This window comes from Drosophila gunungcola, unplaced genomic scaffold (genome assembly GCF_025200985.1).
Source record: "Drosophila gunungcola strain Sukarami unplaced genomic scaffold, Dgunungcola_SK_2 000063F, whole genome shotgun sequence".
In the NCBI taxonomy this organism is placed as follows: domain Eukaryota; kingdom Metazoa; phylum Arthropoda; class Insecta; order Diptera; family Drosophilidae; genus Drosophila; species Drosophila gunungcola.
Window position 1 is genome coordinate 58,081 of NW_026453226.1, and position 52,374 is coordinate 110,454.

General features: G+C 47.5%; 2 protein-coding genes and 3 long non-coding RNA genes across 11 annotated transcripts; all 5 read left to right on the forward strand.

Annotated features, from left to right (window-relative positions):
- The first annotated feature begins 13,893 nt into the window (after positions 1–13,893).
- On the forward strand, positions 13,894–15,558 carry LOC128264263 (uncharacterized). The gene is made up of 3 exons (XR_008268696.1): positions 13,894–14,074; positions 15,243–15,482; positions 15,547–15,558. It is a non-coding gene; the product is annotated as an uncharacterized LOC128264263 (long non-coding RNA).
- LOC128264262 (uncharacterized) lies at positions 15,559–16,954 on the forward strand. Of its 2 annotated transcripts, XR_008268695.1 has the most exons (7): positions 15,559–16,004; positions 16,089–16,135; positions 16,197–16,381; positions 16,447–16,511; positions 16,584–16,635; positions 16,702–16,764; positions 16,888–16,954. It is a non-coding gene; the product is annotated as an uncharacterized LOC128264262 (long non-coding RNA). The 2 variants fall into 2 exon arrangements; XR_008268694.1 differs by having other exon boundaries at positions 16,584–16,764; positions 16,888–16,952.
- A 273-nt stretch (positions 16,955–17,227) lies between these two features.
- On the forward strand, positions 17,228–35,969 carry LOC128264260 (histone-lysine N-methyltransferase SETD1B-like). Of its 4 annotated transcripts, none has more exons than XR_008268692.1 (11): positions 17,228–17,364; positions 17,419–17,689; positions 17,798–18,013; positions 21,972–22,211; positions 22,276–22,420; positions 22,669–22,734; positions 22,818–22,864; positions 30,158–30,222; positions 30,289–30,353; positions 30,415–30,486; positions 30,552–33,162. XR_008268692.1 is itself a non-coding variant. In XM_052999669.1 (9 exons), exon 9 carries the CDS (start codon positions 32,987–32,989, stop codon positions 33,845–33,847), a length of 861 nt encoding a protein of 286 aa, XP_052855629.1. In that variant the 5' UTR covers positions 17,228–17,364; positions 17,419–17,689; positions 17,862–18,013; positions 21,972–22,211; positions 22,276–22,420; positions 22,669–22,734; positions 30,307–30,353; positions 30,415–30,486; positions 30,552–32,986; the 3' UTR covers positions 33,848–35,969. The 4 variants fall into 4 exon arrangements, 1 of the variants encoding a protein (XP_052855629.1); XR_008268693.1 differs by having other exon boundaries at positions 17,862–18,013; positions 30,158–30,227; XR_008268691.1 differs by having other exon boundaries at positions 17,862–18,013.
- Positions 26,533–28,121, forward strand: LOC128264261 (WW domain-binding protein 11-like). The gene has a single exon (XM_052999670.1). The coding sequence runs from the start codon at positions 27,147–27,149 to the stop codon at positions 28,005–28,007; it is 861 nt and encodes a 286-aa protein (XP_052855630.1). The 5' UTR covers positions 26,533–27,146; the 3' UTR covers positions 28,008–28,121.
- Positions 35,970–36,012: 43 nt separating the features above from the next.
- Positions 36,013–36,732, forward strand: LOC128264264 (uncharacterized). 3 transcript variants are annotated; one of them, XR_008268697.1, is made up of 5 exons: positions 36,013–36,087; positions 36,147–36,211; positions 36,273–36,344; positions 36,409–36,478; positions 36,539–36,732. It is a non-coding gene; the product is annotated as an uncharacterized LOC128264264 (long non-coding RNA). The 3 variants fall into 3 exon arrangements; XR_008268698.1 differs by having other exon boundaries at positions 36,409–36,473; XR_008268699.1 differs by having other exon boundaries at positions 36,026–36,080.
- The last annotated feature ends 15,642 nt before the right edge of the window (positions 36,733–52,374 follow it).

Here is a 52,374-nt window from a genome sequence, read left to right on the forward strand (position 1 = left end):
TGCGTAGCCCTCTTGATATGTCTGGTTATTTCTCACATACACTTGTTTAATGTTGTTTATGTAAACAAATACTTGACAAAGATAAAAATTAATTTGAAATATGTGTGATCACTTTGCGTTTATTTGTTAACACACATAAACTGGGATGGCTGGGATGTTTGCTGGAAATGTTTGTTGTTTGTGGACTGTATTGTATTTTATTTTCGTATATGTACATATATGTTTCACGAATATGCAAATGTGGATATGTAAAATTATTATTTTAAATTATGTACGTATGTGAATAATTTTCTGGAATGTACGTAAGTGAATATATTTTCGGAAATGTACGTATGTAAATATGTTTCTGGAATGTACGTATGCAAATATGTTTCTGGAATGTACGTATGCAAATATGTTTCTGCAATGTACGTATGTGAATATATTTCTGGAATGTACGTATGCAAATATGTTTCTGGAATGTACGTATTTGAATATATATTGGAATGTACGTATGTGAATATGTACATAAAAAATGGAAATGGAAAAAAAGAAAACCGTGGAGTCGCAAAATGGCGATCGGTTGGAAATAGTAAAAATCGTACTTATCTTTTTGTTCTTGAAATTGAAGAAAATCCACCGGTGCCGCTGGGAATTGCAGATCGATCCGGTTCGAAGGACCAAAAAATGAAAAGTTGGGGGGGTGGCGGATTTCTGCCCTTGGAGGATGCTGATGGAAATGGCGACTCGTTGGGTTCCTTTTTCGCAAATGTGAATTTTTATTTCATATAACTTGCTTCACTTAACTTGTACAACATAACTTAGTGGCTTCGAAATTATAACCCTTAACTCTACTTAAATCTAATGCTAGGAGAGAGGGGGTGGAGACTGTTAACAGACCGAGAGCGAGATGAGAGTTCATCTGGACATAACTGCTCTCGACTGGTAACGAATAATTTCGACAGCGGCCCCTCCTTGGCGCGGACATAGTTCGTTAATTCCTTTTTAGTTTGTTCTCTGTCTGTAATTTCGTTCCTTAGGTTTGGGGTAAATCGGGATTCTTTGTTGGTAGAGTTTTAATCAGTTTGTTGTCAACTTTGTCATGTCCAGAAGCTTTTTTAGTCTCTGGGACATCAACTAGCGTATTAAGCTCCGCTAATGTGACTGGCCTAAGGTTGTTCTGATTCTGTGCTCTTGACATTGCTGCGTTAAGCGTTTTGTAGTTCGTTAATTCCTTTTTAGTTTGTTCTCTGTCTGTAATTTCGTTTCTTAGGTTTGGGGTAAATCGGGATTCTAGGTGAAGTCCAAAGACTTCGGCTTTTTCGTCCGCAGTCCTGGTCCAGAGGCTGGCTGGTGTGGGTTTGTTTGGGTCAAGTTCCTTTTTAAGAGGCCAGCAGGGTTGCTCTTGTTATACCCTTGCAGAGGGTATTATAATTTCAGTCAGAAGTTTGCAACGCAGTGAAGGAGACATCTCCGACCCTATAAAGTGTATATATTCTTGATCAGCATCACTAGGAGAGTCGATCTAGCCATGTCCGTCTGTCCGTCCGTCTGTCCGTCCGTTTCTACGCAAACTAGTCTCACAGTTTTAAACCTATCTGCATGAAACTTTCCCAAAAGTTGTCTTTCTATTGCAGGTAGTATATAAGTCGGAACGAGCCGGATCGGACGACTATAGCATATAGCTCCCATAGGAACAATCGGAAAAATAAATTTAAAAAAATTATAACTTTTATATTTTTTAATTTTTTTTTTTAGTTCTTCGACACAAAGTAATGGTTAATTATTTTAGAGTTACGATTTAAATTTCATCAAAATCGGACGACTATAGCATATAGCTCCCATAGGAACAATCATAAAAATAAATAAAAAAAAATATAACTTTGGTGTTTTTCAATTTTTTTTTAGTGCTTCGATATATAGTAATGGTCAAATATTTCAGAATTACGTTTTAAATTTCATCATAATCGGACGACTATAGCATATAGCTCCAATAGGAACAATCATAAAAAAAAAAAAAAAATTATAACTTTGGTTTTTTTAAATTTTTTTTTTAGTGCTTCGAGATATATATTGGTTAAATATTTCTGAACTACGGTTTAAATTTCATCAAAATCGGACGACTATAGCATTTAGCTCCCATAGGAACAATCGTATAGCTGGCATAGGAACTATCGAATAATTAAGCTGAAAATCATCGTAGCTTCAATGTTTTTAAACATACACGCAAGTAAATCATAATTTTAACGTTTTCAAGAGTATTTAGTTTTTGAAATAGCTGCAAGGGTATATGAACTTCGACACGCCGAAGTTTGCTTCCTTTCTTGTTTTTTAATTATATTCTTCATCTTCCATAGCTTCTTTATTTTGTATCTGTCTGTAGGGTCAATGTCTTTTATTTTGTCGTTTAGGTTTTTCTCCCTAAGTTTTTTAATTTCTTTGACCAGTTTATTTTGAGCTGCTTTGAACCATGTTTTTTCCTCTTTTGTCCCTGTAGCTCTGTTTATTTTGTTAAGTTCTCGTTTCTTGTTGAGTAGGTTAAGGGTTCTTTCGTCAAGTTTTATTAGGTTAGGGTTTTCCTTGTGTCTATTGTTGATTCTGTTATGCGTGTGGATTTGAGGGGTTGCCTCCTTGGCTGAAGTGTTAATGTTTCTCATGAATATATCGATGCAGTCTTCTATGTCCTGTCCTGATATAATGGGTGTATTTAGTAGAATTTTATTTTCCAGTAGTTTTTTTGAATTTAGGAATGTTGGTTTTTTTTGTAATTATTGTAGCTCTTGCTTTTTCCTGTGTGATGTTTGTTTTATTGAAGTTTATAGTGAGCTGAAGGGGAACATGGTCAGAGCTGAGGTCTTGAGAAGAAGTGATCTTAAGACATTGCCTTCTAAATCCTTTGTAGATGGCAAAGTCATGTGCTGAAGGCTGTTTTCTGCTGTCAAATGGATGGGTTGCTTCGCCAGTGGCTAGAGTCTGTAGGTTTCTTGTGGCTTGTAGACTGTCATGTAGGTGTCTGCCCCTTTCACAAGAGTGGTAGTTACCCCAGTTAGAGTGTTTGGCATTCCAGTCCCCACTCAGGATAAATTTTGAATTACCACCCAGTGCTTCCTTGAAGTAGTTGAACATTTTGGTGAAATGACTTGGACTCCATTGGTGAGCTTTGAAAGGACTCTGTTTCTATGGGGTTTAAGGCCGTGTGTCTTATGTTTTGGCTGACTATTATGGCAGTGCCACCCTTTCTGTTGGAATTGGGGTTGCGTGCGTTATATGTATGAAATCCTGGAAAATTAAGGGCTTTTGAATTAGGATGTAGCTTGGTTTCAATGACCATCATTATTTGAATTTTTTCTTTAACTATAAAGGCCTCTATTTCGTTTGTCTTATTTCCTGCTCCACAGGCATTCCAGAAACATAGTTTTAGTATGTTTGCGTTATTGTTATTGTTGTTTGTAGTGTGTGTCATTTGGTAAGGTTTTTTTACGGTAGGCTTATGTGTTTTATTTCCTAGTTAAGTTTATTATTAATGTCATTATTTTATTAATATAATTGTCCAGTTTTGCCTTCTAAGCTTTCAATCCTTGCTTCGAAGGCGTGACTAAGTATATTTTTTTCTGTCGGGATGGGATCATTTACTGGTTTTGTATCAATAGGGGAATTTTTAATATTGGTTGGGTTTTCATTCTCAATTTTCCTGGGTTTAAGGTATGCTCTGGCAGCACGGCTTGTCGTTGGTGGACTTTCACTTCATTTGCTTGTGATGCTGGGCTTTTACGTTTATCTTGTAGTCCTTGCTGGTATGCTTTTAGGTGTCTTTCAGCTGGGTTTTTTGTCCCGTTTTTGGGTTCAGTGTCTCTTCGTATGCGGTTAAGTCGTTTTTGTATGGCGGAGTCATGGGATGAGGGGCGATGGAAAGAGGGTTTTCTTTTTTCTTTGATTTCTCTGAATGGGTTTTGCCGTGTAGTTTCAGTTGGCAGTTTATGGTAAGTGTGTACAAGGTATTGGGGCCTGATTTCTTTTCTGGCTTCTCTTATTTCTCCCATATTAATTTGATTTACAAATAATGACTTCTTTTCTATTTGATAGATCGGACAACCCTTGCACGAGCTAACATGAGCCCCCGAGCAGTTTGCGCATGTAGCCGGAATTGATCTCGGTTTGGAGCAGACTCTAGTTTCATGGTTTCCAGTGCACTTCAGACACCTAGGGCCTTTTAGGCAGTAGTTTCTGGAGTGGCGGAAACCCTGACAATTGAAGCATTGGACAGGCTCCTGGGTCCTGTGCATCCTTTCCACTTTGACAGTTTGATTGTCCAGAACTTTTAAAGTAAGTATTCCTTTATGGTCTCCGTCAGGTCAGGCTTCGATTTCTAATTTATGGACTTTCATAGGTGCTCCTGTTGTCCTGTTTTTCATATTCTGGATGAAACGGGTCTGGTACCCAATTTTTCGGAGCTCGTCTATGAACCATGCATAAGGATTAGAAGGATGTAGATGACGTATAGCTACATGGAAACCCCTATCAACTTGCGCCTGGTGTGTGTGCGCCATTTTCTACGAGGAATTGCTTTATTATTTTATAAGAATTCATGTCAACAGTATTAATTTGTACCCCATTTCATGTTCTAGTTCTAGTTTTTTAGCTAGAAAGGCCCGCCCTGTAATTAAAATTTTCGAGTAGCGGCACTACAGGAGCACGAGACGCTTCTGTGGCAGATATGTGTAGATTTTAATTTTTTATTTTGTGCATATGTTTGTTAATTGTGTTTTTTAATTTTGTTTCAGAGTTTCGTCACTCGCCGCAGTCAAGTCAGAGGGAATCGGACAGGAGTCAAAACGCTGTTTTGGCAGGTAAGTGTGGTCATTGATTTAATTTTATTTTTTGCGTATTTATTTTAATTTTATTATTTCCATAATCTCATCCCTTGCCGCAGTCACACCAGTAGGAATTTGTCAAGGAGCCAGGAAACATTTGAGACAAGTAAGTGTTGTGTTTTATTTGATTTTAAATGTTTTTATAATTTATATTTATTTATTCGCAGTCTCATTCCTCATCATAGCTTCGTCAGCTGGATCTGGACAGGAGCACAAGACGCATCTGTGGCAGATATGTGTAGATTTTATTTTGTTTATTTGTGCATATGCTTGTTAATTGTGTTTTTCATATTATGTTTCAGAGTTTCGTCCCTCGCCGCAGTCAAATCAGAGGGAATCGGACAGGAGTCAAAACGCTATTTGGCAGTTAAGTGTGGTCATTGATTTAATTTTGTTTTTTGCGTATTTTTTTTAATTTTATTATTTCCACAGTCTCATCCCTCGCCGCAGTCACACCAGTAGGGATTTGTCAAGGAGCCAGGAAACATTTGAGACAGGTAAGTGCTGTGTTTAATTTGATTTTAAATGTTTTTATAATTTGTATTTATTGTAACGTACACACTAGACGGTGTACGATACAATTTTTGGTAGTATGTAAGGTTATAGGTGTAAGCGACTCATCATGAATAATGAATATTAAGTTAATAGTATGTAAGGTTATAGGTGTAAGCGACGCATAATGAATATAAAATATTAAGTTGAAACTGAATATTAAGCCGTAGTTAAGTTAATTTCCAAAGCCGAGTGGCAACGTCAACCGATATTTAGTGGGTAATAGAAAATACTAGGATTAAAATTAAGGAAGATACTAAAAATCCCGAAAACGAGAAAAAGGGAGCGTGGGGAAGGTGGTCATACACCGATCGAGCGAGCGGTCTCTTGTGTCGGAATGGTAAGACGTGTCTCCCGCAGTAATTTTCCGTGTAATCCGAGTAACGCCTCGACCGCGCGACGGCACGTGACGAATGAAGAAGGGTCTCTCGTGCCGGAATAGTAAAACGGAGCGGACGTGTCTCCCGCAGCGATTTTCCGGATAATCCGAGTGACTCCTCGACCGCGCGACGGCACGCGACCAGTGAACAAGTGGGCTGATCAGCGTTTAGAGGTTAGTGTACATAAAATTCCTCTCCGCTGAGAAGAGACGGTGTAGCGGACTCGTAGGAGGATAGTAGATAAATAAAAACAACCTAGAAGAAACAATAAAGAGAAGAAGTAAAAGATTAAATTCCCCGTTCGTGATTCTTTTTATTCGTAGTATCCTAGCTTCCTTCCTCGTAGTGCATGTGGCCTGTACGCGGACATCCGTCCCGTCTGGTCTAGTACCCTAGCCTCCCTCCCCGTAGTATTTGAGATCTGTACGCGGACACCCGGCCCGTCTGGTCTAGTATCTTGGTTCCCCACATCGTAGTATTTGAGGCCCGCACGTGGACACCCGTCCCGTCCGGTCTAGTATCTTAGATTCCCCTCCTCGTAGTGCATGTGGCCTGTACGCGGACACCCGGCCCGTCTGGTCTAGTACCCTAGCTTTCCTCCTTGTAGCGCATGCGACCGGCTCGGGGACACTCGGTACGAAGAAACCGATTTTATTAAGAATCCAGGTATAGGAGTCCGCTGGATATACGCTCGCCGAAAAGACGAACTCAGTTCTCTCGCCCTGGAGTTTGGTTTTAAAGCCGACGGAACCGTCGAGGAGACCAGGAAGGCATTCGCCAACCTCGTCAACACAGGGTCGTTCCCACAGAGTGTGTGGGACAGACTGGCTCAGTTGCAGGAGCAATATAGCAGCCGGGCCCCAAATCCGAACCCTCCAGGCAGGAACGGTAAGACGGGACAATTCACAGAATCCCTCACCATTCCCATGACTTCCGGAGCTACATCGATCGGGAATCCAGCCCGCCATCGAGGGATCCACCCAGGATCGACGCACGGCACCTGGGTGCCACCGGTAACGCCCCGCTTTCCCGCCGATCTACAAGGGCGGGACACACGGAGCAGCACGGCTCCAACTCAACATCTGCTCCCCGAGAAGATGCACAAATGGAATTTACGGTTCGATGGGAGTTCGGGTCCGTTGACTCTCATCGCCGCGCTCGAGGAAAATATGACGACTTACAGGATTAATCCAGAGGAGGTACCCCGCGTTCTGTCCAAGATCTTGGAGGGCCCAGCGGCACGGTGGGAACTTTCAGGAGGGAATTCTTCGACTTCTTCCTACCACCTCGATATTTCGAGCGGTTGGAAGATGAGATACGGACCCACGTGCAGCGGAGAGGAGAGCCTTTCAAGACCTACTTGATCGAGCTCAGAACCAAGATGCAGCAAGCCGGTTATCGAGAAGAGGAAGAATTGTACCGGGCATATGAAAACATGGCTCCAGAATACCGACTGTATATTAAACGCAGTGAGTTCGCGACTTTGACACAGTTGACCCATATGGCCACAGAATATGAGCCAAAAACAACCATAGACAGGAATCAAGAAGAACCTCAACTTCGTCGATCGCCGAACCCATTCCGGAATCCGGTGAATTCAACGCAGACAGGACACGTGACCCACCAGATGATCGGTCAAGGAACCTCTCGAGTGGACATACGGCGGGCTTGTAATCGCTGTGGAGAGAATGGACATCTCCAAAGGAACTGACCTAACCCACGTCGGGATTTCTGTTGGGTCTGTGGGCGACCAGGAGTTTTAACTATAGATTGTTGCCGTCGAAATGTGTCGGGAAACGGGGAACGCCTCCGCCAGAACCCGGGTGCGGCGGAGACGAACGGAGCAGCAGCCCGACCCCAGTAAAACCCCCGTTGAGATTACACGGCGGGCTCATCACAGCAGCGATAGAAGTCGGATGACAACGGGTGGACGTTTGGACACAAAGTCCAAAATTTGTGCAGTAATTAGAAAAATGGAGATATACGCTTGAAACTTGGTACAGTTAATGGTTGTTGGATATTAAAAGCCTGTGCAAAAATTGTTTGCCATCGGGACACGCCTTCCTTACCTCCCCTTATAAACAACAAAATTACTCATACGTCCGTTTGTCAATTGATATTGCTTTCAGTTTTACATGGCTTAGATTTTAGTTTCTTATCAGAAAATAAATATTTTAAATGAAAAAATAACTAAAATAGAAAATGAGGAAAGTTATTATTTATTAATTTAATTTAATTTTATTTATTTTTTTTATCACATATATTTATTAAATTAATCATTTTCTACATCTAAATCAAAAGAATAGTCATTAGTAAATTCAGTTGTGTCCAAGTCATCTCCATCATCATGTGCATCATCTGTATTAATATTATTATTTAAGAAATTGACATTTGGTTGTCTTAACAGGTGAATAACCTCTATTGGATAACTGGTGTATTTATTGGCAAGTAGTCTATCGTTGATGTAAATGCTAGAAACAAATGGATCCGACGAATCGAGTGCTCTACAAAAAACATCTGTCATGGTATTCAGTCGACTATTTTGCCTTGCATGCGAACGTTTTATTTATTTATTCCTTTAGGCCTGCACTTATCTTTTGCAGCGATAATTTTTTTTTGTAGCTCGGATAAATGTCGCAATTCCTGCATTTACTTTGCAGCCTTATGCTCATATACTGTTTTTTGTTAGGCCGTTTCAATTAAAAAGTCTAAGGCTTCTTCTGGAGTGAAAGGTACAGACTCTGCTTTGGAAAATACTTCCTCAACGGTCAATCGCGCCTTTTTTGCAGCCAAGTTTGCTGCATGAGCAAGAAGATTAACGTCGTTATTATTTTTAGATGAAAGATCGGCAGCTAATCTTTGCTTTAATCGGCAACTTACTGTATCATAGTCGTCCTGCATTTTTGGGGGCCTCTTCCATAAAATCAGATGGTAATAATTTGATTTTGAAACGTAATGCGAGCCAATTTTCATGCTTCTTCTTAAGTCTTGAAACATCCCGGTTACAATTGCTTAACCGTGTTTTTAATGCAGCAACAAAGTTTGCTATTTGCTTGTCTATTGAGTTCTTTATATGTTCCTTTAATGTTTTAATAATATGCTGCAGCACAAAATCATAAATACTTTTATTTTCACGACCATTTGCCAGCCAAACCTCTACCATTTCAGCATAGCTCAAATCGATGTTGTCTGTCAAAAAACAATATTTCATGGAATCGGGCAAAAACGGGCAAAAAAAATTAGTGTAATCAAAAAATATATATGTTTAAGATAACATCAGTATCAATAGTTTCTTAAATACGATTAAATACTATATACCTTTATTCCACGGAACACGACAAAACTTAGGTTAAAATTGCTAAAACACATAACATCACAAAAACACATATTAATAAAGAAATTACACATATAACAAATATCGCAATATTACATAATATTTCACATACCTGCACAATTATCATCCATTTTGAATTATTGCAATCGAGATATTAGATTTTACACAATTTGTTTTCAAACTTTGCATTAATTTCACGAGAAAGCAATGCCAAAGTTTGCGGTAAACGATCAGCTGATTTCCAGGGCTGCCAGCGATCGCAGGGATACAATTTCAATTGAAATTCTATTATTTTCAATTGCCCTGAATATTAATCTATCGCAATAAAATATTGTTTTTGCCCAACTCTTAAAAAAAAAAAAATTGGATTCTTGCACAAATTTTGGACTTTGGGACCAGTGTGCTATGTTAGTAATGCCCACCATGTTAGATCGTGTAATACTTGAGATGGACTTCCTCAAAGTAGCGGGAACTCAGGTGCGATGTGGTCGAGCTACCCTCGACTTGCAAAATGAAGCCCAAGCGTTACAGCCAGTACTTATAAAGGCGCGGGGCAGCCTGGAGGATGGGGACGGTAGAAAACGACGAACAGCGACAGAGCACACTATTGAGTCCGGCGCAACAAAGCTTCATCGATCGGGAACTGACCTTATTCGAGAGGCTGCATGGGGTGTCTCACGTCGCCGAGCACACTATCGTCATGCGCGACGACAAGCCCGTAAAACAAAGGTATTATCCCCGGAACCCCGCGATGCAACATGTCATCGATGCCCAAGTAGACGAACTGCTCCGTGACGGGGCCATCGAACCCTCCAGAAGCCCGCACAGCGCTCCCATCGTATTGGTCAAGAAGAAAACTGGCGATTGGCGCATGTGTGTAGATTACCGTCAGTTAAACGCACACTCAGTGCCCGACGCCTACCCAGTCCCGAGAATCAATCACATTCTGGAGAAATTACGCCACGCCCGATATATCTCCACGTTGGACTTGAAGCACGGCTATTGGCAAATTCCCATGGCTAGGGATAGTCGCCAGTATACAGCGGACTGTAACAATGGAAGGTCATGCCCTTCGGGTTGCATTCTGCCAGTGCCACGTTTCAACGCGCCCTGGATAGTGTAATCGGCGTGGAAATGGAACCGGTCGCCTTCGCTTACCTAGACGATATTATTATCATAAGCGCGACAGAAGAACAGCACTTTACTCATCTCTCGGAAGTTTTTCCTCAGATTGCGGGCGGCGAATTTAAGGATAAATCCAAAGAAGTGTTGCTTCTTCAAACAGAAACTCGTCTACCTCGGCCACGTCATCAGCAGTGACGGAATTAGACTGATCACGAGAAGGTGTCTGCGATCAACGGGTTAAAGGCCCCCTCTAACTTAAAGGAACTCCGTCAATGGATCGGGATGGCCTCGTGGTATCGGCGATTTGTCCCTAGCTTCGCGACTATAGTGCAACCGATGACCGCGCTACTAAAGAAATGACGGAAGTGGACCTGGGGACCAGAACAGCAAGCCGCCTTGGAAGAAATTAAAAGATGCCTGACTACTGCTCCCGTATTAGGCTGTCCGGATCTCGACCAGAAGTTCATTTTGCAAACAGACGCGAGTGACGTCGGCTTGGGCGTAGTTTTATCACAGGGCTCCGAAAGTCAAGAGAAGGTCATCGCATACGCTGGCCGCCGACTAACCTCCGCGGAACAGAACTACACTACCACGGAGAAAGAGTGTCTGGCCATAATCTGGGCAATCCGGAAAATGCGGTGCTGCCTGGAAGAGTACCGATTCGAGGTCGTCACTGACCATCTAGCTCTCAAGTGGCTAAATTCTATTGAGAGCCCTTCCGGCCGAATAGCGCGTTGGGCGCTAGAATTGCAGCAATTCCAATTCGACGTACGCTATCGACGAGGTAAATTGAACGTCGTGGCCGACACACTTTCTCGACAGCCTTGTGAGGTACTGCAAGGCGCTGTCGAACTCGAGGACCACTGCGACTGGATCAAAAGGATGAAAGACCAAATACAGGAGGAACCCGAGAAGTTTGCCGACTACATGATCGAAAACGACCAGCTCTACAGGAATATGGGCTACCGAGCTGACGATGAGGACTACTTCCCGTGGAAGCTTTGTGTGCCCACTTCCCGTAGGGGCCGCGTCTTACGTGAGTGCCACGATTCTCCGACCGCAGGACACTTGGGAGTCCGAAAAACGATCACTCGTCTGACCCAGAGATATTTCTGGCCCGGTATGTATCGCGACGCGAAACGCCATGTTCGCCATTGTGAATCTTGTCAAAAGTTTAAGACTGAACAAACCAAAGCGGCAGGTAAGATGCTAACCCGGGTCGTCAGTGAACCTTTCGACATTCTCTGTGCGGACTTTGTAGGCCCACTACCCCGGTCGACCCCCGGATCGGCGGTCGTGCATACAGGTCCTGAAGACAAGGCCTCTCACCTCAAAGGAACCTTCGACATCGTACGAGCGAATCTTCAGCGAGCGTCTCAAGACCAGGTGAGACATTATAACCTACGAAGGCGAGAATGGAGACCCACGCTCGGCGGTCAAGTCTGGCTGCGACAGCATCCCTTATCGAAAGCTGCCGAGGGATTCGCCGCCAAACTTGCTCCCGTTACGAAGTTCACATCTCCGAACTTGGTACGCCTGCAGCGCCCCGGAGATCGACGGCGGCGGATCGCCAACATATCCCAGCTCAAACCATACTACGCAGGAGCCACTCCAGATAGGATCGACGATAATATTACCGGATCGAGAAATCCGATACAGTAAGCGGCATACAGCCGCAGGATAGTCTAACAACTAGTCTAATATCCATTGTATAACCATTGTATAAGCCGCCAATAACCATTGTATAACCATTGTAACAGATTAAGACCGAGTCTTTTGTTAGCTACGCCGTCAGGTAGGAGGTGTAACGTACACACCTAGACGGTGTACGATACAATTTTTGGTAGTATGTAAGGTTATAGGTGTAAGCGACTCATCATGAATAATGAATATTAAGTTAATAGTATATAAGGTTATAGGTGTAAGCGACGCATAATGAATAATAAATATTAAGTTGAAACTGAATATTAAGCCGTAGTTAAGTTAAGTTCCAAACCCGAGTGGCAACGTCAACCGATATTTAGTGGGTAATAGAAAATACTAGAAATTAAGGAAGATACTAAAAATCCCGAAAACGAGAAAAAGGGAGCGTGGGGAAGGTGGTCATACACCGATCGAGCGAGCGGTCTCTTGTGTCGGACGTGTCTCCCGCAGTAATTTTCCGTGTAATCCGAGTAACGCCTCGACCGCGCGACGGCACGTGACGAATGAAGAAGGGTCTCTCGTGCCGGAATAGTAAAACGGAGCGGACGTGTCTCCCGCAGCGATTTTCCGGATAATCCGAGTGACGCCTCGACCGCGCGACGGCACGCGACCTGTGAACAAGTGGGCTGATCAGCGTTTAGAGGTTAGTGTACATAAAATTCCTCTCCGCTGAGTAGAGACGGTGTAGCGGACTCGTAGGAGGATAGTAGATAAATAAAAACAACCTAGAAGAAACAATAAAGAGAAGAAGTAAAAGATTAAATTCCCCGTTCGTGATTATTTTTATTCGTAGTATCCTAGCTTCCTTCCTCGTAGTGCATGTGGCCTGTACGCGGACATCCGTCCCGTCTGGTCTAGTATCCTAGCCTCCCTCCCCGTAGTAATTGAGATCTGTACGTGACACCCGGCCCGTCTGGTCTAGTATCTTGGTTCCCCACATCGTAGTATTTGAGGCCCGCACGTGGACACCCGTCCCGTCCGGACTAGTATCTTAGATTCCCCTCCTCGTAGTGCATGTGGCCTGTACGCGGACATCCGTCCCGTCTGGTCTAGTACCCTAGCTTTCCTCCTCGTAGTGCATGCGACCGGCACGCGGACACCCGGCCCGTCTAGTCTAGTACCCTAGCTTTCCTCCTTGTAGCGCATGCGACCGGCTCGCGGACACCCGGCCCGTCTGGTCTAGTACCCTAGCTTCCCTCCTCGTAGCGCATGCGACCGGCACGCGGACACCCGGCCCGTCTAGTCTACTACCCTAGCTTTCCTCCTTGTAGCGCATGCGACCGGCACGCGGACACCCGGCCCGTCTGGTCTAGTACCCTAGCTTTTCTCCTCGTAGTGCATGTGATCTGCGCGTGGACATCATTCCCGACTGGACGTTCATACCGCCATCCTTTTCCCTCCAATCCCCCCCGCGTCCGACAAATTCTACCCGGCTTGGCCTCGCCCGAAGGTCCAGCCCGGTGGATTTTTGGCATCCGATACGTCGAAAACGACTTGCGCGTGACGCCACCCTCCGATCCTACTCTCGCGAAATAGTATCCTGGCTTTGCCTCGTCCGAAGGTCCAGCCCGGTGAATTTTTGGCCTACGGCACGCGGAAAACGACTTACGTGTCCCAATCGCGGAAGTGACCAGTGGGATCACCCGGCGTTCCCACCCTCGTAAAACCGGCTTGGTCTCGTCCCAAGGTCCAGCCCGTGGAATTTTTAACCCAGGAGTAAGATACGGCGCGACCCACTCCGACATTACTCTCTCTCTCCCGGCGGCCATGAGAACCTTCGGCGTGACCCCCCAAACGACTCATTCACTCGTTGAATGAAACTCTCTAGTCCGGTGTTTCGGTGATTTACAAATTTCTTGTAAAGGACTCCTGTATCTGACTGAGATCTGTACCCCGGACAGAGAGCATCCTTACATTATTTATACGCAATCTCAACCCTCATCATAGCTTCGTCAGCTGGATCTGGACAGGAGCACGAAACGCATCTGAGGCAGATATGTGTAGATTTTAATTTTTTAATTTGATCATATGTTTGTTTATCGTGTTTTTTAATTATGTTTCAGAGTTTCGTCCCTCGCCGCAGTGAAGTCAGAGGGAATCGGACAGGAGTCGAAACGCTATTTTGACAGGTAAGTGTGGTCATTGATTTAATTTTATTTATTGCTGCCCCTTTCACAAGAGCGGTAGTTACCCCAGTTAGAGTGTTTGGCATTCCAGTCCCCACTCAAGACATATTTTGATTTACCACCCAGTGCTTCCTTGAAGTAGTTGAACATTTTGGTGAAATGACTTGGACTCCATTTGTAGGTAGGTGGGCAGTATATGGGGGCAATAATAATCATGTCGGCTCGAATACCGCTTGATGGGATGAGGACTATTGGTGAGCTTTGAAAGAACTCTGTTTCTATGTGTGTCTTATGTTTTGGCTGACTATTATGGCAGTGCCGCCCTTTCTGTTTGAATTGGGGTTGCGTGCGTGATATGTATGAAATCCTGGAAAATTAAGGGCTTTTGAATTAGGATGTAGCTTGGTTTCAATGACCATCATTATTTGAGTTTTTTCTTTAACTATAAAGGCCTCTATTTCGTTTGTCTTATTTCCTGCTCCACAGGCATTCCAAAAACATAGTTTTAGTGTGTTTGCGTTATTGTTATTGTTGTTTGTAGTGTGTGTCATTTGGTAAGTTTTTTTTACGGTAGGTTTATGTGTTTTATTTCCTAGCTAAGTTTCCTATTAATGTCATTATTTTATTAATATAATTGTCCAGTTTTGCCTTCTAAGCTTTCAATCCTTGCTTCGAAGGCGTGACTAAGTATATTTTTTTCTGTCGGGATGGGATCATTTACTGGTTTTGTATCAATAGGGGAATTTTTAATATTGGTTGGGTTTTCATTCTCAATTTTCCTGGGTTTAAAGTATACTCTGGCAGCACGGCTTGTCGTTGGTGGACTTTCACTTCATTTGCTTGTGATGCTGGGCTTTTACGTTTATCTTGTAGTCCTTGGTGGTATGCTTTTAGGTGTCTTTCAGCTGGGTTTTTTGTCCTGTTTTTGGGTTCAGTGTCTCTTCGTATGCGGTTAAGTCGTTTTTGTATGGCGGAGTCATGGGATGAGGGGCGATGGAAAGAGGGTTTTCTTTTTTCTTTTATTTCTCTGAATGGGTTTTGCCGTGTAGTTTCAGTTGGCAGTTTATGGTAAGTGTGTACAAGGTATTGGGGCCTGATTTCTTTTCTGGCTTCTCTAATTTCTCCCAGATTAATTTGATTTACAAATAATGACTTCTTTTCTATTTGATAGATCGGACAACCCTTGCACGAGCTAGCATGAGCCCCCGATCAGTTTGCGCATGTAGCCGGACTTGATCTCGGTTTGGAGCAGACTCTAGTTTCATGGTTTCCAGTGCACTTCAGACACCTAGGGCCTTTTAGGCAGTAGATTCTGGAGTGGCGAAAACCCTGACAATTGAAGCATTGGACAGGCTCCTGGGTCCTGTGCATCCTTTCCACTTTGACGGTTTGATTGTCCAGAACTTTTGAAGTAAGTATTCCTTTATGGTCTCCGTCAGGTCGGGCTTCGATTTCTAATTTATGGATTTTCATAGGTGCTCCTGTTGTCCTGTTTTTCATACACTGGATGAAAAAGGTCTGATATCCAATTTTTCGGAGCTCGTCTATGAACCATGCATAAGGATTAGAAGGACGTAGATGACGTATAACTACAAGAAAACCCCTATCAGCTTGCGCCTGGTGTGTGTGCGCCATTTTCTACGAGGAATTGCTTTATTATTTTATAAGAATTCATGTCAACAGTATTAATTTGTTCCCCATTTCATGTTGTAGTTCTAGTTTTATAGCTAGAAATGCCCGGCCTGTAATTAAATTTTTCCAGTAGCGGCACTACAGGAGCACGAGACGCATATGTGGCAGATATGTGTAGATTTTAATTTTTTATTTGTGCATATGTTTGTTAATTGTGTTTTTTAATTTTGTTTCAGAGTTTCGTCCCTCGCCGAAGTCAAGTCAGAGGGAATTGGACAGGAGTCAAAACGCTATTTTGGCAGTTAAGTGTGGTCATTGATTTAATTTTATTTATTGTGTATTTATTTTAATTTTATTATTTCCACATTCTCATCCCTCGCCGCAGTCACACCAGTAGGGATATGTCAAGGAGCCAGGAAACATTTGAGACAGGTAAGTGTTGTGTTTTATTTGATTTTAAATGTTTTAATAATTTGTATTTATTTATACGCAGTCTCAACCCTCATCATAGCTTCGTCAGCTGGATCTGGACAGGAGCACGAGACGCATCTGTGGCAGATATGTGTAGATTTTAATTTTTAATTTAATTGTGATTTTTTTATTATATTTCAGTGTTTTGTCCCTCGCCGCAGTCAAATCAGAGGGAATCGGACAGGAGTCAAAACGCGGTTTTGGCAGGTAAGTGTGGTCATTGATTTAATTTTATTTATTGCATATTTACTTGAATTTTATTATTTCCGCAGTCTCATCTCTCGCCGCAGTCACACCAGTAGGGATTTGTCTGGGAGCCAGAAGGCATTTGAGGCTGGTAAGTGTTAAGTTTATTTTGATTTTAAATGTCTATATAATTTTTATTTATTTATCTCATCCCTCATCATAGCTTGGTCAGCTGGATCTGGACAGGGAGCAAGAGACGCGTCTGTTGTAAATATGTGAAGATTTTAATTTTTATATTTGTGCATATACTTGTTAATTGTGTTTTTTATTATGTTTCACAGTTTCGTCCCTCGCGGCAGTCAAGTCGGAGGGAATCAGACAGGAGTCGGACGCTATTTTGGCAGGTAAGTGTGGTCATTGGTTTAATTTTATTTATTGCATATATATTTTAATTTAGATTTTTCCACAGTCTCATTTCACGCCGCAGTCACATATGCTTATTAATTGTGCTTCCAATTATGTTTCAGAGTTTTCGTCCCTCGCCGCAGTCAAATCAGAGGGAATTGGACAGGAATCGGGACGCAGTTTTGGCAGGTAAGTGTAGATTTTTGTTTTGATTTTATTTATTGCGTATTTGTTTTAATTATATTTTTTATATTATTTCAGCAGTCTCGTAGCTCGCGATATTCACACCATCAGGGATTTGTCCAGGGGTAGGAAGACATTTGAATCAGGTAAGTGTAGTGTTTAATTTGGTTGTAATGTCTTTATAATTTATACTTATTTTTACGCAGGAGCCGGCTGGATCTCGCCCGTATTTCTGTTTGGAAAGTAACCCTCGCCGAAATTACATTCTGGAGTCCTTGGAGATTCCATCGCATCGGGTTGCAGGATCCTGAAACTTCCGAGTGCAAAGTAACTTAGCGTGTATCTGGATAGAAGGAACATGGCCCAGTCAGACAGCATGGGATTACCCTTAGGAACCAAGAAAGGAGCTTAAGGCTGTAACAGATGCATGTGGAAATCAGGTTTTTCCGTTAATGAGTGGGATATTGCAGGAGAGTGTTTTATCTATTTTTGTGTTGGACTTGTTTTGGCCCATGATGTCTTCTGCGTGTTTTGGAGAGTCAGCCATTGCAGCAAGGACCCCAAAGGAGAGCTGTGGTTGATAAGGACCCATAATCGCGTATCATGTGTCGTGTTTAATGTACTTATTCTATGCTCCAGTTTGGGAGAGTCGGTAGCAAAAAGGACCCCTTAATTTGGGAGATCTGTATATGGCAAGGACCCCTTAATTTGAGAAAGCTGTATATGGCAAGGACCCTTTTTGTGAGCATAATTTTGATTTTTTATTTAGTTTACGCGTCTATGTGTTTGTTTTGGTTTTGTTTATTGTGAGTGTGTTTTATAATTATGTTATTATTTTTATTTTCACAGACGTTTCCCTCGCCGCAGTCGTGTACGCCGGAATTATTAAAAATTCTTTTTTTTTTCCTCACAGTCGTGTCCAGCCAGGCGCGTTTGTGTGGGCAGAAGCCCGTTGTGAATCTTGTGCAAGCATTACATGGCTCAGCTAGGCAGCTTAAGTCATGCCGACGAACGCAGGACAGTTTGGAGTCGTCCAGGGCAGGAGCAGATGTTTGTGGAAAACAGGTAATTTGTTTATAAACCCATTTTTGAATTTGATTTCGACCCTTTTACCCTATTTATTGTATTTTTTTAATTTGTTGAGTAGTATAGGGTTTGATGTCCTATGTGGGTTTGGAAATCAGGTACGATTATCCTTATGAAGCCATGGGGTTGTCCTTCCATTTTGTCAAGTAGTTCTTCTCGTGTTATTCTTCCCTCTCTAAAAAGTTTTTTATATTTGTTGATAAGCATTTCACACCATCTATCTGGGGGTTTAATTTGTAATGCGTTTTTCCTCTCGTTTTTCTTTTAATCTCCTTTTTGTTTTCTTCTAGTTCTCTCTCTCGTCTGTTAGTCGCAGTAATGTAGGAAGACTTTTTCTAAATGTGTCCCTTAATTTTTTTAGTATTTTTTTCCCTCGCTTTCCGTGTAACCATAGGTGTGGTTGTAGGTGGGCTCTATTAGTGGTTCGGGGATATTTGCTCTTGCTGGAAGCAGGTGTTTTTGATATTGGTCTAGGTATCTGGATCTGCTCGCCGCTAGTCTTTTGGGGATATACGGTTTTAGTATGAGATCCCTTATAAGTGGATTTCTGTGGGTTGCTGTTCAAATCGCAAACCTTTGGCTAGAATGAGCAAAGACTTCTGAGAAAGATTAAATGTTATGGTTTTCTCTGATAGTGGATTGTTTTTTGTATCTAGATGCGCCAATCGATTTTCTTATTAGCTTATTCTCCACGGTTTGAATTTGTTGGCGCTTGTTTCTGATATTAAGGATCCCCAAACAGCTATTGAGTTGTGCCAGATGGTCGATATTATTTGTTTGAAGAGGAGTGTTTTGGTGTTATCAGGTAGTTTGCTTTTTTTGCCTAGTAGCCATTCTAATTTTTTATAGCTTGAGAAGATTTTTGCTCTTAGTTGTAAGACATGAGGTTTAAGAGTAAGTTTTTTTGTCCAAGATAACCCCCAAGTTTTGTTTCATTGTCCTTTGCCCGTCAACTAGTGGGGTAGTATACGGATTTTCTTTTCCTCTTAAGGAAAATAGTATGTGTCCCGTTTTTTTTCGCATTTATTGAGATATCCCAATGTTTAGCCCAACTACAGTATATGCTTAAGTATTTATTGCTCAGCTCAGTGGCTGTTTTTGCTGTTGAAGCACTGCTAAGGATGACGGTGTCGTCTGCGTATGTGGCAAGTAGCTTATCCTTAGGGAAGTAGTTTGGGAAGGACCTTTCGTAGCTGGGGTTAGTTGGGATTCGAAAAGGCATGTCAGATGTGAAAACTGAGAATAGTATGGGTGCTAGGTTTCCTCCTTGGGGCACTCCAGCTGTTATTTTGCATGTTTTTGATATAGTTCCGTTGCCTAGCGTTACACAGAACGTTCTGTTCTGTAGGTAGTTTTCTAGGACATTGAACATGCAGTTAGGGAGAAGCTTTGACAAGTAGACCTTCGTGCCAGACCCTGTCAAATTCCTCTGAAACATTGACAAAGGTTCAGAGCAAACCTCTTTCTCTTCAAAGGCCTTCAAAATGAATTGTGTTACTCTGCTTAGTTGATGTTCAGCACTATGTTCCTTTCTAAAGCCAAACTGGTGGTGAGGAATGGCTTTGGCAAAGGATTCAATCTCGAAAAGCCTAACCATTAGGATCTTTTCGAGTATTTTGGAGAAGCTGGGTAAGAGGCTTATGGGTCTGTAGGAGCTTGCACAGGAAGGGGATTTACTTGGCTTGAGGATCATAGTGATTGCTGCGTGTTTCCACTGGCTCGGAAAATGACCTGTTTGTAGAATCCTATTATATATGAGGACAAGGTTCAATCTGTCTTTTGTTGGTAGAGTTTTAATCAGTTTGTTGTCAACTTTGTCATGTCCAGGGGCTTTTTTAGTCTCTAGGACATCAATTAGCGTATTAAGCTCCGCTAATGTGACTGGCCTAAGGTTGTTCTGATTCTGTGCTCTTGACATTGCTGCGTTAAGCGTTTTGTAGTTCGTTAATTCCTTTTTAGTTTGTTCTCTGTCTGTTATTTCGTTCCTTAGGTTTGGGGTAAATCGGGATTCTAGGTGAAGTCCAAAGACTTCGGCTTTTTCGTCCGCAGTCCTGGTCCAGAGGCTGGCTGGTGTGTGTTTGTTAGGGTCAAGTTCCTTTTTAAGAGGCCAGCAGGGTTGCTCTTGTTTTTTAATTATATTCCTCATCTTCCATAGCTTCTCCATTTTGTATCTGTCTGTAGGGTCAATATCTTTTATTTTGTCGTTTAGGTTTTTCTCCCTTAGTTTTTTAATTTCTTTGGCCAGTTTATTTTGAGCTGCTTTGAACCATGTTTTTGCCTCTTTTGTCCCTGTAGCTCTGTTTATTTTGTTAAGTTCTCGTTTCTTGTTGAGTAGGTTAAGGGTTCTTTCGTCAAGTTTTATTAGGTTAGGGTTTTCCTTGTGTCTATTGTTGTTTCTGTTATGCGTGTGGATTTGAGGGGTTGCCTCCTTGGCTGAAGTGTTAATGTTTCTCATGAATATATCGATGCAGTCTTCTATGTCCTGTCCTGATTTAATGTCTGTATTTAGTAGAATTTTTTTCCAGTAGTTTTTTGAATTTAGGAATGTTAGGTTTTTTTTTGTAATTATTGTAGCTCTTGCTTTTTCCTGTATGATGTTTGTTTTATTGAAGTTTAAAGTGAGCTGAAGGGGAACATGGTCAAAGCTGAGGTCTTGAGAAGAAGTGAAGAAGACATTGCCTTCTAAATCCTTTGTAGATGGCAAAGTCATGTGCTGAAGGCTGTTTTCTGCTGTCAAATGGATGGGTTGCTTCGCCAGTGGCTAGAGTCTGTAGTTTTCTTGTGGCTTGTAGACTGTAGGTGTGTGCCCCTTTCACAATAGTGGTAGTTACCCCAGTTAGAGTGTTTGGCATTCCAGTCCCCACTCAGGATATATTTTGAATTACCACCCAGTGCTTCCTTGAAGTAGTTGAACATTTTGGTGAAATGACTTGGACTCCATTTGTAGGTTGGTGGGCAGTATATGGGGGCAATAATAATCATGTCGGCTCGAATACCGCTTGGTGGGATGAGGACTATTGGTGAGCTTTGAAAGAACTCTGTTTCTATGTGTGTCTTATGTTTTGGCTGACTATTATGGCAGTGCCGCCCTTTCTGTTTGAATTGGGGTTGCGTGCATGATATGTATGAAATCCTGGAAAATTAAGGGCTTTTAAATTAGGGTGTAGCTTGGTTTCAATGACCATCAATATTTGAGTTTTTTCTTTAACTATAAAGGCCTCTATTTCATTTGTCTTATTTCCTGCTCCACAGGCATTCCAAAAACATAGTTTTAGTGTGTTTGCGTTATTGTTATTGTTGTTTGTAGTGTGTGTCATTTGGTAAGTTTTTTTTACGGTAGGTTTATGTGTTTTATTTCCTAGCTAAGTTTCCTATTAATGTCATTATTTTATTAATATAATTGTCCAGTTTTGCCCTCTAAGCTTTCAATCCTTGCTTCGAAGGCGTGACTAAGTATATTTTTTTCTGTCGGGATGGGACCATTTACTGGTTTTTTATCAATAGGGGAAATTTTAATATTGGTTGGGTTTTCATTCTCAAATTTCCTGGGTTAAAAGTATGCTCTGGCAGCACGGCTTGTCGTTGGTGGACTTTCACTTCATTTGCTTGTGATGCTGGGCTTTTACGTTTATCTTGTAGTCCTTGCTGGTATGCTTTAAGGTGTCTTTCAGCTGGGTTTTTTGTCCTGTTTTTGGGTTCAGTGTCTCTTCGTATGCGGTTAAGTCATTTTTATATGGCGGAGTCATGGGATGAGGGGCGATGGAAAGAGGGTTTTCTTTTTTCTTTGATTTCTCTGAATGGGTTTTGCAGTGTAGTTTCAGTTGGCAGTTTATGGTAAGTGTGTACAAGGTATTGGGGCCTGTTTTCTTTTCTGGCTTCTCTAATTTCTCCCATATTAATTTGATTTACAAATAATGACTTCTTTTCTATTTGATAGATCGGACAAACCTTGCACGAGCTAACATGAGCCCCCGAGCAGTTTGCGCATGTAGGCGGACTTGATCTCGGTTTGGAGCAGACTGTAGTTTCATGGTTTCCAGCGCCCTTCAGACACCTAGGGCCTTTTAGGCAGTAGTTTCTGGAGTGTCGGAAACCCTGACAATTGAAGCATTGGACAGGCTCCTGGGTCCTGTGCATCCTTTCCACTTTGATGGTTTGATTGTCCAGAACTTTCAAAGTAAGTATTTCTTTATGGTATCCGTCAGGTAGGGCTTCGATTTCTAATTTATGGATTTTCATAGGTGCTCCTGTTGTCCTGTTTTTCATACACTGGATGAAACGGGTCTGATACCCAATTTTTCGGAGCTCGTCTATGAACCATGCATAAGAATTAGAAGGACGTAGATGACGTATAACTACAAGAAAACCCCTATCAGCTTGCGCCTGGTGTGTGTGCGCCATTTTCTACGATGATTTGCTTTATTATTTTATAAGAATTCATGTCAACAGCATTAATTTGTACCCCAATTCATGTTGTAGTTCTAGTTTTATAGCTAGAAATGCCCGCCCTGTAATTACATTTTTCCAGTAGCGGCACTACAGGAGCACGAGACGCATCTGTGGCAGATATGTGTAGATTTTAATTTTTTATTTGTGCATATGTTTCTTAATTGTGTTTTTTAATTTTGTTTCAGAGTTTCGTCACTCGCCGCAGTCAAGTCAGAGGGAATCGGACAGGAGTCAAAACGCTGTTTTGGCAGGTAAGTGTGGTCATTGATTTAATTTTATTTATTGCGTATTTATTTTAATTTTATTATTTCCATAATCTCATCCCTTGCCGCAGTCACACCAGTAGGGATTTGTCAAGGAGCCAGGAAACATTTGAGGCAAGTAAGTGTAGCGTTTAATTAGATTTTAAATGTTTTTTGAGGAGTCTTAAAACTCCCCACAAATTTCGAGGCAAGAGAGCTGCATAGCAACAGCGAAGGAGGCGAGAATGCCGGAGGAGTCAAGGGCAACAAGGTCAAACGGTAAACAACGGACCTTGTACCCGGGCAAAGCGGAGACACCGTGAATTAACGGTACCACGCTGGACATTGGACCCTCACACAGCAAGGGCAACAGGGTCGAACGGTAAATTGGCGGACTTCGGACCCGCACAAAGAGGACACACCGTGAACTAACGGTGCGGCAATGGACCTTGGACCCGATCACGCGAGCTGGAAAAGGGAAATAACGGGACCATCACAGGCTATAAAAGGCGGCGCAAGCGCAGCACACGAGTGCGAGAATCAAAGCGAGTGCGTGTACGCGAGACCAGTAGCAAGTTAATCAAGTGCCGAGTACCAGGATCAAGATCGCAAAGTCGAGACGCCGAACGACTGAGAGTCTACAAGGCTGAGGCTTCAACGCTGAGATTCAACGGGTGCTAGGTCGTGATTAAATCGAGCTCAGGGAGCCCTTGCGTGGAGTCTGCGATAAAGGTGGCTGGGCGAAGAGGTCGAACCTAGTTCAACGGCGATACACCTTGCCGACACAATCCGGACCAACTTAGGGAGCCTGCGATAAAGGTGGCTAGGCGAAAAGGCAGAACCTCGTTCTACCTGCTAGGCGAAACACCTTGCCGGTCCCGACAGTGAGGTTCGCATAACATCCAGAGTCTCGCAGGAGCCGTCACGAGTCAGATACCAGCAAGCAGTCGACGACGAGGAGCGACGCCGCGAAGGACAGCGACGAGGAGCGACGCCGCAGAGGACGACGACGAGGAGCAGCAGCAGCTGAAGAGCCGCGAGGCTTGTATAAGGAGACGAATAAAGACAGTTACGAGGCCAACAGAACTCTGGCGTTATTCTTTGGTCAAAGGCAATCACCCAATATAAATTTGGTGGAACGAACCCATAACCTCTCTGAGCTAGCCGCCCGTTAACGTAGCGAGCGAGAATACATAGAAATCAGGTCGTTACATCTGGCGCTCATGAGTGATTGCCCTGACCAAGAGAACAAAACATCAAAGATGGGAAAGTCCTGGATTTATAATCTCAGGAAGGAGGACTTCGACGAGGTGAGCAATGTTCTGGGAATAGAACTTGAGGGCTCGGTAGAGGCGATGAGGAAGACCCTGATAGAGACGGTTGACCGCATAACAGAAGACCCGGTTGTGGCAGAGTTAGTGGCAGGTCTGGAGGTCACATTTCGGAAGCTGCCGGTCCGAAAATTCAAGCTAACAGCCGCAAATGCCGAAGGCCTTATAGCAAGCCTGGATATTCAGAGCATGGCAAGCGACGGCAGGCAGCGAGAAGGCAGCCGCGAGAGGAAAGAAAGCGTAAGGCCACATCCGCAGGACTACGCCAAGGTGGCCAAGCAAGTCCGAGAGTGGAACTTTCGGTATGACGGCAACGACAAGCCACTGGAGTTTCTGGAGCAGGTGGAGTGGTCAGCCGTGACCTATGGTCTAGATATAAACCAGATCCCACGAGCAATGCCGGAGCTGCTGCAGGGCAGAGCCCTAAAGTGGTTCATAGCCAACAACCGGCAGTGGGACATCTGGGGAGACTTCATATTCAGCTTCCAAGGATATTTCCTTCCTCGACGCTACATGGAGAAGCTAGCGGACCAGGTCAGGCAGCGGAGGCAGACATACGGGGAAAAATTTTAAGATTACATGGTGGACATGCAGACGATGATGCGGCCCCTGGCTATGTCTGCCAAAGAAGTCCTGAACAGGATAAAGGAGAACAGCACGCCGGCCCACCGAATGTTTATCCGGCCGTACGAGTTTCGGCACCTGGACACCCTGAAGGCGCTGGCAGACGAGTTCGAGGAGCTGGAGGAGCAACGGGAGAAGTTAAAAATGGAAAACCACTCCCAGAGGACACAGAACCGCCCAGTGCCAAGGCCAAGGGCAGAGCAGGGTGCGGTGTGTAGGCGGTGCCAGGAGGACACGGAGGCGCCACGGAGGCATACGCCGCAGGAACACGGATCACCAGCCGATCGCAGTGGATTTATACAGAATCCGGCCAACGCGTGTCGCAGATGCGGGGGCGCGGACCATTGGACGAAGGAGTGCCGGAACCGGCGACTCACATTCTGCTGGCGATGCGGAAAGAAAGGCGTCCGAACGGTGGAGTGCTGTTCGGAAAACGCGCAACGATCCCAGCCTCCGAGGGGCGGCCAGGGATCGTAAGGTGCTGCCTCTCAAAAATAATGGGCGACCTGAAGGCGGAAGAAATGCAACTGTCCGCCACAGTGCTCATAGGTGACGCGAACGTTAAGGCCACGGTGGACACCGGCGCGACAGCGAGTTTCATCAGCAAAGAGCTGGCGGACAGGCTGCAGGCGGCAGGAAAGGTTGGACCCACAAAGAGGCAAGTACGGATGGCGGACGGTAGATGCGGAGACGTAAAGTCGCAGCTAGAAATTCAAATCGGACTGGGCACAAGAAAAGTGTCAATGGAGCTGCTGATCCTCCCAGGATTGATCGACGAACTGGTGCTAGGATGGAACTTCCTCTCCAAAATCGGAGCCGAGGTGAAATGCGCAGGTCACAGAGTGATGATACCGGCGAGGGACAGACACCGAGCAGTCGTGGAAGCCTCGACTTAAAGGACGGGTACTGGCAGATAACGTTGGAGGCAGCCAGCAGGCAGTACACCGCATTCTGGGAAAGACCTGTTTCAATGGAAAGTTATGCCTTTCGGTTTATCAGGATGATATAATCGTCAACGGACGGACACTAGAGAAGCACATGCGGAACCTAAAGGAAGTATTCAGAAGACTGCGAGCGGCAAACCTGAAAGTAAACGCTGATAAGTGTAAATTATTCAGGAAGGAACTTCAATACTTAGGGGATCGCATTATAGACCAAGGCATCGGGACGGATCCGGAAAAGGTATCAGCGATAGCATTGCTAAAACCACCGGCAACTGCCAAAAAACTACGGCAGTACTTGGGAGTGGCGTCGTGATACAGGCGTTTTGTGCCAGATTTTGCCACGCTAGTGCATCCGCTGAATGGGAATGGACCGACGACCACCAGCAGGCCTTTGAAGCTGTTTGGCCGCTTCCTCGGTCGAAACACGGGAACTCGATGCTACTAGTGCTCGTAGATTGGTTCTCGAAATGGACGGAAATAGTGCCATTGCGTAGGGCTACCACAGAGACGCTGGAAAAGGCAATCCGGGAAAGGATTGTCTCAAAGTACGGCGTGCCGAAGGTCTTGATCACCGATAACGGGGTGCAATTCACGAGCAGGGCGTTCAAGCGGTTCTTGACAGAGTTGGGAGTGCGGCACTAGTTCACAGTCCCGTACACACCACAAGAAAATCCCACGGAGAGGGCCAATAGAACTGTAAAAACAATGATCGCCCAGTTTGCCGGACAAAACCAGAGAACGTGGGATGAGAAATGGCCAGAATTGCAGCTGGCCGTGAACACCAGTGTAGCCGAGTCCACAGGGTATTCGCCGGCATTCGTCACGCAGGGTAGAGAGCCCAGGTTACCGAGCGCGTTGTTTGATGAAGAAACCACCGGCTCAGGAAGGGAAACCCAGACCCCTTCGGAAAATGTGAAAAAAATAAACGAAATCTGCGAGCTGGTCAGATGGAACATGGAGAAGGCGACGCAGGATCAGGCGCGCCTCTACAATCTCCGGAGGCGCCCTTGGAAACCACAGATCGGAGACACGGTATGGGCCAAGGAATACCATCTACCCAAGGCGACAGAAGGATTCGCGGCGAAACGTGCCCCCCGATACGAGGGACCGTTTAAAATAATTAATTTGACTCTCCGGTTATTTGCAACCTTCGGCAGGAACACACGGGCAAAGAAAGGAAAATACACATAAGCCAGTTAAAACCGCAAAGCAAAGAGGGGCAGTCTTAACAAATCCGGCGTATCGGAGGAGCACTGTACCCTAACCGAAGAAAGGGGGAGGACGATACACGGTATCGAAAGTAACGGTCAAGCACACACACACAAGCACACATCAGGAGCGCGAGAGAGGGACAGGGAGGGCTAAAAAGCCGGGTTGCGTAGGAGTCGTGTACACGGAGGGCACCGTTACTTTGAAACATTACACGGACACAGAGCGGAGAGCGAGTCCCGTTACACGTCTCCGCGAATAACGGAACCGAGGATACGCGGAAGAACCGAGGTTTCGTCAGCGACGGCGCTGCATGATTCAGGTCTTTCCAAACAAGATAGTCAACATGAGCGCACGCAGCAGTAACACCCAACAACAAGTGGAGCACGAGGTGAGTGAGGAGCGCGCCAGGGAACAGCCAGTGGCGAAGTGGAGACGGGACTCCGATTCCGTCCTCCAGCTTCTGGCGTCCCCCCTGGTGTCGCGATCCCCGTCACCGGTCAGCGAGGCTGACGAGGAGTCCACCGGAGAGATCTCGGACGTGGAGTTGCCGTCCGAGGAGGAGGCCGCAGGCACGAACGCGACGGAGATCGCAGAGATCTTCGCCATCTCCGATGAGAGTGGACCGGAGGACGGGAGTGAGGAGGAGAAGGAGGGGACGGAGACCGTCAGTCCCGAGGTGTCCCCGGACGAGGACGACGCGGCGCGGCGAGCTGCGAGGGACCTGATGGTCTTCCGCCGGTTGAGCCGGGCGACGGCAGGGCTCGGGAGGATCTGCCTAGGGCAGATACCACCGTCGGGCGAGCCCAAAGAGTGGGCTCGTATATTGGAGGCGCGGGCGGTCACTGTCCGCCAATGGGAGGCCCGGCGGGTGGCGAGGAGGGCAGCAGTCGCCGCGTGGCAGCAGAGGCTGAGGGACGCCGAGGCAGAGGAGGCCGCACTCTGGGAGCGGCAACCGCTGCAGGAGCAGCCGCCACAGGAGCAGCCACAGCCGCCGCAGGAGCAGCTGCAGTCGCCGGAGGAGCAGATGCAGCCGCCGCTACCGCCACCACGTGCGCCGACGCCCCCACCACCGCCACCCCCACGATCGCCGTTGCCGCTGCCACGCTCACCATCACCACCACCATCGCCGCCGCCGAGGCAGCAGGAGTGGCACCTAACTTACCTAACCTAACGGCAGACCTCGTGTCCGGAGCCCCGAGCCCCACCGGCGAGGCCGATGCTGCGGAGACAGCAGTCGGAGGGCGCGGAACCGTGGTCGGAGGTTCCGGAGGCGGAGTGGCCGGCGCGGGTGGCCGAAAAAAGCGCGACGGCAGCGAGGCAGGCGCAGGAAGGCCAGGTGGGCCAAGCTCATGCTGGACGGAGAACAGCGCTACCGAGTAAAGGTAGCAGGGGGCCGCGTGCGGGTGTTTAAGGCCCAATAAATCGGATCCCAACATTATGCCCAGCAGTTGCTATTTGGGTAGGGGATCACAACACAGCACAACACAGAAAAAAAGAGTGGTCCGCCGCAGCAGCCGATCGTGGAACGGGGGCGGTGAGGTGCGAGGGGGGTAACTTGCTGCCGCAAGGGTCTTCCGGGGCACGCGGTCCAGGGTCAGCACCCCGAGACATGTCAGGGGCATCATGGTCATGGTGTCGCTGTAAAGAAAAAAAGTTCTTAATTAAAGGAAAATTACAAGCAGCAAGTTTACTTACCAGTTTTTTCAAAACAACGAGGCCGTGAGGAAATTAGGGACGGGGGCGCCACGCGATAGGCGGTCGATCGATAGTTGCGATCGATGGGTACAAAAAAAAATACTGGATTTCTCAAGAAACGGTCACACGGAGGTAACTTAAGACAACGGAAACGATAACGGCAACAACGATGGCAATGCTGGACCCACTATCGATAAGTGCGATCGAGACAGGGTCAGTAGAGTGGCCAAACACGGGGAAATGTCGGGGCGGGAAATTCAAATTCTACTCGGGGAATTGTCTTAGGAACGAGAAGCAGTTTTGGGAAAGTTCAAGTCTTTCGGGGAACTGTCTGGGGAACAGGCTAACGCAGCACAGCCGTGGGAATGTTAAAGGTCTTTCAGAACGCTGTCTGGGGGGAGTCTTACGAGGACAGTTTAGAGAAAGTTGAAGTCTTTTGGAGAACTGTATGGGGTAACGAGGAGAACGAGTTTGGCGGGGAATTTGAATGAACGAACAACAGGGGCGGAGAGATCACCACTTTCATAACATTTCCGAAGAAAGGGGGAAATGTGAGGAGTCTTAAAACTCCCCACAAATTCCGAGGCAGGAGAGCTGCATAGCAACAGCGAAGGAGGCGAGAATGCCGGAGGAGTCAAGGGCAACAAGGTCAAGCAGTAAACAACGGATCTTGGACCCGGGCAAAGCGGAGACACCGTGAAATAACGGTACCACGCTGGACATTGGACCCTCAAGGGCAACAGGGTCGAACGGTTAATTGGCGGACTAACGGTGCGGCAATGGACCTTGGACCCGATCACGCGAGCTGGAAAAGGGAAATAACGGGACCATCACAGGCTATAAAAGGCGGCGCAAGCGCAGCACACGAGGAAGTAATAGTGCGAGAATCAAATCGAGTGCGTGTACGCGAGACCAGTAGCAAGTTAATCAAGTGCCGAGTACCAGGATCAAGATCGCAAAGTCGAGACGCCGAACTACTGAGAGTCTACAAGGCTGAGGCTCAGGGAGTCCTTGCGTGGAGTCTGAGATATAGTTTGCTGGGCGAAGAGGTCGAACCTAGTTCAACCTGCTAGGCGATACAACTTGCCGACACAATCCGGACCAACTTAGGGAGCCTGCGATAAAGGTGGCTAGGCGAAAAGGCAGCACCTCGCTACCTACCTGCTGTTCGCATAACATCCAGAGTCTCGATGGGGCCGTCACGAGTCAGATACCAGCAAGCAGTCGACGACGAGGAGCGACGCCGCAGAGGACGACGACGAGGAGCAGCAGCAGCTGAAGAGCCGCGAGGCTTGTATAAGGAGACGAATAAAGACAGTTACGAGGCCAACAGAACTCTGGCGTTATTCTTTGGTCAAAAGCAATCACCCAATATAAATTTGGTGGAACGAACCCATAACCTCTCTGAGCTAGCCGCCCGTTAACGTAGAGAGCGAGAATACATAGAAATCAGGTCGTTACAGTTTTTATAATTTATATATATTTATACGCAGTCTCATCCCTCATCATAGCTTCGTCAGCTGGATCTGGACAGGAGCACAAGACGCATCTGTGGCAGATATGTGTAGATTTTAATTTTTTTATTTGTGCATATGCTTTAATTGTGTTTTTCTTATTATGTTTCAGAGTTTCGTCCCTCGCCGCAGTCAAGTCAGAGGGAATCGGACAGGAGTCCAAACGATTTTTTGGCAGTTAAGTGTGGTCATTGATTTAATATTGTTTTTTGCGTATTTATTTTAATTTTATTATTTCCACAGTCTCATCCCTCGCCGCAGTCACACCAGTAGGGATTTGTCAAGGAGCCAGGAAACATTTGAGACAGGTAAGTGCTGTGTTTTATTTGATTTTAAATGTTTCTATAATTTGTATTTATTTATACGCAGTCTCAACCCTCATCATAGCTTCGTCAGCTGGATCTGGACAGGGAGCACGAGACGCATCTGTGGCAGATATGTGTAAATTTTAATTTTTTTTATTTGTGCATATGCTTGTTAATTGCGTTTTTTTTATTATGTTTCAGAGTTTCGTCCCTCGCCGCAGTCAAGTCAGACACCTGGACACCCTGAAGGCGCTGGCAGACGAGTTCGAGGAGCTGGAGGAGCAACGGGAGAAGTTAAAAATGGAAAACCACTCCCAGAGGACACAGAACCGCCCAGTGCCAAGGCCAAGGGCAGAGCAGGGTGCGGTGTGTAGGCGGTGCCAGGAGGACACGGAGGCATACGCCGCAGGAACACGGATCACCAGCCGATCGCAGTGGATTTATACAGAATCCGGCCAACGCGTGTCGCAGATGCGGGGGCGCGGACCATTGGACGAAGGAGTGCCGGAACCGGCGACTCACATTCTGCTGGCGATGCGGAAAGAAAGGCGTCCGAACGGTGGAGTGCTGTTCGGAAAACGCGCAACGATCCCAGCCTCCGAGGGGCGGCCAGGGATCGTAAGGTGCTGCCTCTCAAAAATAATGGGCGACCTGAAGGCGGAAGAAATGCAACTGTCCGCCACAGTGCTCATAGGTGACGCGAACGTTAAGGCCACGGTGGACACCGGCGCGACAGCGAGTTTCATCAGCAAAGAGCTGGCTGACAGGCTGCAGGCGGCAGGAAAGGTTGGACCCACAAAGAGGCAAGTACGGATGGCGGACGGTAGATGCGGAGACGTAAAATCGCAGCTAGAAATTCAAATCGGACTGGGCACAAGAAAAGTGTCAATGGAGCTGCTGATCCTCCCAGGATTGATCGACGAACTGGTGCTAGGATGGAACTTCCTCTCCAAAATCGGAGCCGAGGTGAAATGCGCAGGTCACAGAGTGATGATACCGGCGAGGGACAGACACCGAGCAGTCGTGGAAGCCTCGACTTAAAGGACGGGTACTGGCAGATAACGTTGGAGGCAGCCAGCAGGCAGTACACCGCATTCTGGGAAAGACCTGTTTCAATGGAAAGTTATGCCTTTCGGTTTTTCAGGATGATATAATCGTCAACGGACGGACACTAGAGGAGCACATGCGGAACCTAAAGGAAGTATTCAGAAGACTGCGAGCGGCAAACCTGAAAGTAAACGCTGATAAGTGTAAATTCTTCAGGAAGGAACTTCAATACTTAGGGCATCGCATTATAGACCAAGGCATCGGGACGGATCCGGAAAAGGTATCAGCGATAGCATTGCTAAAACCACCGGCAACTGCCAAAAAACTACGGCAGTACTTGGGAGTGGCGTCGTGATACAGGCGTTTTGTGCCAGATTTTGCCACGCTAGTGCATCCGCTGAACTCCCTTCTCCGAAAGGGTATCAAATGGGAATGGACCGACGACCACCAGCAGGCCTTTGAAGCTGTTGGGCCGCTTCCTCGGTCGAAACACGGGAACTCGATGCTACTAGTGCTCATAGATTGGTTCTCGAAATGGACGGAAATAGTGCCATTGCGTAGGGCTACCACAGAGACGCTGGAAAAGGCAATCCGGGAAAGGATTGTCTCAAAGTACGGCGTGCCGAAGGTCTTGATCACCGATAACGGGGTGCAATTCACGAGCAGGGCGTTCAAGCGGTTCTTGACAGAGTTGGGAGTGCGGCACTAGTTCACAGTCCCGTACACACCACAAGAAAATCCCACGGAGAGGGCCAATAGAACTGTAAAAACAATGATCGCCCAGTTTGCCGGACAAAACCAGAGAACGTGGGATGAGAAATGGCCAGAATTGCAGCTGGCCGTGAACACCAGTGTAGCCGAGTCCACAGGGTATTCGCCGGCATTCGTCACGCAGGGTAGAGAGCCCAGGTTACCGAGCGCGTTGTTTGATGAAGAAACTACCGGCACAGGAAAGGAAACCCAGACCCCTTCGGAAAATGTGAAAAAAATAAACGAAATCTGCGAGCTGGTCAGATGGAACATGGAGAAGGCGACGCAGGATCAGGCGCGCCTCTACAATCTCCGGAGGCGCCCTTGGAAACCACAGATCGGAGACACGGTATGGGCCAAGGAATACCATCTACCCAAGGCGACAGAAGGATTCGCGGCGAAACGTGCCCCCCGATACGAGGGACCGTTTAAAATAATTAATTTGACTCTCCGGTTATTTGCAACCTTCGGCAGGAACACACGGGCAAAGAAAGGAAAATACACATAAGCCAGTTAAAACCGCAAAGCAAAGAGGGGCAGTCTTAACAAATCCGGCGTATCGGAGGAGCACTGTACCCTAACCGAAGAAAGGGGGAGGACGATACACGGTATCGAAAGTAACGGTCAAGCACACACACACAAGCACACATCAGGAGCGCGAGAGAGGGACAGGGAGGGCTAAAAAGCCGGGTTGCGTAGGAGTCGTGTACACGGAGGGCACCGTTACTTTGAAACATTACACGGACACAGAGCGGAGAGCGAGTCCCGTTACACGTCTCCGCGAATAACGGAACCGAGGATACGCGGAAGAACCGAGGTTTCGTCAGCGACGGCGCTGCATGATTCAGGTCTTTCCAAACAAGATAGTCAACATGAGCGCACGCAGCAGTAACACCCAACAACAAGTGGAGCACGAGGTGAGTGAGGAGCGCGCCAGGGAACAGCCAGTGGCGAAGTGGAGACGGGACTCCGATTCCGTCCTCCAGCTTCTGGCGTCCCCCCTGGTGTCGCGATCCCCGTCACCGGTCAGCGAGGCTGACGAGGAGTCCACCGGAGAGATCTCGGACGTGGAGTTGCCGTCCGAGGAGGAGGCCGCAGGCACGAACGCGACGGAGATCGCAGAGATCTTCGCCATCTCCGATGAGAGTGGACCGGAGGACGGGAGTGAGGAGGAGAAGGAGGGGACGGAGACCGTCAGTCCCGAGGTGTCCCCGGACGAGGACGACGCGGCGCGGCGAGCTGCGAGGGACCTGATGGTCTTCCGCCGGTTGAGCCGGGCGACGGCAGGGCTCGGGAGGATCTGCCTAGGGCAGATACCACCGTCGGGCGAGCCCAAAGAGTGGGCTCGTATATTGGAGGCGCGGGCGGTCACTGTCCGCCAATGGGAGGCCCGGCGGGTGGCGAGGAGGGCAGCAGTCGCCGCGTGGCAGCAGAGGCTGAGGGACGCCGAGGCAGAGGAGGCCGCACTCTGGGAGCCGCAACCGCTGCAGGAGCAGCCGCCACAGGAGCAGCCACAGCCGCCGCAGGAGCAGCTGCAGTCGCCGGAGGAGCAGATGCAGCCGCCGCTACCGCCACCACGTGCGCCGACGCCCCCACCACCGCCACCCCCACGATCGCCGTTGCCGCTGCCACGCTCACCATCACCACCACCATCGCCGCCGCCGAGGCAGCAGGAGTGGCACCTAACTTACCTAACCTAACGGCAGACCTCGTGTCCGGAGCCCCGAGCCCCACCGGCGAGGCCGATGCTGCGGAGACAGCAGTCGGAGGGCGCGGAACCGTGGTCGGAGGTTCCGGAGGCGGAGTGGCCGGCGCGGGTGGCCGAAAAAGCGCGACGGCAGCGAGGCAGGCGCAGGAAGGCCAGGTGGGCCAAGCTCATGCTGGACGGAGAACAGCGCTACCGAGTAAAGGTAGCAGGGGGCCGCGTGCGGGTGTTTAAGGCCCAATAAATCGGATCCCAACATTATGCCCAGCAGTTGCTATTTGGGTAGGGGATCACAACACAGCACAACACAGAAAAAAAGAGTGGTCCGCCGCAGCAGCCGATCGTGGAACGGGGGCGGTGAGGTGCGAGGGGGGTAACTTGCTGCCGCAAGGGTCTTCCGGGGCACGCGGTCCAGGGTCAGCACCCCGAGACATGTCAGGGGCATCATGGTCATGGTGTCGCTGTAAAGAAAAAAAGTTCTTAATTAAAGGAAAATTACAAGCAGCAAGTTTACTTACCAGTTTTTTCAAAACAACGAGGCCGTGAGGAAATTAGGGACGGGGGCGCCACGCGATAGGCGGTCGATCGATAGTTGCGATCGATGGGTACAAAAAAAATACTGGATTTCTCAAGAAACGGTCACACGGAGGTAACTTAAGACAACGGAAACGATAACGATAACGGCAACAACGATGGCAATGATGGACCCACTATCGATAAGTGCGATCGAGACAGGGTCAGTAGAGTGGCCAGACGACGAATCGGAATGGTGATTTCAAACACGGGGAAATGTCGGGGCGGGAAATTCAAATTCTACTCGGGGAATTGTCTTAGGAACGAGAAGCAGTTTTGGGAAAGTTCAAGTCTTTCGGGGAACTGTCTGGGGAACAGGCTAACGCAGCACAGCCATGGGAAGTTAAAGGTCTTTCAGAACGCTGTCTGGGGGGAGTTTTACGAGGACAGTTTAGGGAAAATTGAAGTCTTTTGGGGAACTGTATGGGGTCACGAGGAGAACGAGTTTGGCGGGGAATTTGAATGAACGAACAACAGGGGCGGAGAGATCACCACTTTCATAACATTTCCGAAGAAAGGGGGAAATGTGAGGAGTCTTAAAACTCCCCACAAATTCCGAGGCAGGAGAGCTGCATAGCAACAGCGAAGGAGGCGAGAATGCCGGAGGAGTCAAGGGCAACAAGGTCAAGCAGTAAACAACGGATCTTGGACCCGGGCAAAGCGGAGACACCGTGAAATAACGGTACCACGCTGGACATTGGAACCTCAAGGGCAACAGGGTCGAACGGTTAATTGGCGGACTTCGGACCCGCACAAAGAGGACGCACCGTGAACTAACGGTGCGGCAATGGACCTTGGACCCGATCACGCGAGCTGGAAAAGGGAAATAACGGGACCATCACAGGCTATAAAAGGCGGCGCAAGCGCAGCACACAAGGAAGTAATAGTGCGAGAATCAAATCGAGTGCGTGTACGCGAGTACCAGGATCAAGATCGCAAAGTCGAGACGCCGAACTACTGAGAGTCTACAAGGCTGAGGCTCAGGGAGTCCTTGCGTGGAGTCTGCGATATAGTTTGCTGGGCGAAGAGGTCGAACCTAGTTCAACCTGCTAGGCGATACAACTTGCCGACACAATCCGGACCAACTTAGGGAGCCTGCGATAAAGGTGGCTAGGCGAAAAGGCAGAACCTCGTTCTACCTGCTGGGCGAAACACACCACGTCACGAGTCAGATACCAGCAAGCAGTCGACGACGAGGAGCGACGCCGCAGAGGACGACGACGAGGAGCAGCAGCAGCTGAAGAGCCGCGAGGCTTGTATAAGGAGACGAATAAAGACAGTTACGAGGCCAACAGAACTCTGGCGTTATTCTTTGGTCAAAGGCAATCACCCAATATAAATTTGGTGGAACGAACCCATAACCTCTCTGAGCTAGCCGCCCGTTAACGTAGCGAGCGAGAATACATAGAAATCAGGTCGTTACAGTTTTTATAATTTATATATATTTATACGCAGTCTCATCCCTCATCATAGCTTCGTCAGCTGGATCTGGACAGGAGCACAAGACGCATCTGTGGCAGATATGTGTAGATTTTAATTTTTTTATTTGTGCATATGCTTGTTAATTGTGTTTTTCTTATTATGTTTCAGAGTTTCGTCCCTCGCCGCAGTCAAGTCAGAGGGAATCGGACAGGAGTCCAAACGCTATTTGGGCAGTTAAGTGTGGTCATTGATTTAATATTGTTTTTTGCGTATTTATTTTAATTTTATTATTTCCACAGTCTCATCCCTCGCCGCAGTCACACCAGTAGGGATTTGTCAAGGAGCCAGGAAACTTTTGAGACAGGTAAGTGCTGTGTTTTATTTGATTTTAAATGTTTTTATAATTTGTATTTATTTATACGCAGTCTCAACCCTCATCATAGCTTCGTCAGCTGGATCTGGACAGGGAGCACGAGACGCATCTGTGGCAGATATGTGTAAATTTTAATTTTTTTATTTGTGCATATGCTTGTTAATTGCGTTTTTTTTATTATCTTTCAGAGTTTCGTCCCTCGCCGCAGTCAAGTCAGAGGGAATCGGACAGGAGTCAAAACGCAATTTTGGCAGTTAAGTTGGGTCATGGATTTAATTTTTTTTTTGCGTATTTATTTAAATTCTATTATATCCACAGTCTCAGCCCTCGCCGCAGTCACACCAGTAGGGATTTGTCAAGGAGCGATCTCCTAAGCTCACAGATTCCTATTTTAGATGTTTGCAGAATTATGAAAAAGGATAAAAACAACAAGAATGAACTTGTTTCCACAGGCAGGGTCAAAATAATTTTTTTAATGGGCAGCAACTACCAAAGGAGATTAAATTCTTGTACTCAAAGGTTCAGCCGTATGTATATTTCGTGCAGTGTTTCAGGTGTTTCCGTTTTGCAAGGGACAGAATAAATGTTTCAAGTGTGGTTCTGTGCACAAAGAAGAAGCATGCACAAAAGTTGAGTGCTCTAAATGCAAGGAAAGCCACGTGGCTACATCGCCATCTTGTTCAGCCAGGAAGAAAGCGTATGCCATTCAGAAAACTAGGACTTCAGAAAACCTAACTATAAAAGAGACGCCTAAGAAATACCCATCCCTATTTCGCAGAGGAGCGCCTGCGATGGAAGATCAGTTATCTTTCCCAACGCCATCATGGCAAATTAATCAGGCAAACAGTATTCTTAATTCATCAGCAGAATCAGCCAAAGGTATACATTCTATAAATTCATATGCCAGAAAAACCAAAGGGAACGGGATGAACAATCTGAGTTCCATTTCTCAGACTTGTTCCAATGTAGTTCAGGACAAACTTAATGCGTTATGCAAGAAAATCACGGAGTTTATTGGTAACACAGGAAATGAAGTAGGTACTGTAACGACCTGATTTCTATGTATTCTCGCACGCTACGTTAACGGGCGGCTAGCTCAGAGAGGTTATGGGTTCGTTCCACCAAATTTATATTGGGTGATTGCCTTTGACCAAAGAATAACGCCAGAGTTCTGTTGGCCTCGTAACTGTCTTTATTCGTCTCCTTATACAAGCCTCGCGGCTCTTCAGCTGCTGCTGCTCCTCGTCGTCGTCCTCTGCGGCGTCGCTCCTCGTCGTCGACTGCTTGCTGGTATCTGACTCGTAACGGCCCCTTCGAGACTCTGGATGTTATGCGAACCTCACTGTCGGGACCGGCAAGGTGTTTCGCCTAGCAGGTAGAACGAGGTTCTGCCTTTTCGCCTAGCCACCTTTATCGCAGGCTCCCTAAGTCGGTCCGGATTGTGTCGGCAAGGTGTATCGCCTAGCAGGTTGAACTCGGTTCGACCTCTTCGCCCAGCCACCTTTATCGCAGACTCCACGCAAGGACTCCCTGAGCTCGATTTAACCACGACCTAGCACCCGTTGGATCTCAGCGTTGAAGCCTCAGCCTTGTAGACTCTCAGTCGTTCGGCGTCTCGACTTTGCGATCTTGATCCTGGTACTTGGCACTTGATTAACTTGCTACTGGTCTCGCGTACACGCACTCGCTTTGATTCTCGCACTATTACTCCCCCTGTGCTGCGCTTGCGCCGCCTTTTATAGCCAGTGATGGTCCCGTTATTTCCCTTTTCCAGCTCGCGTGATCGGGTCCAAGGTCCACTGCCGCACCGTTACTTCACGGTGCGTCCTCTTTGTGCGGGTCCGAAGTCCGCCAATTTACCGTTCGACCCTGTTGCCCTTGCCGTGTGAGGGTCCAATGTCCAGCGTGGTACCGTTACTTCACGGTGCGTCCTCTTTGTGCGGGTCCGAAGTCCGCCAATTTACCGTTCGACCCTGTTGCCCTTGCCGTGTGAGGGTCCAATTTACGGTGTCTCCGCTTTGCCCGGGTCCAAGGTCCGTTGTTTACCGTTTGACCTTGTTGCCCTTGACTCCTCCGGCATTCTCGCCTCCTTCGCTGTTGCTATGCAGCTCTCCTGCCTCGGAATTTGTGGGGAGTTTTAAGACTCCTCACATTTCCTTCTTTCTTCGGAAATGTTATGAAAGTAGTGATCTCCCCGCCCCTGTTGTTCGTTCATTCAAATTTCCAGCCAAACTCGTTCTCCTCGTGATCCCATACAGTTCCCCAAAAGACTTCAATTTTCCCTAAACTGTCCTCGTAAAACTCCCCCCAGACAGCGTTCTGAAAGACCTTTAACTTTCCCATGGCTGTGCTGCGTTAGCCTGTTCCCCAGACAGTTCCCCGAAAGACTTGAACTTTCCAAAAACTGCATCTCGATCCTTAGACCATTCCCCGCGTAGAATTTGAATTTCCCGCCCAGACATTTCCCCGTGTTTGAAATCACCATTCCGATTCGTCGTCTGGCCACTCTACTGACCCTGTCTCGATCGCACTTATCGATAGTGGGTCCAGCATTGCCATCGTTGTTGCCGTTATCGTTATCGTTTCCGTTGTCTTAAGTTGCCTCCGTGTGACCGTTTCTTGAGAAATCCAGTATTTGTTTTTGTACTCATCGATCGCAACTATCGATCGACCGCCTATCGCCTGGCGCCCCCGTCCCTAATTTCCTCACGGCCTCGTTGTTTTGGTAAGTTAACTTGCTGCTTGTAATTTTCCTTTAACTAACGACTTTTTTCTTTACAGCGACACCATGACCATGATGCCCCTGATGCCCCTGACATGTCTCGGGGTGCTGACCCTTGCGGCAGCAAGTGACCCCCCCTCGCCATACGCCTGCGGCAGCCTCGTGTTCTCTGCCGGCCCGCGTGCTTGGCCCGCGATCCGCCCCCTCACTGCTGCTGCGGCTGACCACCTTATTTTTTCCGTGTTGTGCTGTGTTGTGGTCCCCTACCCAAATAACAACTGCCGGGCTTCAATGCTGGGACCCACTTTATTGGGCCTTGAACACCCGCACCCGTCCCCCTGCTACTATAATTCGGTAGCGCTGTCCTCCGTCCACCATGAGTTTGGCCCACCTGTCCTTCCTGCGCCTCCCTCGCTGCCGTCGCGCTTCTTCGGCCACCCGCGTCGGCCACTCCGCCTCCGGAACCTCCGACCAAGGTTCCGCGCCCTCCGACTGCTGTCTCCGCAGCATCGGCCACGCCGGTGGGGCTCGCGGCTCCGGGAACGAGATCTGCCGCGCGAGCTTCGGGGGTGGCGCCGCGTCCCGCGACGTTTCCGGCGGTGATGGCCACTCCCACGGTCCCTTCTCCAGACCCTCCTGGGTTTCGCGCTCCTCCTCGGGTTTCACCTTCGGTCCCTCGAGATCGGCCGTCTCCGCGACGCGTTTCGCCGACTTAGCTCTCGGACCTCGCGGGTTCAACGGCGATGGGCGCTGCCACTCGATGGCCTCGATTGCCTCCCGCATCCGGGCCTCCCCCGCTGCCTCCTCGGGCGCGGGCCACGTCCATGTGGCCGTCTGCTGCTGAGAGAGATCTCACCGGTTGACTCCTCGTCAGCCTCGCTGACCGGTGACGGGAATCGCGACACCAGGGGGGACGCCAGAAGCTGGAGGACAGAATCGGAGTCCCGCCTCCATTTCGCCACTGGCTGTTCCCCGGCGCGCTCCTCCCTCACCTCGTGCTCGACTCGTTGCTGGGTGCTGGTGCTACGTGCGCTCATGCAGCGCCGTCGCTGACGACGGTTCGGTTCTTCCGCATATCCTCGGTTCCGTTATTCGCGGAGACGTGTACCGGTAACGGGACTCGCACTCCGCTCTGTGTCCGTGTAATGTTCAAAGTAACGGTGCCCTTCGTGTACACGCCTTCTACGCAACCCGTGCATGTGTGCGTTTAGCCGGTAACGGTGCCTACGGCTTTTAACCCTCCCTGTCCCGCTCTCGCGCTCCAGATGTGTGTGCCTGTATGTGTGTGCTTGACCGTTAATTTCGATAATGTGTATCTTCCTCCCCCTTTCTTCGGTTAGGGTACAGTGCTCCTCCGATACGCCGGATTTGTTGACACTGCCCCTCTTTGCTTTGGGGTCATAACTGGCCTATGTGTGTTTTCCTTTCTTTGCCCGTGTGTTCGTGCCGCAGGTTGCAATAACCGGAGAATCGAAATTAATTATTTTAAACGGTCCCTCGTATCTGGGGGCCAGTTTCGCAGCGAATCCTTCTGCCGCTTTGGATAGATGGTGCTCCTTGGCCCATACTGTGTCTCCAATCTGTGGTTTCCAAGGGCGCCTGCGGAGATTGTAGTGGCGCGCCTGATCCTGCGCCGCCTTCTCCATGTTCCGTCTGACCAGCATTCTCCGATGGGGTCTGGGTTTCCCTTCCTGTGCCGGTGGTTTCTTCATCAAACAACGCGCTCGGTAACCTGGGCTCTCTACCCTGCGTGACGAATGCCGGCGAATACCCTGTGGACTCGGCTACACTGGTGTTCACGGCCAGCTGCAATTCTGGCCATTTCTCATCCCACGTTCTCTGGTTTTGTCCGGCAAACTGGGCGATCATTGTTTTTACAGTTCTATTGGCCCTCTCCGTGGGATTTTCTTGTGGTGTGTACGGGACTGTGAACTAGTGCCGCACTCCCAACTCTGTCAAGAACCGCTTGAACGCCCTGCTCGTGAATTGCACCCCGTTATCGGTGATCAAGACCTTCGGCACGCCGTACTTTGAGACAATCCTTTCCCGGATTGCCTTTTCCAGCGTCTCTGTGGTAGCCCTACGCAATGGCACTATTTCCGTCCATTTCGAGAACCAATCTACGAGCACTAGTAGCATCGAGTTCCCGTGTTTCGACCGAGGAAGCGGCCCAACAGCTTCAAAGGCCTGCTGGTGGTCGTCGGTCCATTCCCATTTGATACCCTTTCGGAGAAGGGAGTTCAGCGGATGCACTAGCGTGGCAAAATCTGGCACAAAACGCCTGTATCACGACGCCACTCCCAAGTACTGCCGTAGTTTTTTGGCAGTTGCCGGTGGTTTTAGCAATGCTATCGCTGATACCTTTTCCGGATCCGTCCCGATGCCTTGGTCTATAATGCGATGCCCTAAGTATTGAAGTTCCTTCCTGAAGAATTTACACTTATCAGCGTTTACTTTCAGGTTTGCCGCTCGCAGTCTTCTGAATACTTCCTTTAGGTTCCGCATGTGCTCCTCTAGTGTCCGTCCGTTGACGATTATATCATCCTGATAAACCGAAAGGCATAACTTTCCATTGAAACAGGTCTTTCCCAGAATGCGGTGTACTGCCTGCTGGCTGCCTCCATCGTTATCTGCCAGTACCCGTCCTTTAAGTCGAGGCTTCCACGACTGCTCGGTGTCTGTCCCTCGCCGGTATCATCACTCTGTGACCTGCGCATTTCACCTCGGCTCCGATTTTTGAGAGGAAGTTCCATCCTAGCACCAGTTCGTCGATCAATCCTGGGAGGATCAGCAGCTCCATTGACACTTTTCTTGTGCCCAGTCCGATTTGAATTTCTAGCTGCGATTTTACGTCTCCGCATCTACCGTCCGCCATCCGTACTTGCCTCTTTGTGGGTCCAACCTTTCCTGCCGCCTGCAGCCTGTCCGCCAGCTCTTTGCTGATGAAACTCGCTGTCGCGCCGGTGTCCACCGTGGCCTTAACGTTCGCGTCACCTATGAGCACTGTGGCGGACAGTTGCATTTCTTCCGCTTTCAGGTCGCCCATTATTTTTGAGAGGCAGCACCTTACGATCCCTGGCCGCCCCTCGGAGGCTGGGATCGTTGCGCGTTTTCCGAACAGCACTCCACCGTTCGGACGCCTTTCTTTCCGCATCGCCAGCAGAATGTGAGTCGCCGGTTCCGGCACTCCTTCGTCCAATGGTCCGCGCCCGCGCATCTGCGACACGCGTTGGCCGGATTCTTTATAAATCCACTGCGATCGGCTGGTGATCCGTGTTCCTGCGGCGTATGCCTCCGTGGCGCTTCCGTGACCTCCTGGCACCGCCTACACACCGCACCCTGCTCTGCCCTTGGCCTTGGCACTGGGCGGTTCTGTGTCCTCTGGGAGTGGTTTTCCATTTTTAACTTCTCCCGTTGCTCCTCCAGCTCCTCGAACTCGTCTGCCAGCGCCTTCAGGGTGTCCAGGTGCCGAAACTCGTACGGCCGGATAAACATTCGGTGGGCCGGCGTGCTGTTCTCCTTTATCCTGTTCAGGACTTCTTTGGCAGACATAGCCAGGGGCCGCATCATCGTCTGCATGTCCACCATGTAATCTTAAAATTTTTCCCCGTATGTCTGCCTCCGCTGCCTGACCTGGTCCGCTAGCTTCTCCATGTAGCGTCGAGGAAGGAAATATCCTTGGAAGCTGAATATGAAGTCTCCCCAGATGTCCCACTGCCGGTTGTTGGCTATGAACCACTTTAGGGCTCTGCCCTGCAGCAGCTCCGGCATTGCTCGTGGGATCTGGTTTATATCTAGACCATAGGTCACGGCTGACCACTCCACCTGCTCCAGAAACTCCAGTGGCTTGTCGTTGCCGTCATACCGAAAGTTCCACTCTCGGACTTGCTTGGCCACCTTGGCGTAGTCCTGCGGATGTGGCCTTACGCTTTCTTTCCTCTCGCGGCTGCCTTCTCGCTGCCTGCCGTCGCTTGCCATGCTCTGAATATCCAGGCTTGCTATAAGGCCTTCGGCATCTGCGGCTGTTAGCTTGAATTTTCGGACCGGCAGCTTCCGGAATGTGACCTCCAGACCTGCCACTAACTCTGCCACAACCGGGTCTTCTGTTATGCGGTCAACCGTCTCTATCAGGGTCTTCCTCATCGCCTCTACCGAGCCCTCAAGTTCTATTCCCAGAACATTGCTCACCTCGTCGAAGTCCTCCTTCCTGAGATTATAAATCCAGGACTTTCCCATCTTTGATGTTTTGTTCTCTTGGTCAGGGCAATCACTCATGAGCGCCAGATGTAACGACCTGATTTCTATGTATTCTCGCTCGCTACGTTAACGGGCGGCTAGCTCAGAGAGGTTATGGGTTCGTTCCACCAAATTTATATTGGGTTATTTCCTTTGACCAAAGAATAACGCCAGAGTTCTGTTGGGCTCGTAATTGTCTTTATTCGTCTCCTTACACAAGCCTCGCGGCTCTTCAGCTGCTGCTGCTCCTCGTCGTCCTCTGCGGCGTCGCTCCTCGTTGCTGTCCTTCGCGGCGTCGCTCCTCGTCGTCGACTGCTTGCTGGTATCTGACTCGTGACGGCTCCTTCGAGACTCTGGATGTTATGCGAACCTCACTGTCGGGACCGGCAAGGTGTTTCGCCTAGCAGGTAGAACGAGGTTCTGCCTTTTCGCCTAGCCACCTTTATCGCAGGCTCCCTAAGTCGGTCCGGATTGTGTCGGCAAGGTGTATCGCCTAGCAGGTTGAACTCGGTTCGACCTCTTCGCCCAGCCACCTTTATCGCAGACTCCACGCAAGGACTCCCTGAGCTCGATTTAACCACGACCTAGCACCCGTTGGATCTCAGCGTTGAAGCCTCAGCCTTGTAGACTCTCAGTCGTTCGGCGTCTCGACTTTGCGATCTTGATCCTGGTACTTGGCACTTGATTAACTTGCTACTGGTCTCGCGTACACGCACTCGCTTTGATTCTCGCACTATTACTCCCCCTGTGCTGCGCTTGCGCTGCCTTTTATAGCCTGTGATGGTCCCGTTATTTCCCTTTTCCAGCTCGCGTGATCGGGTCCAAGGTCCACTGCCGCACCGTTAGTTTACGGTGCGTCCTCTTTGTGCGGGTCCGAAGTCCGCCAATTTACCGTTCGACCCTGTTGCCCTTGCCGTGTGAGGGTCCAATGTCCAGCGTGGTACCGTTAGTCCACGGTGTCTCCGCTTTGCCTGGGTCCAAGGTCCGTTGTTTACCGTTTGACCTTGTTGCCCTTGACTCCTCCGGCATTCTCGCCTCCTTCGCTGTTGCTATGCAGCTCTCCTGCCTCGGAATTTGTGGGGAGTTTTAAGACTCCTCACAGTACAAACACAATAGTTATAAAATTTCTAACTGAGATCAGGGACTTCGTGAACCTCAAACTGTAATACCATAATGAAAATTCTTCAAATCAACATTCAAAGCCTGAACAAACTTAACAACAAGCACTTACTTAATATGTATCTAATAAATAACAACGTTGACATAGCTTTACTCTCAGAAATCTGGGTTAAGGATAATACCGATTTTAGTATCCCGGATTTCAAATTTCATTGCAAACCAAGAGGTGACGGCTATGGCGGCGTTGGGATATATATCCGCAACAACATCAAGTTTAGAATTCTAAAATCTAAATCTAATAGAAAACATTGGAGTTCAAACTCTTAATCTTGAGAAGAATGTTAATAGTTTTAGCTTATATATCCCCCCAACCACCACAGTAACCGATCTGAAACAGGGTCCTAAAAACATTTTTAACTACGCGTCTACATTGGCCAACCCCACCCTTATTGGTGGTGACTTCAATGCGAAGTCAACAAGATGGGGCAGCTTAACCAGCGATACCAAGGGTCACACATTGGAAAGAGTATCCCTTGATGCTGGTTTTGTTTGCCTAAATGATGGTTCGCCAAACTTTTCGCTCAGTCCTGTTCAGTTCTCGGTACTAGATCTCCCCTTTTGTAACAGAAGGGACTTAAATATCTCATGGAGTTCCTCCAAAGTTAAAATTACCAACAGCAATCATTTACCGATTGAGATTGTTATTAATAATGTGAGTACTGAAGTAATAACTTTTAAAATTCTCCATGACAAAGTGGCAATTGATTTCGAAAACACCAACTTTTCCAGTATAGAAGCTATAACCAAGTCACTAGAAGCGTCAATCAAGTCAAACACTGTGAAAATATTAGGGAAAGCTAACTACGAACCCAAAAAATGGTGGTATAAGGAAGCTGAAAAACTTTTTCGTCTAAGAAATGCTGCTAGGCAGAAATTCTACCGCTCCAAAAAGTTTGAAGACGCCCGAAAAACCCTAGAGGCAGAAAAGGCACTTCAAAACTACATAGGTAACAAAAGAAAATCCAATTTTCAATAATTTGTTAATGAAATCTCGGAAAGCCCAAACATCTGGAATAGTATTAAAAATCTTAAAAAATATAAACAGATAAAACGAACTGGCAACACTTGGTCTAAAGAAGAAGACGAACAGTTTTTACATGTAATTAAAAATACACCACTTGGTCCTCAAGAACTATTGGGATGGTTCGAAGGGAGGCTTAGCTGAGGCAACCAGGCGGGTCGCAGGTTGCGGATAGCGAACGGCCTTCTGGGAAGGTTAGTTGCGAATAAGCGCAAGCAAATAAGCAACCCCGGACAAACAGCGGGTATACCGATGTAGGTATACCGACAAGACGCTGGTTTGGCCGTCTTAACACAGTAGCTACACACCCCCTCCTTACAATTACCTAGCTCCATCCTATCACCCCACATCTCACCTCGGTGCTGGACTAAGGTGTCAGTCGACCCGTGCCGATAGTCAGTCTGGCTGGAGCCCTAGTTAACAAATAGCCCAGTCGCAAACGGCGGGTTCAGGCAAGTGGCGACTGTCTGTCCTAACTACGCCTTACCCGGGTACGGCGGATCTCTGCCCGGGCGGACTGTATACTTCTCCGCAACTCGTGGGACCCCATGATGAAGAAGATTAAGAATTTAAAAATCCCGCAGGATATCCCTGCAACCGGTGTCGCAAGAAACTTCGAGGACAGATCCCTCGACGGCGACAGACCCCAGGCGGCAGCGCACCCGCCTAGGACTCCACCAGCAGCTCAGGCGAGAAGACCTGCGCCGCAGTCATTCCCAGCCAGAGAGCGTGGTGTGCCAGCAGGAGCTACCCTGCCAGCACGCCCACCTCTCGCGTCTGATAGGCCAAAATCTATCAGACAGCTGAAGAAGCAGGACGCTCTTCCAGCCCTAGGACAGCCCGGACTGGACGACTCCAACAGGCGTGGCCTGCCAGGGTCGAAGTTAAAGTGGTACCTTAGGTATCTCATGCAGGGCATGACACCGGAGGAGGCCTTGAAGAAGGCAAAGTTGCCGAGAAAGCAGCCGGCATTGGGGGAAGCACCGCCTTGCAAACGGCTGAACACCAGCCGCATACCACCCATCAGATACCCCCAAAAGGTCTAGGCACGGCACAGGGGCTAGTGAGACGTCCTCACGGTCTTTAGGCAAGAGGGGCCTAGCATATCAGCAGCAGCAGCGGCAGAAAGGGCAAAGGTGCAGGTCAGGAAGATACCTTCCCAGCCCCGTCAAAATCAGCAGCCGACAACCCCTGGACGACGACCCTCTAGCTCGGCACCACCGGTCATCGGACCCCGTCCGACATACACGGAGGCTGCCAAGACAGCTACGCTCATCAGGGTGGCCATACTCCCGGAGGGTTTCACGGCGGCCAGCCTGACCGCGGAGGAACTATCCGGGCTCCAGAAATCGGTCATGGACGAGATGCGCTCGTCAGCGTGGAGCGGTCCGGTCGTTTTCAGGGGAAACCACTTCAGGGTGGGTTACCTGATTGTCGACTGCCTGGATGAAGGCTCAGCTGAGTGGCTTAAGGTTGCCGTACCTCAGCTGCGGACGTGGAAGGGAGTACCCCTAGAAACCCGCACTGGAGCAGACATCCCGGCAGCTTACAACGCCACATTGTTCTGCCCGAGGAGCTCAGACTGGACCAATGAGGAGATACTAGCCTTCATTGGTTTCCAAAACCGTGTCGAGACGGACGCCTGAAGGGTCATCTCCAGGAAGAACGACGGAGCTGGTGCACACCTGGTCGTAGGGATGGACCAGACCGGAAGGGATGAGACAGTGGAGCGTGACCACAAACTCAACTTCCGGTTTGGCCACGTCACCGTGAGCGGTCTGAAAAATACTAAGAAAGCTCCGGAAGAGACGCCCAGTGACGACATCTGTGAGGCTGTCGAGGATACCCTCGAACCACTGAATGTGGAGCCGACGTTGTCTCTCTCTTCACCAGACATCACGGAGCAGCAAACCTTGGAGTGATGGCTACAACAAGCAGCACGCGAATAGCCCAGGTAAACATCCATCGGGCCAAAGCAGCATCTGCTGTCTTGGCGAGGATGTTCACCTCCCAAGACCTCGGGCTAGCCCTTGTACAGGAGCCATTGTGGCACCATGGCATAAAAGGCATGTACACGAAAGACACTAAGGTAATATCCGATCCAGGAGGATTACCTCCCAGATCATGCATCGTTATAAGGAAAGATATCAATTATAGTATATTTTCAGAGTTCATGAGCAGAGACTGTGTCGCCGTAGCCATCAAATGCACAGGAGCTGCACCAAAGCTAGCAGTGGCCTTCGCCTACTTTGCCGGGGAGGAGGCCTGTCCACCGCCAGAAATACCCGGGCACGTGGACCACTGCCGGACGAACAAGATCCCCCTCAGACAGTTGTCCTCTAAGCAGACAGCAGCGGAAACAGACGCAATGGAATGCTAGTCTTGAACGACTACGAGTAACCACTCCGAAGGTCTTCAACAAACCAAAAACTGATAGGAACTGGGAACTATACAGGCAAAGCATGACGATCTACAACAAATAGATCAGGAAAGCCAAACGGAAAAACTATAGGAACTTCTGTGAGGCAATAAGTTACGTCAAATAGGGCGCGAGACTGCACAAGGCAATGGCTAAAAGTGCAACGGATAGTAATTTAGCCCTGAGGAAAGGGAATAACACCTTCTCCTCCACGGATCGGGAGAAATTAGAATTGCTATTTGACACGCATTTCCCAAGATGTACTCCCACTACGGGAAACATAATGTGTGATCAACATAGAACCCCTAGGACAGTAGCTAGTGACTGGGCAGCAGCCAAGTCTATAGTTACGCCCGAGAAACTCAAATGGGCTATTGGAACCTTCAAACCATTTAAATCACCGGGTTTAGACATGATCTCTCCATCTTTCTTACAGCAGGGGCAGGAACTACTCCTTACCCGCCTAAGAAGACTAATGGTGAGCAGCCTAGCCCTTGGATACATCCCAAGTGCATGGTGCAGCGCTAGGGTGGTCTTCATCCCCAAGATCGGGAAGAAAGATATCACCAGCCCCAAGTCCTTCAGACCTATCAGTTTAACTTCGTTTTGTCTTAAAACGTTGGAAAAACTGGTAGACTACAATATCAGAAGGACAGCTCTCAGAGACTGTCCGCTGCAAAACACACAGCATGCATACAGAGCAGGCCGTTCAACAGACACTGAATTTATCAACTATGTCGCACCCTAGAAGGGGCAATTGACAGCAAAGAAAAAGCTATCTGTGCCTTTCTAGACATAGAGGGAGCCTGCGACAACACATCACATGATGCGGTTCCATCTGCTTTGTCCAGAAGGAACGTAGATGTTACTATCAGCAAATGGATTGGCAACCTACTTGAATCCAGGCAAGCAACATGTTCGGATAGAGTGACAATTGCAACCAGCAGAGGCTGCCCGCAAGGAGGAGTACTCTTCCCCTTGCTATGGATGAGCTTCTCAGCAAACTTGCTGAAAAAGGAATCCAATGTCAGGGATACGCCGATGACAGCGTGATAATCGCCAGGGGCAAATATGAAGCGACACTCTGCCACATCGTCCAACTCGGACTAAAGACAACGCTAGACTGGTGCAGGGAGGTTGGACTCAATTTAAATCCTGCTAAGATCGTCATCGTTCCCTTTACAAGGAAGTACAAACTACAGAGAATGAGACAAATCTCATTGCTAGGAACTCCTATAGAAACTAGCCGAGAGGTTAAATATCTAGGAATCACCTTGGATAGTAAGCTGAACTTCGCTTCCCATGTCCAAAAGACATTGGAAATCCTGGGGAACCAGGCCTCAGATAATACGATGGCTATACTTAATGATTGTGAGACCAATCCTCACTTACGGAGCACTTGCATGGGGTAAACGAGCTAAGCTCACCAGCATGCAAAACCAGCTAGGAAAGTTGCAAAGACTCGCCTGCGTATGCATGACAGGGGCAATGCACTTCTGAGAATAAGCACTGAGGGCACAGGTAGTGTTTGCATTCTAAATAACAGGGATGCAACTAATCTGTTAGGTGAGGTGCCCCTAATACTCCACCCTAGGGATAAAATGACAGCCGAATTAATCTATGAGCAGAACTTCACAGCACACCTAGGCAATAAGAAAGATTGTCTGAAGTGCACCCTTGGCTAAACACACCATAGCATGGTACACAGATGGATCCCTGACACAACAAGGCACGGGCCTTGGAGTGGTAGGGCCTCGCATAAAATACCACGAATCCCTTGGCCAATATACCAGCATATTCCAGGCTGAGGTATGTGCCATTGGACATTGTGCAGAGCTCAACATACAGCGTCGATACATGGAAAAGGACATATCGATCCTTTCGGACAGCCGAGCAGCAATTACTACTTTACATAGTAACAAAATCACCTCGAAGCTAGTCCTAAGGGTGAAGAGTAAGCTTAATATATTGGGCAGCCGAAAAAGGCTGGCCCTCAGATGGATTCCGGGATATATCCGGAAATGATATATCCGGAAATGAACTTGCCGATAAAATGAATACCTTAGGAAAGAGAAAGGCGCAATAAGGCAAGAACACTGGAGGAATACCCCAGGCCTACGTCAAACCAAAACTCAAATAAATAACTACAACAAGAAGAGGTTCAAGGATATTATTCAACTAGAGAAAAATTCACTTAGGATGGTTACCGGATTACTAACCGGGCCCTGTAGACTGAAAAGTCACCTAGTTAAGATGGGAATAACCAGCAGTAGAACTTGAAGATTCTGCGATATAGAGGACGAAACCTCTAAACACATCATCGCAGACTGTCCGGCATTAGCAAGTATAAGATGCAAAATCTTAGGAACCAGAACTCTCACACCTGAGCTCCTAGAAAGAATCAACCCATTAAAACTCTTCGACTTTAAGAAAGTCTGACTCAGCAAGGGGACTAGATAAGTTATCGTATCGAATGATACAAATATAAGTGGTACCAATTCCCAAAAGAAACGCACACTCATCAGTTTTAGATAACTATAGGCCAATTTGCTTGCTAAGCGTACTTTTTAAGATTACAGAGGTCCTTATTAAACTCAAGTTAGATCACCACATCTCACAAAATAGGCTGCTTCCGAATAGATCTTATGAATTTAGGAAACACAGATCCACATCTATGTGCATAAATGACCTAATAAACAAAGTGCAAGCATTAAAAGCAGAAGGACTTCAGGTAGTGGCAGCATGTTTAGATCTGCAAAAAGCCTTTGACTGCGTCGATATAGGAATCTTAGAGACCAAACTCCAAAATCTCAACTTCAATCAACACCACGTTGCCTGGTTAACTGACTTCCTTAGGAAGCGAGTTTTTGTCAAGGGGAAAAGTCGCCTTGAAGTCGATAGAGGAGTCTGCCAAGATAGTTGCCTTAGCCCCACTTTGTTTAATCTATACACTGCAAATCTTCACAGTTTGAATGACGAAAACTGCGAAATGTTTCAATACGCAGACGACTTTTTTCTGGTTTGCTTCGATGTTACCTTTTCAGGAGCAAGGGATGTACTTTTAGAAAAAATAGCAGAGTTTGAAATAGAGTGTAGTGAGCTAAATTTATCCTTTAGTCCAGCTAAGTCCAGCGCTATCCACTTTAATCTGGGCAAACAGCCGCTTCAAGTTTTTTATAAGGGAATTCCAATTAAAGATGTTGTGCAAAACAAATATCTAGGACGAATAGTAGCCGCCAATAATTCTCCATGCGCACACATTGAACAGGCAATATCATCTGCAAACAAAAACATGTGCATTTTTAAAATTGCTTAGTGGATGCACTTTCGGGGTAAATTCCAGGAAAGGTCTTCTGCTATACAAAGCGTTTGCCAGAAGTAGGCTAGAATATGCATGTTCCTCATTTAGCAAAATGTCCAAAACAGCTATGGATAAAATAAAAGTACAAACTAATTTCAGTCTTAGGCGCGTACTCGGCTTAATAAAGTGTACACCGGTACCGATAGTATATCCCATGGCAGCGGAGCTTCCGCCCGAGTACATAATTTCTTTTCAAACGGCAAAAGAATTAATAAAAGTTTTTGCCCATGAGTTGCCAGCCAAAGATACACTTGTATCCAATAGTGAAATTAATACTAGTTATGCCATATCCATATTGCCATATGCCAAGAAACGTACACAGACTGTCGCCGCGATCGGACGTGTTGTCGGACCGTGCTTAGTTTGTGCAAGCTTTGAAAAAGTGATAATTGGAAAAGTGCAAATCGAAGATAATCAAATTCCGCAAAGACCCTCGGGCACAAATAGGTAGATTGGTTTCTAACCAACCTACTACAACGCGAAAAGATGCTTCTTGCGATGTAATCGCAAACACACATATTAATAAATTAATTAATTAATATACGCAGCCTATAATTAAAATGAAGACAATGAGTCAAAACGATATCCGCATGCAACGTCAGCGCGAGCAAGACGAGAGACGGCTCTCATCGAACAGAAATAATGCATATTTCTCGTTTACTGCAACCGAAAATTATGCAAACCCAGACAATACGCGGTCAATCACCCCCACTTCGACTGACCTCTTGAACGTAACGAGCGAGAGAGCGCGCTCTTGTTCTCCCGCGCTACCATCGATGTCTCTAAAGCCAAAAAGTGCCGAGTGTACTCCAATGCATGTATGCACTGACCTACGCTTATCAGCAATAAGTAGCACAGCAGTGTCTTTAACCACTGCAACGGTAACAACAACAACAACAACAACAACAACAACAGCAGCAACGGTATCGACCAACCGTTTATTATCATTACCAGCAACTTCGCCATCGATAAACAAACCCGTAGCCAACACAAAAACGGCGTTCGCTGCCCGAAAAATACACAATAAGCAACGAAAATAAAAGGCCGGCTGTGCAGACTGGTATGGATCGCTACATCCAAATCAAAAGAAAGCTGAGCCCCCTAAATTCTAAGCGAAAAATAACCCGTGCCAATTATAATTCAGCTGAGACTGAAACGCCCATTAATACAAACAGATTTAAAATTTTGGAAGACGCTACTGACGAAGAGGTTGACG

Bases quoted from the DNA above. Each gene is read 5' to 3' on its own strand.
- LOC128264261 (XM_052999670.1), top strand. From the start codon at position 27,147: ATGATTCAGGTCTTTCCAAACAAGATAGTCAACATGAGCGCACGCAGC.
- LOC128264260 (XM_052999669.1), top strand. From the start codon at position 32,987: ATGATTCAGGTCTTTCCAAACAAGATAGTCAACATGAGCGCACGCAGC.